General features: G+C 37.3%; 1 pseudogene; it reads right to left on the reverse strand.

Moving 5' to 3' along the window:
• Positions 1-23,718: 23,718 nt before the first annotated feature.
• On the reverse strand, positions 23,719-33,712 carry LOC150060886 (large ribosomal subunit protein eL8 pseudogene; annotated as a pseudogene).
• Positions 33,713-72,089: the final 38,377 nt, after the last annotated feature.

Below are 72,089 nucleotides of genomic sequence, written 5' to 3' on the forward strand. Positions count from 1 at the left end.
GAATGAGTTTGGCAAAGAGCCTTTGTTTTCAATTTCATTGAAGAGCTTGAGGAGTATTGGTGAGAGCTCTGCTTTGAAGACCTTATAGAATTCAGCTGTGAATCCATCTGGGCCTGAGCTTTTCTTAGGTCTCTTATTGCCATTTGTATTTCAGTGCTTGAAATAGGCCTGCTTCGTTGGATTAGGTCTTCTTATTCATACAGGATCAATAGAGACCAAAGAAAGGATCCTAAAAGCAGCCAGGGTGAAGAGAACAATCACCTCCCAAGGAAAACCAATCAGAATAACCACAGATTTCTCAGCCCAAACCGTGCAAGAAAGAAGAGATTGGAAGGATATATGTCATGCCCTTAAGTCAAATAACTACCAACCAAGAATACTGTTCCCAGCTAAGCTCTTATTCAAAACTGAGGGACCAAGAAAAACATTCCATTCCAGGGAAAAGCTGCGACATTACATAGCAACCAAACCAACATTACAGAAAATTCTCAAAGATGTTCTACACATTGAAGACCAACACAAATGTAATACAGAGAAAGAAATGGCACCAAAAAATCATACCATCTAAGTACCACAAGAACTGTCAAGACACAGGCCCTAATGAAAGCTTTTAAAAATGGCAGGAACTAATAAATATTTCTCAATCCTAACTCTCAATATTAATGAACTTAACTCTCCAATTAAACGGTGTAGACTATCTAGTTGGATCAAAAACAAGATCCATCATCCTGCTGTCTTCAAGAGACACATCCTGCCCCCCCCCAAACCAACCATTTTTTGAAAGTGAGAGGTTGGAATAAAGTTTATCAAGCTCAAGGCCCCCTTAAACAGGCTGGAGTTGCCATCCTCATATCAGATAAAATAGATTTCAAACTAAAATTAGTGAGAAAAGACAAAGAAGGTTACTACATACTACTAAAGGGATCTTTCCTCCAGGAGGACATAACCATCCTAATTATCTACACACCTAATTCCGGAGCTCCGAAATTCATCAAGCAAACTTTACTTTCACTGAAACCATGCATAGATCAAAACACAGTGATTGTTGGTGACTTTAACACACCACTCTCACTTATGGACAGATCAACCAGGCAAAAACTCAACAGAGAAACCTTAGAATTGAACACTTGTATAGACCAACTAGATGTAACAGACATCTGCAGATTATTCCACCCAGCAACATCACAATATACATTTTTTTCAGCAGAACATGGAACATTTTCCAAAATAAACCACATTTTAGGGCATAAAACAATCCTGGGCAGATTCAGAAACACTGAAATTATTCCTTGTACTCTCTCAGACTACAAGGGCATCAAATTGGAACTCAACACTCATCTCCACCAATGAAAATCCTGTAACTCATGAAGATTGAACAAAACATTGTTGAATCACCAATGAGTCATCGAGGAGATCAGAACAAAAATTCAACAGTTTATGAAATTTAACAAAAAGGGGCACAGAAAATACCAGCTCCTTTGGGACATGGCAAAGGAAGTACTAAGAGGAAAATTTATAGCTCTGAGTGCCTACAACAACAAATTGGAGAAATCACAATCCAACAATTTAATGTGTCACTCTAAACTCCTGGAAAAAGAGCAACAACCCTAATCCCAGTAAAATGAAGCAAATTATTAAAATTAAATCAGAATTAAATGAATTGGACTCCAAAAACTTATAGAAAGAATCAACAAATAAGGAATTGGTTCTTTGAAAAAATTAACAAAATTGAAAGACCCTTAGCAAATCTTACCAAAAAAAGAAGAGAGCACACCAAAAATAAACAAAATCATAGACGAGAATGGTAATATCACAACAGAAATTACCAAGATCAGAACATCAAGAGGGAGTACTTTTCAAACTTTATGCCAACAAATTTGAGAATCTAGAAGAAATGGATGAATTTCTAGCCAATATTAACATTCCCACACTGAATCATAACTACATTTCTGTGGCCAAATGCCTCACTTTCCTCGAAGGACATGTGATATAGCAGAACGTTGCCAATCTTGACTCTATCATATATTGACTGTGCGCTGGATTGAGCCATTCATGAATGCACAGTGTCTACCTTGGAGTCTGCGTTTGGTTGGCACAGCCACCCTGCTTTGTGGAAAAATAATGCATACTTTACCCAAAACTGGAGGAATCCATTGGTTCTCACTATTGTGAATCATGAGGAGAGAGAAGAGGCTTTAATGTGATTCTGGGGGCCAAAACTTCCATGGTCACTTCAGAAGCTGGATGTGATACTGGCTGCCTTGAAGACTAGAGGCTTTGAATCCTTCTCAATTAGAAGGCTTCACAGACAGCAGAGATACTAGGCTTTAGCGTGCAACCTTACTTTACATAACAGTGATTTGTTTTTTTTTAATCAGAAAACAAACAAAAAACAAAAAACAACCACAAAGGAAAACCAACTCCCTCTTGACAGTAGTAAATAAAGAGACTTTCATTTCTAGATGCACTGGGCAATTGATAATAACTACCTTCTCTGAGCTCAAATAGATAATAGATACAACATATATTTTTTTTGCCAGTTGTGGGGGTTGAGCTCAGGGCTTGAGCACTGTCCTTGAACTCTTCTCAAGGCTAGAGCTCTACCATTTGAGCTACAACACCATTTCTAGTGTTTTTGTATGTATGTGGTGCCGACAAATCGAACCCAGGTCTTTGTGCATGCTAGGCAAGCACACACTACCACTAGACCAAACTCCTGGATTGATAAAACATACTTTTAAAAAAATCTTCTGAAAAGCAGTGGAAAACACACACACAATTTAATGAAGAATAATAAAACTGGAGTTGTGCAGAGGACAGAGGCAAGGAAAAGAAAGCTTAGCTCCTGTGGATGCTGATTCTGTATAGTAATTATAGGTTAATCTGGGTTAAAAAGGCAACTAGCCCCATTGAAAAGAACAGTTTTAGATTTCAGATAAAATATGGCATTCTTACATGTGATTTTCAGATAAACACTGGCAGTACTAGTGAACGTATGCAAGAGTAAGAAAACATTTGCTAGTATAAATGAATGTTGGGCAGGGAGCAGTGGCTTACACCTGTAATCCTAGCTACTCAGGAGGCTGAGATCTGAGGATCATGATACAAAGCCAGCCCAGGCACTAAAGTCCATCAGACTCTTATCTCCAATTAATCACCAGAAAATCGTTGTGGCTCAAGGGGTAGGGTGCTATCCTTGAGCTGAAGAGCTCAAGGACAACACTTAGGCCCAAAGTTCAAGTCCCACAACTGACAAAAAAATTGTTGCTGCGCATAGTTTGAATTTGTGGTAATGTACTATTTCTTATGACATCTACTACTGTCTTCTTTGTGAAAGAAAAGTCACAGGTTTGAAGCTTGAAAAGAAGGTGGCTCAAGTTTGGTAGAAAAAGAAGGAAGGATTGGGACAAAATAGAGCATTTAAGTCTACTTATTTCTCCTTCTTTTTGAACCCTCTGCTCCCACATATATAAGTGAAGTGGGGAGGGAAGAAAACCAGATTTCCTTTGTTTTAAGAAGATCTTAGAGTAAGGAAATAGGCAGCATTCTTTGAATGAGAGACTAGTTTACTCAGTGATGTAAAATATGAAAACCCAGAAGAAATGGCTGTATGACATATGGAGAGAGAAGAGGGAAACAGAACATTTGCTACACCTTCTAAAAGAAGTAGAGAGTCAGAGTTCCTTAGGTGCAGAGTAAAATGTTGGACGATCCCAGGTCAGGAAGCCTGCTAAGGATTTCTGGAGTCATAGAGCAAGGAGAAAATCCTGTAATATCAGTAAGGACCAGGCAGAGATGTCATGAATAGTCATCCAGTATGGTGGTAATCTCTAAGAAGCTCTATGAAGGGACAACTTGCTGGGCTGGAAGCAGAGGAGCTCTAGGATTTGTGGGACAAATGAGATCGTCATATCAACAAAGTAATATTTCTTAACAATGGCCTCACTGTGGAAAAAAAAGTAGTCCCTTAAAAAAAAACTTTACTGGACAAAACTTTGGAATGGGTGACTGAAACTTACTCCTGCATCCATCTAGAAATCAGTGTAATTTCATTGGAACAAACTTAGCATTTAATGGAGTCAAAAGTACACATTAGCCAACCTAAGGTTTCAGAGTCTAACATGAGTTGATTATAAACATGAAGATAATTCACTTTTAAAAACAATTTAAGATTTTGACTATGATATTTGAGACTCACTGCATTAGGACAGGAATAGAAAGAGAACCTGAAGAAAAATTATAACAAATTGCTAAGGGTGATTTGAGGTTGAGGTCAAGTAGATTGGAATAAGGATTTGGCATTACAGCAATTTTCCATGATTACATTAGAAAACATTGAATAATTTGTATGTATCAAGCATTTGAACTTTGTATCAATGATTTGTTTTAGTGGGAAATAAATCTTCCCAAACAAAATTCTTAAAAATGTTTAAATGACCTAAGTATATTCTTTTATACACTCTTCTGTTGAACTGGTTATTATTCTAGTGAAAAAATCTGGATAAATAGGATACATGTTATAGACCTCAGTTTCACTGATGAGAAGATGCTGGGATGACTTGGTATGTGTGTGGGGGTGTGAGTGGGGGGACTTATTTATTTAAATGTGCCTTGTCCCTTTGGCAAAGCCCACGGTGAGAGCCCCTGATTTTGGCCTACTATGATGGAGCACATCAATTGTCAAGGTGGAGACACCTATCTTCTTGCTATGCTATGTACATCTCCAGTGGAAATAACCTTTCTTGCCAATTAGTTGTCTAGAGGAATGAGCATGAAGTATTGGCTCTCTCTCTCTGTCTCTCTGTCTGTCTCTGTCTCTGTCTCTGTCTCTCTCTCTCTCTCTCTCCTCTTCTCTCTCTCCTTCCTTCTTTTTTTATTAACCATAGAGAAGATGGTTGGGTACACAGGAGAAATCTTCTGTTGAGGCTGGGAGCATGCTGAAGAGATTCCACTTTCTAACAGTTTAGGAAGGAAACAAAGGTGAAACCCAAAAGTAGGCGTCTGCATTGGAGAGGGCTGAATCATTAGAAGTGAAAAGTACAATCAATACCGTTAAAAACCAAAATTTGTGATCAGAAGGTTAAATGGAATAACCACCTTTCAACACAAAGGAAAAAACCCTAAGAAATGTAAATTATAGCAGGAGATACACGAGACATGGAAGATAGTCTCAAGAGAAATTATATGTCAGTAATAAGTATTACAGAAGAAAAGGGAGCAGATGGAGGTGAAGTCAATAATCAAAGCAATAATCTTCAGCCCCCTGATTTAAAAAAAAGATCAATAGGGCTCACAAAATGCAAGGCGGTAAAGGATGAAAAAAAGAGAGCTATGTAGATATACCTTTTTGTGAAATTCTTGGTCTTGGTGTAAAAAGGAAAAATGTACATGTAATGAAAAAAAGCATGTTAAAATTTCACATGCCACATTAGTAGGAGAATAATGTTTATTAACTTGTGAGAGAGAAAGCATTGTGGCATAAAGATCCTACCCTGATGAATTCATGCAATAGCGATACTCACAAGATATTATGTTGGAAGTAAACTTCACAACTTGGAGGGGAGGGGAAGGGAGTTAAGGGGAGAAAAATTAGAAAAAAAATCAGTGCAGGATAACATGATTAAACAAGAAATGTACTCATTACTTTTCTTATATAACTAACCCCTCTAACATGACCTTAACAACAAAATTAAATTTAAAAAAGAATAAAAAATCCTACCCTGAACGTGCAATTAATATGATGATAAAATAACAAAATATCAATGGAGACATGCAAGAATTCCAATTATTCTGCCTATGTTTTATTCAAAGTTACTTAAAGGTGCATTCCAGCACAAACAGTAGAATCTTGAAATAGGAACCTGAAACAACTGGAAGATAGTAAATGGAATTAATAGCACCGAATAATATACCTAGCAAAACATATGAAATATGTAGGTTATACTGAAGATGATGTAATGCTATTGTTTAAAAAAATAACCATTAAGAAGAGAAGATGAGCCGGGCACGGTGGGTCACACCTGTAATCCTACTCAGGAGACTGAGATCTGAGGATAGCAAGTCAAAGCCAGCCCAGGCACTAAAGTCTGTGAGACCCCTATCTCCAATTAACTACCAGAAAACCAGAAGTGGGGCTTGGCTCAAGGGCAGGGCAGTAGCCTTGAGCTGTAGAGCTCAGGGACATCCCCCAGGCCCCGTTCCAGCACCGTGACCCACAAAGAGACTTAGAGAAAGAGAGCGAGATGGAGAGAGAGAGGGAGGGAGAGAGAGAGGGAGGGAGGGAGAGAGAGAGAGAGAGAGAGAGAGAGAGAGAGAGAGAGAGAGAGAGAGAGAGAGAGAGAGACAGACAGACAGACAGACAGACAAGACAGACAGACAGACAGAGACAGAGAGAGACAGACAGAGAGAGGACACGTACTATAAGAAAAACTGTAAATAACAGGAAATTTTATTTGTAAATTGGAAACAATCAAGAGGAATGAGATGCCAGGCGCTAGTGGCTCACACCTGTAAACATACCTACGCAGGAGGCTGAGATATAAGGTCTTTGGTTTAAAGCCAGCCTGGGCAGAAAAGTCAGTAAGACTTTTTTTGTGTATTTTTATTGTAATTAATAGAAGGGTTCCATGATATTCACCAGATAGAAGGTGCATTACTTCACATACATTGATACCCTTTCTCATGTCTTGGTCTCCATTTCCCTCCCCCCATCCCCGCCCCTCATCTTGTTTTCCCCCCTTCCCTTTCCTATTTCAAATAACCAAATACACATATATACAATATATCAGATAACAAGGAGAAATACTGTAACAATATGAGATAACCAAGGGACAGCAAAAGAGATGAGAGATAACATAGTACATTAAGGACAACACTCACTCATTATAGGGGTTTTGTTTCTGTATCCTGGAGGTCCTTTCTTTTAGCGTCATCTTAGTCAGTGAGACTTCTATCTCCAATGAACCACCAGAAAACTGGAAATGGAACTGTGGCTTAAATGATAGAGCATTAGCCTGGAGCTGAAGAGTTCAAGCACCCATGCAGGCCCAGAGTTGAAGCCCCATGACCAACAGAATAAAAAGAGAAAGAAATGGAATGAGAGATGGAAGAAAAACTACCTTAATTATTTTTTCTCTTGTCTTAGTAGTTATTCAAATAAATACTACATATCTTGATCAATGTCACTCCTTCCAACAGTCTCACCATCCCTCCTCTACCCACTCCTTCCCTTTTCTTAAATTTGTAGGATATACCTTTGGCTGCATTTTCCCCATCTTCTCTTCATTTGCCCACGCTTTTCCCCTGACCCCACCCTACCCCACCCCTTTTGAGTACCCACTCCCTGGTGTTTTATTTTGCTGAACTTTGATTTTTGGCTTCTAAGGAATTACACTCTTTGAGATCTCTATTGAATTTATTTTAATTAATACATTTGTATTTACTTCCTAACCATCCAATGAATTCACTTATGAGTTTGTACACTAAATCCAGCTCCCACATTCAAGGGAAAACATGGATCCTTTGTCTCTCTGGATCTCATTGGCTTCAGTTAACATAATTTTTCCAAGCTTTTCCATTTTTTATACAAATGGTACATACATTGTTATGCTTTCTAGTGGATGAGTAAAATTCCTTTGTGTATATATACTGCATTTTTTGACTCATTCTTCCATTGAGAGACATCTGGCTGATTCTATATCTTCGCTATGGTGAATAGCAATAAATGTGGTTGTGCTGGTGAATTTTCTGTATCCTAGTCATTGCCAACTGTATTTTCCTTCCCCATACTTATATTTTTCTTAATTCAGTTCAGGCTATATAGCTTGGGGTAGAATGTACAAGGAGCCATATCTAAAAACAGCTTGCCTACCTGCATGCTTGCCAGCCTCTCTCCCCCCTACCACTTTCCCTCCCTCCCTCCCTCCCTCCCTCCCTCCCTCCCTCCCTCCCTCCCTCCCTCCCTTCCTTCTTTCCTTCCTTCCTTCCTTCCTTCCTTCCTTCCTTCCTTCCTTCCTTCCTTCCTTCCTTCCTTCCTCCCTTCTTTTCCTCTGTGCCTGTAAATTCATTTTTCCCTCATAAGAATTTGAAATATTTTGATTCTAATAGAGCCTCTTGATATGAACACTAATGCTTCTAAACCTTAATGCAGGAAGGGCAAGAGTGTCAGCAAGTATAAGCTAGAGCTCTCCAACACAGAGCGTTTGCTTCAAGGTGGGATGGAGTCGGTGATACTGAAAACCATATGGCAGTAGGGCCACTGCTGCTTCTGCCTCCAGTCTGCACCTGTACCTTCATCCTTGAGATTGTTCAGGAGTTAAGGGGAACTGGCCAAATAACCTCTGCAAATCTGATGTGGGATCTTGAAATTATAATATTTCACCATAAAATCCAGCTTCAGCTGATCCAAGGCATCTAAGTTAGAATATAAGTTAGTATACTTTAAATTAGTATATAAATTAGGTTAATATGTAAATTGGGGCTGTGGTCTGGTAGGCATGAGCTCATGCCTGTATCTTCCAGCTCCTCAGGAGATTGAGAACTGAGGATCTTATTTTGGACAAAGAAGTTTATGAGTCTCTTATCTCCAATTAAAAGTCAGAAGTAGAGTTGTGACTTATATGGTAGAGTAGTAGCCTTTGGTGGGGGTCGTGAAGAGACAATCTCAGGAACAGTACCCAGGCCCTGAGTTCAAGCCAGAACCATATATATATATATATATATATATATATATACACCATATATATATACCATATATATTCCAGGATATATTCTATGATATGTATATGTGTGTTTTGTTCATATGTATATATATATATATATATATAAAATCATCTATGTTATCTATGTGGTTCCAAGCAGACCTTAGTGCAGAGCATTTGTGTGGAGCCTAGGTATCTGCAGTATTCAGCAAGCATACTTCCTATCCTTACTGGTTCTAATGTTCTCTGAACTGCATTTAAACAAATATGCTCTAAGTACTAGATATGTAGTCAACCTGTTTTTTTCTCCTCTTTTCTTTTAACTCCCACATTATTCAGATATGTTCCACACTACTTTCAAATAACAACTACGAACTCCTCTTTCAAAATTAAACTGTACTGGGCAGTGTTCTGAAGTCCAAACTTTGCCTCAGAAAACCAGGATCTGATCAGAAGGAAGACAGCGCCGCTGGGGAAAGCAGTGCTACAGATACACACTGGCAGTGTATGCAGCCTTCAGCCCGCGCTGCTCATTCAAGAAAGCACTCAGCCTGCATGTGAGAGAGAACATTGGATGCAGGAGATGGCAGCAAATAGGGTTAGAAAAACCACTTTCAAGCATATCAATGTATGTATGAAGGTTAGCTATAATTTGTTCAGAGAAAGCAAAACTTGAGCAATATGATGGAGATAAAGATTTACGTTTTCCCTGTGTATGGTTGGTGGCTCCACTTGTAGTATTCAGGTTGGATGAAGGCTACCTATGGAAGCACTGACTGATTAGCATCAAAAGAATGTTTTTAAGAGAGTGAGGAAGGATGCACAGAAGATTCAGAAGACTGCTCTAAAGCATCATGATTATACCGTGCATGCCACCTCTGCTCACCTGTTAATAAGTGCTTATGAAAATTCCATACTTGGCTATCTGTGGTTGGCCCTATAATGATTTGTGCACATGTGTGCAGAAATCCCTATTTTATGCTGCCTTCTGTTCTCTCTCTCTCTCTCTCTCTCTCTCTCTCTCTCTCTCTCTCTCTCTCTCTCTCTCTCTCTCTCTCTCTCTCTCTCTCTCTCTCTCTCTCTCTCTCTCTCTCTCCCTCTCGCTCTCCCTCTCCCTCTCCCTCTCCCTCCCCTCTCCCTCTCCCTCTCTCTCTCTCTCTCTCTTTCTCTCTCTCTCTCACGCTGTGTGTGTGTGTGTGTGTATGTGTATATGTTCATGTGCTCTAAATCTATATAGAAGGAAAATATGATAGTTTTTTTTTAAATTAAGAGCCTCCATACTGGTATCTATAGTGGCCAGACTAATTTATACTTCCATCAACTCTGTTTAAAGGGGTCCTTTCCCACAACCACAGCATCCTCTCTAAAAATTGCTGTTTCTCTCTCTCTGTCTGTCGGTCTGTCTTTGTCTCTGTCTCCCCCCCGCCCCCATCTCATACTGTGCTACTGAAGTTTGACTGGAACTCAGAGCTTTGCACTTTCTAGGCAGCTACTGCACCAACCTGAGCCACTCCATCGGTTGCTTGTTCCCTTTCTTGATGGTGCCCTTCTGACTGGGCCGAGGTGTAATCTCAAGGTTAGAGTTAAGGGTATTGAACTACGTTTTTACTGTTATTATGAAGGGGTGATACAAAAGGGTTAGAATTAACTACAATGCTCCTGGGACATCGTCTCTCCTGCCTTCATTTCCCCCATCCCATTCTTACACACAAGTCGCGTTATTTTTTGAATAGTGTTTATTAAATATAATGATTGTATTTGCTCACCTTTCCTATCTCTACTCCTCTGCCATGGTTCCATTTTCTATTAGCCTTTTTACTTTTTTTTTTTTGTAGGTCATAGGGCTTGAACTCTGGAACTGGGTTCTGTCCCTGAGATTTTCAGCTCCACCCAATCCCTGGATCCACAAAGCCACTTTCCCTTTTCTAGTGATTAATTGGAGATAAAAGTCTCATGGTCTTTAGTGTCCGGGCTGGCTTTGAACTGAGATCCTCAGATCTCAGCTTCCAGAGTAGCTAGGATTACAGGTGTGAGCGACCGTGCCTGGCTTCCCTTTTCACTTCATTTTATTTTATTGTAGCAGTGATATACAAAGGGGTTACAGTTACCTGAGTCAGTTAATGAGTATATTTCTTTTTGAACAAGGTCATCTTTCCCTCATTTTTCTCCTAGTCTTTTCCCTCCTGACCTCTTTCCCCACAAGTTGCACAGTTCATTTCTGACATAGTATCTAATGAGTTTCACTGCTGAACTAATTGACTCTTTGCCCCACTGTTTCTGTGCTTCTTCTTCTTCACCTCCTCCATTCAGATAAACTTACAAAGAAAAGGCAAAAACAGTATTCTTTTTAATAAACAGTACATGAATTATTCAGAGGAGTTATACCATTGGATTTTCGCTTCACCTCCAGTATTTTGCTTTAGTCAGTTTGTGTATAAATGCATTGGACATTTTTTTAAAGGGGCAATCATGTTTAAAATTGTTCTTAATATACTATGTGAAGTTTTTCTTTTCTCTTTTTCCCCCTCCTTATGGTTTATCTTATGTTGTTTCTGTATCTGACTTTGGTACCTGGTATATTGCATATACGTTTGTTTGTTTATTTGAAATAGGGAAGGGAAAGGGAAAACCAAGATGTTTGGGAGGGGGTAGTGGGAGGGAAAGTAGAAGAAAAACATGAGAAGGAGTATCAATGTTCAAGAAGTTGTGTATCTACTACCTCACGAATGTAACAGTAACCCCTCTGTACATTACCCCGACCAAAATACAGTAAAAAAAAATTAAAATAGAATGTGAAAAAAAACAACCTGAATTATGTACACACATGTTGTACAACTGTGGTTTCTAAAGGGCCTTAAGCATACAATAACCAACTTCTCCAAATCTACAATGAGAAGTTCTTGAAAGAAATCATTGTTACCCCTTGCAGTCCCGTGACTAGTATCTTTAAATGTGAAACCAATGCCATTACAGTTGCATGCTTTGTGTGTGGCATTCTGCTGATGGGGAAAGATGACTCACGACTGATGCCACTGAAGTCTCTAGGACAAATTTCAAAATCACCACCTGGGTAGGTGTGTGTGTGTGTGTGTGTGTGTGTGCGTGTGTGTGTGTGTGTGTGTGTGCCTGGGTAGGTTATGTATTCATTTCTGTTTGTTTTTTTCTTCTTTGAAAAGGGTACACGTTATTTGCTTATTTATTGACTGGCTTATTTGTTCTTTTGATAATCACATGCAAGTATCCTTTACAGAGTCTAGATGTGAATGTTGCATCAGATGGCTATCTGGCAATGGTAGTCTCCTATTCTGCAGCCTGTGTCTTTTGATTCTGCTAATGGTTTCCTTTGCCATGCAGGAACTTTTAAATCTGGTACAATGCCTTTTTTCACTTCTTGCTTTTATTTCCTGAAAGTCATTAATTATGCCCACATTTTGAAGCATTTTCCTGTTTCCCTTTACTACTATCAAGTTTTTCAGGCCTTACATTTAAAGTGTTTGATTCCTTACTTGTGGATGTCCGGTTTCCTCTGCATCATTTGTTGAAGTGGCTGTGTTTTTTCCATCTTACTTTTTGATGCCTTTGTGGATAATCATATGTTTATAACTTCATAAGTTTAATTTTGGTCCTGCATTCTATTCCATTGGTCTATGTACCCATTTTTGCACCATTTCTTCATTTTTGTTCCTGTGGCTGTGTAGTAGAACTTGTGCTATTTGAAGCATTTTGTTTTGTGTTCAGGATTGCTTTGACCATAAGGATCATTGTGTTTCTATGAGTTTTAGGATTGCTTTGTCTATGTCAATAAAGAATATTATTAAGATTTTTGATGGGGATTTCATGTAACTCAAAGATAGCTTTCAACAATGTTGGCATTTTCACAATATTATTCCTGTCAATCCAGGTGAATGGGAGCTATTTTATTGTCTTCTCCAATATTCTTTCTTCAGGGTTTTATAGTTTTTATAATAAAAATTCCTTACCTTCTAGATTAGTTTATTCTTAGTTGTTCTTGGTTGTGTGTGTGTGTGTGTGTGTGTGTGTGTGTGTGTGTGTGTGTGTTGAGATTAATGGGAATAAGAGTTTTCTTTTTTGTGTTTCCAGTGTTCTTGGGATACAGAATGCTACTGATCATTTTTGCATGTTGGTCCTGTACTCTGCTGATATGCTGAAATTGTTTATCAGATTTAAGAGTAATTAATGAAGTTTTTAAGTATAGGATCATATCATCTGAAAATACAGATGTTTGTCTTTTTTATCCCTTTTATTTTTCTCTTGCCTTATTGCTGAGACTAAGTAGTCAAGAGGTATACTCAAAACAGTTTAGACTATTGATATATGGGTTTGGTTCCTGATGCCTTCATGTTTTTTCCATTTAGTATAATGTTGGGTACATGTTTTGTGTAGATAATTTTTATTATGTTAACACATATTTCCTCGTGTCTTTGGAGCTTCTTGTTTTAAAAAGAAAAAAAGAGAAGCATGTTGAGTTTTGTTAAAGTTCTCAGCATCTACAGATGTGATCCTATGACTTAGTATCTGTGGTATATAATATTCTTTTCTATGTGTATGTTGTTATTAAGTATCATGATCAGAAATTGTAACTTGCCTTAAATTGGGAAGATCTTTATATTCTAGGACTATGGTAAACCTCATGAGTAGAGATTATTATTTTTAGTTGAGCACATGTGCCATTTTCAGATTACATATGCATTTGAATAGTATACATTTTCCTATCAGGCACTATGTGAATTTAGGCAAACTCCCTGCTCTACTTCTCTGTCATTCACGTATTTTGAATCCACCACTACATCTCCTGATTTATACCTCAGAAACTGTGACTTATCTTCGAAGATATATTCATTTGTTCTGTTTTACCCTCATAAAATTCTCTTGTCATTAATCCTTTATTAACATAGATGTTCTTTTAACAAGACAGCAAGAACATCTTTTATGACCACTAAAATCTACTAAAGATAGGCTATTATTTGATATGCCCCAAATCACTCATTAGGAAAACTAATTTAGAGTGTTTTATCTCATAAATCTGCTATGATGCAAATTAAAGAAAATTTAAAGCTTACATTTCTCATCTACCATTTGCTGAAGTTTGAGTCAATTAAACACTGAAGACGTTCTTTTCCTGTGTGGACTTTGTGATTTAATTCCTTGCAGACAACTTGATGCTTATTTTGATAGAATGCATTTTATTTATTTTCTTATATAAAAATGGATGCAATTCAGTAAGTACTCATCATTGTTAAATTAAACAATATGTCATATGTTTTGGAAGACAACTTAACTGAAGGTGACAGGAACTAGATTATAATTTGTGTAATCATCACTCAAAAATGTTTATTTACCTTCTATTATATGAAAATACTACTCAAGCTAATATAATTGAACAAACAGATGTAGTCTTTGTTTTCAGTAACTTTAGGAATGGAGAAATGATAGGGTGAAATTTAATGGTAAAATATTAAAAAAAATAAAAATATTAACTTTCTAATTCTTCCATGGCTTTGGGAAAATCATTTTTGGTTTCTGAGGCTACATTTCTCCTGTGTAAAATCAGCACAGTGAATTCTAATATTCTCTTACAAATACATGTTATACTTTAAATTTGTTTTTAACCATCCAAGAGGAAAGAAGCAGGATATTGCATAAATGTAACATAAAAATTAAAGAAATAACTTCTGTGGTTTGTCTGAGAAAGTATCCTGAGGAACAGCCTCATATTGATTTTTAAATTATCTGAGACTGTTTGATGGACATATCTTTATATTTCCTCAGGGGTGTTACATTTTTTTAAGTACCAGAAGGAACTGTGGCTGTGTGACAGCAGTGTGCTGCCCTTTCAATCATCCATGACATATGTTTTGAGTATGTATTATGTTTTAAGCCTTGAGAATAATAAGAGGCAAAGTTTATATTTTCAAAAATTTTCATTTTTAGATAACATAAAACTAAATAATGCTTCATTTAATGGAACGTCTTATAAAGAAAACATAAAGCAAAATAGGAAATTGTACAATTTCTGAGGAAGGAAGGCATCGTTTTATCTAAGATTGCTGGGGAAGACTTCATGAGAAGAGGTGACTGTGAAATCAGATAAGATGCATAGTGAACAATTGGTTTATAATGGTTTATTGAAACTACCGGGACATATTTTAAGCTACAAGGAAAAATAAGGGCTCATGTCTTGAGTGTTTAAGGAGAACCAGTAAAGCCAATGTGGCTGGTTTGGATTGAGGTGAATTGAGGTAAGTTCTGCACTGGAGATAGAAGAAAAGTCCATGAAGTTAGATTTTCATGTGATGGAAGTCAATTGGGCAAAGAGTGATACGATCTAATTTAAAATTTAAAAGTCTACCTTGGTTTACATATAGACCCACAACACATGGGTAGGAAGATGTGTTGGGAAGCTAATGAAGAGATTATGTCAGAGAACAAAGATTGAAATAAGTAGCGGAGGTTGTGCAGTAGTCTGAATTAACTCTTATTTCAAAAGGATAATGGTAGGGATTACTGGTGAGCTTTGTGAGGAAGAAGAATCAGAGTTGATTTTTTTTACCTTTGACCTGAGCAATGAGATAACTGTCTGTTAGTAAGATTTATGGCAATTAAGATGTAGCAAACTAAATTTGTTAAAGGAGATGATACTGAGAATATGCACACACATGCACACACCCAAACACTTTGCATAGCCCTACTTAGTTGATGAAATCACCTTGTATAACTCTTCTAAGTTGATAAAATCAAGGTACTGTGTTACTTCATTCCTATTATAATTCTTATATACTTATTAAGGCAGGGAATATTATTAACTCATATATATGCATATATAGCAGTCAAATATATATGTACTTGAGTCAATATACTACTAAAACTTATTATTCAGGCACTGTTATTATAATTTGTGCATTATTATTATAATCATTCTCGAGTTAATACAAGGAAACTAGTACTTTAAAGGTATTGGAGAAAGCCAGGAGAGGTAGTATACAAAGGAAGAAAAATGGGGGTGGGGAGAATGTAGTTGTATTCAATGCATAGCCAAAGAAACTAAGAAAGCTGAGCAGAGAGATGGGGAAATAATGAAAAGGATGACATTGATTAATGTGGCTTGTACTTATAAACTGATTTGTTGAAGCTATAATTTACATATAATTTAAGATATTGTGTATCAAAGACCTCAGCAGTTTGACTTGTAAGGTATTGAGACTTGGCATTCATATATTTGAAGATAATAAAATAGCTCGAACTTCAACAACAGTAAAACAGGTAAATATATATATATATTTATATGTGTGTATATATAGTCTGTTTATATGTCAGTAAATCATGTACAGTGAACATACAATTACGAACACTAGAATGTACACATTACAAAAGCAATATTCAATAGAAATACTCTCAGATTGCATATATAAATATGTGTTCTCAAAATCAAAAGAAAATTGCAGAAGAAACTTCCAAAGGTAAATCTTCCCAATCTTGCTAATGGAAAATAGAAATTTCAGCACATATGTCTGTGCAAAGGAACATTCTTTCAGGCACCATTTTCATGATTGTTTTTATTATAAAATACCGAAACTAAGGCTGGGCACTGCAGGCTCAGAGCTGAGGATTATAGCTCAGGCAAAGAAGTCTAAGAGACTCTTACTCCAATTAACTACCAACAAGCTAAAAGTGGAGCTATATCTCAAATGGTAGAGCAAAAAAAGCTCAAGGACAGCACCTGGACCATGAGTTCAGGATCCAGGACCAGACATTATCAATCAATCAATCAATCAATCAAAAGAAAATGATGTGTTAATATATAACACAAAAAGTAGTAAAAATATCACAAAAAATTTATGATTGCAGATAAATCCACCTAAGAGAAGGGAAGTTAATGGAGTCAGGGAGGACACGAAGGAGTCATCAAAGTTAATAATATTATAAAGAACTTTGTTTCACAATAACAGAAGCAATTTTAAAAGTGATTTTATCCTCAAAAAACAATTTCCTGAGGTTATCTGAGGTCAGGTCAGAGAAATGATTAAACAGTGAACATATCATTAGTGACTTCTGAGATATTAATCACTGGTTACAAATACGTAGAAATGTAACAGAAGTAGGAAAAAATCAAGGAAAAAAAGGAAAATAGGGAAGACAGTTTCAAAAATGATTATAGACATAAATTTTAAAAAGCCAGATGAGGGGCCAGGAGTTTGGCCTAGTGGTAGAGTGCTTGCCTTGCAAGCATGAAGTCCCGGTTCACTTCCTTGGTACCACATATATAGAAAAGTCAGAAATGGAGTTGTGTCTCAAGTGGTAGAGCATTAGCATTGAGGAAAGCCCAAGGACAGTGCTCAGGCCTTGAATTCAAGCCCCAGGATGGGCAAGAAAAAAAGCCACACAAATCTCAATTATAGCAAACATACAGAAAACTTTATCAAAAACAATATTGTATTTAAGTTACTAAAAACCAGTGATAAAGAGTAAGTCTTTAAATCAATCTGTGAGAAAACTGATATTCTCTATAAAATGATAGAAAACTTCTCATCAGAAACAGTAAAGAACAGAATCAGTAGAGTAATGTATTTTTAAAAGAAAACCTGTCAACTGGAATTTTGTATTCATAAAAATGTTCTTGAAGAACAGAAGCAAATAAAAATGTTTTGAAATAAATAAAACAAAGAGATTTTATTTCCAGTAGACCTGCACTATAAGTTTTTACACTGAAGAAAAATGACATCAAATGGAAAAACCTAATCTACAGAAAGTAATAAAAAGTGTCATTGAAACAATACTGTATGAGTATATATAAAATTCTGTTTTATTTTGTTAATTTTTAAACAGATACACGACAGTTCTAAGCAAAAGTTATAATGCTGTGCTTTGTGACTTATAGAACCTATTATAGAATCCATTGATAATGTAATATTTACAATAGTACAATGTTATATAAATGGAATTGCATTATTGCAAATATATCACACTTATCATGAGGTAAGACAGATGTTGATTGAAAAATAGATTGTAACGAGTGAGACATATTTGAACTCCTCGCACAAACTGAGCTAAACAGAAAGAACTATAATGGTAAAGCTGAAAAGCCAATGGAAGAAGAATTGAAACAGAGTATTAAAAGTATTTAGAGTTTAACCCCAAAGGAGACAGGAAATAGCAGCAGTAGAATAAAAAGAATAACAAATGTGAAAAATGCCTTTGTTAGTTTGGGCTGCATTAATGAAGTACCAAAAACGTGACTTAGTTTGGGATATCTTAAAATGCGGAGGCTAGAAATCTAATCATTAGGGTGCCAGCATGGAATGCCTCTGGTGACAGTCAGCAGAGGAGGAGCAGACAGGCGACTTTGTGTCTGGAGTGCTTTCTGGGGTCTCTTTTAGAAGAGTACTAATTCTGTTCATGAGCTTCTCTCAGCTATATTCCCAAATCTTACCTCTTAATATCATCAAAATTAAGAAATTGGATATCTGTAGATGAATTTGTGGATAAAGAACATAAACATTCAATCCATAATAGAGGTGATACAAATCCAGTCATATCAATAACAATAAATGAAAATGGACTAAAGGTTTCCATTGAAAGATTTAGACTGGGTTAAAAAACATTATATTTGCTCTCCTCAAGAGGGATATTTAATATTTAGAATGCTTTATTATTTTCTGGTTCAGTCTCTGCTTTTAGGATGTTGCTTCAGAATGTAAATCATCATGATTTACCTTTATTTACATAAATAACACTTTCAAAGGTCATGTTTTTACTCCATCATTGTTCTGAGCTTTCTACTATGTTGCTTTTACATATAAATTTCAATGCTAACCTGTAGATGAAGTGTACCTGATGTTGACTATTCTATTCCCAACAAAATTTTGCTTCTTGATTTTCCTTTATCAATATAATGATCATTTTTGGGTGGGAATTTGTTGCTATTGCTGGGTTTTTTTGGGAGGGTGTATGTGTGTGTATGTGTGTGTGTGTTTAGATTTAAAATCTGGAATCTGCTTCACATTGCATATTTTTTCTCTTCATACTACTACATCAATTTAGGTCATTATTATAGCAACACATATATAACTTATAAGTATCCATGGAGTGTTGAAGCCAAGAACATAGATGTTATCTCTGTATATATGCATGCCACATTTCAGCACAAATTTTTATTTCTAGTCATGTTTTGCTTGACAACATCTTCTGGGTTGGTGGACAGAAGTCATTAAAACAGCTCCTAATAAATACTCTTAGGACTTCAATTGATTTCTGCTGAATTTCAAGCTCAAGGATTTTTGTAGGCAGCGCTAGAACTTTCTTAAAAATATTAATTACTGCAAGAAAATATTATACTAGTATTTCAAAGAATACAAATATTAACCAGCATCCCTTCTTTACCCCAAACTTACACTATTTAAATAAAAAAATTTAGAGATATATTTTTTCTATCCTGCCCTTAAAATTTGCTCACTTTATTTCTGCTGAAAATCAGTGCCTTTTGTTTGTCATATTAATATTATTTTCCACTCATTGTATCATGATTTACCCAAATAAAATTTCCCATATATATATATATGCAGTCCATATTTTGTACATGCTTTCATTATCATGGTTAATATTAAATTTGCAAGAGTTTTGAGGCTGAAAGTCATTACAATTTTTAGTGTTTCTTGATATATTTTATTCAAATTACTTCTAGAAGTGTATAGTTGCTTCTGCAATGGCCTATTCCTGTTTTCAAAGCAACATATCATATTTTGTTGATCTGATTGATAATTTTTGCTAACAGATTGCTTTGAAATTATTTCAAACACACAGGGGAGTTGTATGCTTAGAACATGGAAGTCATATATCCAGCCCCAAACTCAAGCACATTTCTCAGCTATTCCCATTTTATTGCATTTGATTCATTACCTTCTTACTCTCTCCTTTATCATTCATTATTTTTTTAAAAAAACTTTAATTGTTATTCTAAAGGTACTTTACAGAGGAGTTTACAGTTACATAAATCACATAAAGAGTGGATTTCTTTAGGGACAATGTCACCCCATCTCTCCCTCTCTCCCAGTTTTCCTTTCTCATCATTTGTTATTTTTTATGGACTACTTTTGAGAGCAAGTTGCCCTGTTGTAAGCGTTCTACAAAAACCTCCAGGACCACTTCATTTCTAAGTCTAGATATCAACAACGATATAACAGTATCATCTAACCCACGAATACCATTCATATCTCATCAAATGATCTAAAATGTTTTTCCCCTTGGTATTCTAGAATCTCATCCAGAAATACACATTGTTAAAAGTTATGATTTGTCAGCCTTTCTCTGAACATAAGTCAATTGTGTTATATTCTGTAGGAAAGCATTCACTTTAGGGCTATCCAATGTTTCTTATCTGTTCTGGACTTGTAGCTAAAGGATGGGAAGAGCAGATTTGTAGGAGGTGTGAGCTTTGACAAATGTTTTGAGTTGTGAATGCATTGTGTAGGCAGATGACTATGTATAGACAGAGGTGGAAAATATGGACGAGAGATGTGAGATTCCACTGTACAGATGAACATGAAGACCACTGAGTTGGATGGTATTTTGTAGGAAGGTGACATAGAGAAAGGGAACAAAAACTGAATTAGAATTTCTTCAGAGAGAAGTATTTTTATGATTTTAGAAATGTGTCTGTAACTATGTGGTCTTTACTTTTTTCTTATGGACTATTTCCTATATTTATTAATGTCTGGGTTGTCATGGTTATTGTAGGGGGAAATGAAAGGGTCTTTGTGTGTAGCCACTGTGTTTCCAAGCCAGAAGCTTGCTGCTGAGGTTTGTGAAGACAGTGAGATCCTGAATGAGAAGGAGCTTGAAATATACAGTCAGGGCCCGATGCTTTTCTGTTTTCAACTTAATAACAGAAATAAGTCCATGAAAAGAAAAGTTGTTGAAGGAATATCACCTAAATAAGTAAATCTGTACCCGTCTCCCTCTTTTTTTTTAATATCCCAGGATTTTCCACAAATAGGCCATAAGCCTTTCTTTTGAGTCCTATACAGCCAGGCTTTGATCATGAAGGGGCAATCTTATGTCACCAATCCCCTGTTGATTGAGCTATGTCATTACCCTTTATGTAGTGTGGAACTGAGTGCCACTCTTGAACAGAAGAATGATTAATTCTGAATGTGATTTTTGGTCTTTTCTTTTAACTCTGGGCTAGGATGAACTCAGCACCACATTTCAGGTATTGGTTTGGAATCTGAAAGTTTATTTTATGACAATCGTTGGAACCTAGACTATTTGAACACATGCGCATTCTCACTGCAGATTCTCACCACGTGGCTGTTCTCCGATATCTCTCTCCTTTCCTTGCCTATCTTGGGGTGTTTAACAGCTCCCACAGGGCATTGCCAATTATTTATGACATGCTTCTCCTTGTAATATCTAGTTGGAAAACCAGTTCCTATGGAAACGGCTGTTTTCAAACAGGATGGTTTTAACTTCAAAACAATATCATCAAATGTGCAGTAACACATGCATCTTTTAGTGACAAGTAGATTCTAATGATTTGTATAGCCGAAAGCTGGAACATTTGAAAAGAATGAAAAGGACAAAATATATAGAGAGCTCATCTGATTGAGCAGGAGATGAGGAGATTAGGAAGAAAAACTTCTGGGAATTTCTTTAACTAGGTACATTGAGGGAAGGTGTGAGAAGGTGGCATGGGTTTTCATAATTACATTCAGAACTGAGAGCTCTGACTGTTGTGGACTAGATTTAACAAAGGTTGATAAAACCAGGGTTTGAATGCTTCTCTATTTTAAATACATTTTAATATTAAACCCCTGCTGAAAGCAATTCATCAAAACCCATGTTGCTAACAGCACAGCATCAAGGGCGTTGATTTTATAAACAGGGTGTTTATTAACTTATCATGCAGCCAGTTTGTTTTCTTTCTTTGTTCTATTGTTTATTCATTTCTAAGCCAAGAGAACAAGGGCCACATGGCCACTGAGTAATGTTTCTTACAGAGAGCTTTGTTCATTGGGTTACTAAGGCAAAAAATCATTCTATATCCTTGACTGATATACTTCTTCCTTTGTTTGTTGGGAGATAGCCATTTTCTCTCCTTGTCTTCAAAACCAAATTTGCTAGTTACCATGGCAATATTTTTGAAGTCAGTAGCACTCTAATGTTCCATCATGACCTGTTATGATATCGCTTGAATTTGTTGTAGAATTCATTTATCCATCAATCACACTGGAAAATTTTGAGAAACAGAGAGAGTATTAGAGAATTTTGAGAGATGGAGAGGAAGGGAATTGGTAGAGGAGGAAAAGAATGAATCACAGAAAACCATATTGCTGAAACAGAAAAATGAATCTAATTTCAGAGTCACACATTGTGTTTCTGAAGCAGAAGAATCATTATTTCAATCCTTATTCAACTGAAATACGATGCAAATTCAGGTATAGATTATTAATTAAATTTGCTGTCAGAACCTCACTTGTTCCTTAACTATAAGCCAAAAGCTACTGGGGAGGTTTCCAAATACTTAAGAAAATAAATCTGAATGTCTGGGTTGAAAACATGATGGTAGAGTCCCTGCTGAGAAAACCACATTTAAAGGCTGGTGTGTTTACTTACTCTGGGACTTGATTTCTGAATGGCCAAATTTCTTTTTTAATTTGTTCACAAGCCAGAATTGCCCGAATAAAACGGATTTTTGTTTGTTTGTTTGTTTTACCTGTACTCTGATCCTTGATCATAAAGTGAGGTTCTTGTGTAGAATGGGTGGATCCTGATAGTAGATGAGGAGACTCATTTCACTTGCCTTGATTTTTAATTTTCACTGTTGGGTTCTATTGATAAACTTCAAATATAGCTTCCTAACCCATCAGACAGTAAAGTGTAATTTATTATAATTTGTAAAATTTAGGGAACCAAGTCATGTATTTCATACCTGAGAAGAGAATTAATCATGTACAATCATATGTATAATCATATGATGTTGCTTGTTGGGGGACAGAAAAATCAGTTATTATGTTCAAATGCAGACACATATACATTAAATGTGACCATATACAATGTATGTGTTACAGGAGTTCATGAGAAATGACTCTAAACTGAAAATGCTCTTTAGGGAAATAATGAAATAATAACAAGACAAAACTTTTTTGAGATATACTGAGAGGACTAATCTCTCATTGTGTAGGTTAACTGACATAATTTACAGTGTCTCAGCTCACATTTTCTCAGATCTCTTTCATTGTTTTTCATCTTTCTACATTTATTGGGAAAACATTTATTGTCTGAGTAATATGCTACCAAGTTAAAGTTTGGGAGACAGACACAAAAATGCAATATTCTTAATCTCAAGAGGACACTGGTTGGTCGATTACAGAATAACATGATGCAGGGCAATGAAAGCAGAATAATAACACAGTGACCTCCTCACCCTTTTGAGCTGCACTTGACATTGGTTTGTGTATGGGGAACTTACTCCTGGTAAAAAAAAAAAAACTGTGCTTTGTTAAGGAATTAGACAATCCACATTTTTCCTTCATAGATAACTTTCCACTAGATGTGGACATCCTCACGTTTAGTAAACAAGAGGGCCATTTGCCTTTTTAATCAGTTATTTTTTTTCCATCTGTATTCTAAAGCTTACTGCTTGCAGATAATTTTTTTGACTCAAGACGATCCATCCGTGGATGGATCACGTGAACACTGGTGCAAAACTCAAACAAAACTGTCATTTTATGACTTACTGGTTCACAGGGTAGTTCCGTTTAGATTCTGAGGAATCTCCAAAGTCTTTCCACAGTGCTGCACTGTTTTACATTCCCACCAACAATGTAGTAACTGTCCTTTTTTTCCTAATGTTTTCTTTTCTTTTTTTGCCTGGACTCCCCTGAATATTTGTTGTTGTTGGTATTGTTGGAGATGACTCTTCTTACATGGATGAGATGGAATCTTAATTTTGTTTTGATTTATGTTTCCTTTACGGCTACTTTTTGGCTTTTTACCTTTTATATTAGTGAATTTGTCCAAGTGTTTTTGTGAATCTACTCAAAAAATTAGCTGGATGGCACACTTCATAAATAAGGGCTTCTTTTGGAGGAAGGATGGTTTCATTATTATCTTCATGTACAGAGAAATCAACATGGCACTCTTCACCCAGCTTAGTAGCCAGTTCCTTAGCCATTGTCTTTCCCAGCTTGGCAGTTCGAGCCATAGATTTTTGAACTCAAGACTTTGCCTACCCAGTGACGACGGATCTCCTTGTATCTACCAGCAATCCTTTGTCTTCCGAGTTAACTTGGCGCCCCAGCCTTGCCTTCCTTTTCATGATGCAGGGAATACCCATCTTGCAGCACAGGGCAGTCAGGAATACAAGCAGCTGGATGGGGTCCACGTCCTGTGCGATCACCACAAGCTGAGGCTTCTTGTTCTCCATCAAGGTAGTAACAGTGTTAAACCCTGCTCCAAGGATTTAGTGGGGACATCTCCTTTGCAGCTTTCTTCTCTGCTCACGCCAAAAGTCTCTGCATCTACTGCTTTGTCTCTGGCCTGTACTTGTGGGACAGCTTAAGTAGCTGCCTAGTTGTCTGGCGGTGCAAGGCCTGGGTAAACTGGTTAATTGCAGAAGACACTTTCAGCCTCTTCTACAGGATCGCCCTTTGTCGTTGCAGCTGCGTGTAGCTGGGCCATTTGACAAAACGGGTGAGGTCCCTTTGGGGCTGGATGCCCTGCCTAATGCCAAAGTCCTTGGGCCTTTTTGCAAACAGGATTTACCACCTTCTTGGCCTCCTGCTTTTTGATAACATCGGGGACTGGGGGCCTTCTTTCCTTTCAGCTTCTTGGGTGGCTGGAGAGAGTATCATATTAATATTTATGAAGACCAGACATTTTTCTAATTTGGGGTTCATTTAACGAATAAAATAATAAACATTGCCCAAAATAAAAAAGTACCCTGTCATTTTAATATTTGGATTCTGAGAAAAAAACCAGTGGAGGAGAGTGGCCTAGTCTTGTTGATGGCAGTCAATTCAATGTGCGCTGGAAAAACAAGAGGAAGTCGGATTCTTGCACTTTAGTTCATTAAATGGATTGCTAAACGTTCACAAAAATGTCTTGTAGAATTAAATGAAGACCACCTAAACAAGAACAGGCCCAGGCTTATTTCATCAGGGCTTGTGACAACAAAGGCATGGGAAACCATTATAGGAGAGAAAAAAACAGAAGATGATAGTGACATGTCAATTGGAAGTTGTTAGTGTTCGGAAGTGGAGGTGGACTAATTAGAATTGTGTCATTATATATGATTGGTTCGCGAGGCATATTTGACTTTTCTTGGGTTGTTCCAAGTTGAGGATGAGCAATAGTTAGGGAAGATGTTGGTCACTGGTAATGTACTGAGCGTGTTGGGGCCCTAAAATGATTGCAGAGATTGTGGTTGGCTTCTAGACCTGATTGCTGCAAAAGTTGTGAAAAGCACTCTCTTGTCTTCATGGTTTGTTCACTGAATAGTCAGTCACACAGTTCAGTGAACCCCCCCCCACACATTCGTTGATTGATTATAAGTCACTTTTTAAGAAATATGATGAATGAACTTCCTTGGGTCACATCTAAAAAGTGAGTTGGCCAGGCTAAATTGAAGTGAAGCTTTGCCTTGGTGTTTCAGTAGAGCTAAGAATAACCATGTGAAATAACAGATTTCCTGAGCTATCTGGAACTCATACCACTTCCTCACATCTATTTCCTCTAAGGTAATTAAAACTAAAGTTCAAAATGAAAAGATCTCATGTACTATTTCCCCCAACATCCAGCAAAGGATCAGCAGGGACTGTCATGTCATTATTACAGCAATCCTGGGAGGTCAGAAACTCTGTTTCTATTTGAAAGTTTGAAAAGTTCTTGGAGTCACAGCTCAGAAGTTTCATTTTATTTTTTTAAAGGACAATTTGTACTTGTTGAAAATCTGTTTTATGTCAGGCACTCTACCTGGACTTCACAAATAGCTTATTTTTTATTAGCCAATTCCATGGAAATTATTAGTCCTGCGTTAAGGTTGGGGTGGGGGAGACACAAGGAAAGTAAATGGTTTGTCAGAGATTGCAAACATAGGAATGGATATGATTGCTGTCTACATCAACATCACTTTATTATTTCACAGCCTCTTGCCTAAGAATATAAAAGTTGCAAATTGTTTATTCCAGGAGTTTTCTGAAAGTACATTTATTCTTTAGTAAAAATCATGAGCACACTACTGATTTTTTTAAAACTCTTGGAACTCTACCTTCAAAATTCTGACCTCATTAAAAGAGATAAGCGAAGCTCAGAAAGATAAATACCACAAGTTTTCACTCAAACAGAATCTAGACCTGACAAAAAGATACTGTGGTATGATTGGACAAGGAGCAAAGGATTGGGTAAAGGGAATAGGAGGTGATGACAGGGATGAGAATAACATATATAATAATGTGTAATAGTATATTGTTAATAATTAATTTTGATTATATTATATGCTTGGTTTAAATAACATAATGAAGCCCTTTTGGATAATTAACCTATGCTAATATAACATTAAGAATTCTCATTTAGTCATTTTTACTAGTCCTAATCTATTATGCTATAATCTCTTCTACATTTATTCAATGACACTTAAATATCCACTTTGGATCTCTACCATGAATTAGACTTCAAAATCTCAGAAAGTCAGGCCTTCCTCTTGGTTCATTCAACTCTTTGAGGATAAATCTTTGAGGATAAATTTTATGTATTTTTTCATCACTAAACTTTGTTACATATTTCTCTGCTTTTATTGTCATTTGGAAGTAGTAGAATTTGCTTATTCTGACAGACAGGCAGGTGTGTGTACACACACACACACACACACACACACGCACACGCACATCTAATCAAAACCCTCTCCAAAAATTCACCATTGGAAGGTTGCAGCCATTGAGCTTTCCTCATCCTGTTTTAAGTAGCTGAGGTATTAAGAATGGATCATAGAACTTGTTTTAGAACAATCTAAGTTTATTAATGTATGTATATTATTTATTACATGTCTGTGCTAGAACAGAACAACATAACCATATCCATATTGTAAAGTTGTATTGCTGCTTAGTTTTTGCGATTATTCATTTATAAAGTGAATGAATATTATCAAGGAACAGGCCAGGTTGATGTGGGGGAAGAATGTAACAGAGTAACAAGTCTTTTTTTTTTTTCTTTGCCAATCAGGAGGCTTGAACTCAGGGGGGCCTGGGTACTTTTTTGAGCTTCTTTTTCTCAAGACTAGCATCCTACCACTTTAGCAACAGCACCACTTCTGATTTTTTCTGTTCATGTGGTGCTGAGGAATTAGGCAGACACTCTATCCCTAAGGCACATTCCCAACCCCAGTAACAAGTCTAAACTACACATATTGAATATTGAAAGGACCTATTGACGTGGATCATGAATGACTCCCTGGAGATAGATCAGGAAGGGCTGTAGGGAACAGAAAATAACCAAGGAAGAAAAATATGGTGTATTTTCCATTTTAACCCTTTATGGAAATAAGAGGTTTATCTTTGTGGCTGTTGTCTTTAATGTACTATGTGAAATTATTTCTTTACACTTTTCCCCCTTATGGCTTATCCCCTGGTGCTGCTGTATCTGATTTTGGTACGTGGTATATTGTACATACATTTATTTGTTTATTTGAATAGGGAAGGAGAGGGAAAAAAACAAGATGATGAGAAAAAGGATAAAGGATGTAACACTGATATTCACAAGACAATATGTTGAAAATGAGGGGTGACAATGTTCAAGAAATAAGGAACTCACTACCTTACAAATGTAAATGTAATGCCTCTATGTATCACCCTGACAATAAGATAAAATTAAAACAAAAAAAACTCTGTTGCTTTATTTTGTATTTTTTTAAATTTGTAAAAAGCTTTACAGTCAGTATCTGCTCTCCCTTGGTTGATCATCAAGGCTTTTTGGTTAGACAAGAAAATTTTGTCACATAGGTTGGGCATTACTCAAAAACAACAGACAATCTGCAAATTTAACAAATATTCTGCTAGGTATGTCACTGTTAAACAGCGTATTTGGGTTTTTGCTTTTTAAATAACTTTGAAAGTCAAAATTTAGTATAGATATATTCAGATGTGTTCTAGACAACGTATTTTGCTAAGTGAAACAGCTCTTGATGTGTCCTTCTACTCTCAGTAATAAAGATGGGGATACAGAATTAAGGATGTGAGGAAAGTCAAAAACAATTGTTAAATATGGATAGAAAGCATGAAAAATACTGGGTGGAAATGGAATGTGTCAACTGTGGTAAAAGTTTTTGTACCTCAATCTAATCTGTATTATCACTAATTGTATATCTTTCCAAAATCAGACACATTAGACATGGCTTTCAGCTGCCAGTAGGTTATTATTTGCAAGAAGAAACAGAATGTTTATCTCTCTAGAGGCTGGCATGGTAGACCAGGACAAGTAGCTGGCAGTTACAACCCCTTCCACAGTAAATGAATACACATGCATATTGAAAGTGATTTTTTGTGCTGAGAAATTAAGATCACAAAATTATATTTCAGATGGAAGCAAATCAGCAGTAAATATCAGGTAATGAGTTGCTAATATCACAGCATTTCAAGGTTGCTCTGAAATCCATTGTGAGCAATGCACAATGCAGATGTGAAGACAAGACATGAGAAGTAAGAAGAGAGGATATGTCCCATTGTGGGGTGCAATTGAAGGGAGAGGGTTGGCCTCACCAATTTGCATTTAGGAGGTACTTGTTACCTTATCAGGCTGAAGCTGGGATGTGAATAGTAAATGACAATCTGAATGTCAACCACAATTGCACAGCTTTGAATCCCCCAGTAGTTTAGTCCTTAGAAATTACTCACAGTTAAGTCATGGCAACACATTCTCATCTATTTAGTTTCTCCTTTTGGCAGGAAATGATGCAGTCGGTGTGGAAAATACTGGGAATTTTAGCTTTGCATTTTTTCAGCTTGATGTTCAAATGCAACATTGAAAATGTTAGAAAAGTAATTTTTGTAATTAATGTGCAATTTTTGGTATTCTGCAGTCTCCATTCTTAACATATTCCCTCCTCACATTCTTTTTAAAATCAACATCCTGTGAGAGGAATAAATCACTAGACTAAAATAAAAACTGCTAACCACCAAACAGGAATGATATTTGACAAACTCACATTCTGGAAAAAATGGGCATTTTAATAAGTTAAATAAGGATAAGAGCTTCATTTATATTCAAAATATTCCAATTAGATGTGTGTGATGTCTTCATAAATGAAATATGAATATTAAATTATAACATGTTTTTATTGCTTTATTCTCATTTTAAGTAGTACCATAAGCAACCCCAGACATCTTCCAAATTAAAAATTTTAGATTAATTTGGGTTATTGCACAAAAATATGGATCTAACAGGATTATGAAAAATAAAGATTTTTCTTGTAAGCTTGACCCGTAGTTGTAAAGTTTCTCTGAGAATAAAGCAAGGAAACATTATCGATGGTAATTACAGTAGTGCTGGTCTTATTTTTCTCTAAACCATAAATGTTTGTCTCCCAGGAGTTTCTGCAGTATTTTTAGGGTTTATGGTCATATGGGGCACATAAACCAAATGGAGATTATAAATCTAATGTCACATCCCATAATTTCCTTCACAATATGATGGAGGAAGGAAGTCAGAGGAATGTTGCTTTATATCTGAGGGAATTTCTAGAACATTTGATATCTACATTCTCAGAAGAGAGGAAAAGCAGAGTTAAGAGGAGGGAATACAGTAGTTCAGCAGTAACCTACCACTCAGTAACCTAATGCAGAGTACTATACAAAGTATGAAAACAAATACAATTAGCTTAGAGCCCTAACAGCTTTCTTCAACTTCCCCTTTCCTTGGAGTAGACAGATTTCCCTTTTGGGATCTTTCCCTAGTTTTCATTATACCGCAGCTAAATACTTCGAGACCAACTTACGACCAACATCAAGGATGAGCCTAAACTGATTTAAACCAAGGATTGCCAGGGGGCCGTGTGCAAATAGTTCAGGCTTTTGTAGAGCCACACAGTCTTTGTCGTAACTATTCACATATTACCCGATAGTTGTCACAGTGAACACATAAGCAACTGTGGGTTTCTGTGTTTCTCGAAAACTACAAAAATAGGCCCATGGGGCAGATTTTTAACCTCTCTGTGCTTCAGTTTATGGGCAGAAGCAACCTGATCCTTGCTTTAAAATTCAGGTTCTCAAAAACTACTTCAATGCATGACTTTTTCTTAGTTGAAGGAGATCTGGAGTAGTGTGGTCAGTTGTTAGCTGGCAAAATATTTTTTTTTGCCAGTCCTGGGCTTGAGCTCAGGGCCTGAGCACTGTCCTTGGACTTTCTCAAGGCTAGAGCTCTACCACTTGATCCTCAGCACCACTTCCAGCTTTTTGCTATGTATGTGGGGTACCGAGGAATTGAACCTAGGTCTTCATGCATGCTAGGCAAGCACTTTAACCACTAGGCCAAACTCCCGGCCCCGCAAAATATTTTTTTAAAGATGTTGGGAGGCTATATTGTATATATGCCACATATAAACACATAAACACATAGGATTGCTGTTAGCAACCAACTTAATACAGTAAAAGGAGCCAGCTGTGAGGATGAAACCCAGACGTGGAAAGAACAGAGAGAGTGGGGCTAAAGAATCACAGATGTTTCAAACTCAAGCTCTGCTTTAACCAGGGGCAAAACTCTGTTCTATTTCTCAGTTGATTATGTTGTTGCTTTATCCCCCCCCACCAAATCCCCTGCCCAATATGAATACATTTTATACTTGTAACAGAAAGATCCTATCTCATAGCCACCGAGAGTAAAATAGCAGGAGAACTATAAAAGAATGGTAAATATTACCAAAGCTCAGAGAAGAGGGAATCATAATTGGAAAAGTTGTATTTCGTGATGGCATTTGAGACAAACCTTTTAGTTTCTCCATTTTTATTTTGTAGCACAGAGACTGAAGATGAAAATCAGCATGACAAAATGTTCACAGGTGGCTAAGTTGCTGAATTTGTGGATAGTGACCTATTACAGTGAGACAGAGCCCTGGGGTTTCCAGGAAGAGCAGTGGGGAATGGTACTGAGTCTGTGTGAAGGATGGACAAATACCTGAGACTGCAAGACCAGAATTGAAACAAGGCCTGCCAATGACATCAATAGCTCCTCAGCAAAATAGGCCGGTTCAGAGATGTGCCAGGTGTAGGGTAACAGCCAATTCACTGCCTAACTTTATCCTCAGGAAGCCAAAGAAGTGGAAGTAGGCCTAAAATTTTACCTCACGGGATCCTTTGGAGGGAAAATACTGACAAAATCAGTAGGAACACTGATGCTGATGAGAGGGGGAGAGGTAGTATTTCAGTAACAAGTTGAACTATCAACAGATTACTGCATCACAAAATCATTTGAAGTGGGATAGGGAAGGGAGAGAAAGGAGATGAGGGGCAGGGGTTGGGGGAGGGAAATGGGGACCAAAACATGAGAAAGGGTATCAATGTATATGAAGTAATGCACCTTCTATCTGGTGAATATAATGTAACCCTTCTATTAGTTACAATAAGAATATATGAAAAAAATCACTTTGAATGTGTTGGATTAGTTAACCAACGGAGATTTTGTTGAATTCAAGTCTGAAGACAGAAGTAGTTTGTTCACACACTCAGTGTGAGTCGTATTACCAACAGCTCTTCTAGTCCTACCCACTGGAGCCTTTTGCCTTTTAAACAGTAGCTAGCCAACAGGGATTCCATGTGCCTTCAGGCTTCATTTAAAAATTTCCCCCCAAATTATTATCTTTAAGTAGTTGCTATCTAACAAAGCAGTTTATCTTGATCACTTTCAACTTTGTGACTCATCCCTTCCCTTCTCTCCTTAAGTAGTTCAGGCCCAGAGAGACAAAGGATTCATGTTTTCCCTTCTATGTAGAAGCTAGATTCAGCTTGCAAAGTCATTAGTAAATATGTTGGGTGATATGCAAATGTATATGCATGAATTAATTAAAATACAGTAAATGAAGGGAGATCTCAAAGAGTATAAAGCTTTAGAAAGTCAAAATCAAAGTTCAGCAAAATCAAACACTAGGGAGCAAGTTGGGTGAGATGCCATCAAGGGGAAAGGGGCAGACAAATGATGAAGAGGAGAGGGGGAGAACGTAGACAAGAACTAACATATCTCCTCGGGCTTCTCATTCCCCCTGGTTTGGGGGAAACTGCTGACAGGTTGCTGGTTCACAGATGGAAAAATCCCTCTGCAATGCAGACCGAGAGAAGTGCATGCAGTTGTTTGGCCACCCTGAGCAAAGCCCTGCAAACCTGCCTTGTGTAGATGGGCATGTGAGGAGGAATCAAAGCTGTGAGGAACCCAGTTCTGTGATCAGAAGCCATGGCTCCTCCCGCCTATCTCCATCTCCTGCATACCTTTTCTCTTTCACTCCTCTGAGCCTCCAGCCATTTGTCACTTTAAAAAAAATGGTCACTTTCTAAATTAGCATTTGACTGTGATCTCAAAAAACAAAAATACAAACCCCAAACGCCAACACAAAAAATATCAACAATACACAGCCTGCAGTTAGTTCTCCATTTCAGTTGCCTTGATTAGCTACTAATTAAATGTTTTGTTAGAAAACTACCCTTAATAAGCGACTAGAGTATAATAATTATCTGTTCCTTGGATCTTCTTGAAAAATATTTCTTGCTCTAGCTATAGGATATAATTACCTAAAGGGCTTTAATAACACACAAGCCACCCCCCTGCCCTGCCCCCATCCTCAGAGAATCTGATTTAATTAGTTGAGAGTGAATCTGAGTACGAGTATGTTTTAAAGTTTCTAAGAAATAGTCCTGTTTCAGAGGAACTATTCTGGATTTTTTTTCTTTTTATCGGTTGAAGGAAGGCCTTGAACGCATGTTCTTAACACTGTCCCTCAGTTCTTTTCTCAAGGCAAGTGCTCTACTACTTTGAGCCACAGCTCCGTTTCTGGTATTAGGATGACTAACTGGAGAGGAGAGTCATATGGGGATTTTCCTACCTAGGCTAGCTTTGAACTTTAACCCTCAGATCTCCGCCTCCTCAGTGGTGTGAGTCACTGAGGTTACAGATATGAGCCGTCAATGCCTAGCACTATTCTGGGCTTTAAGCTGTCCTTCTTGGAGCAGCTTTCTGCTTCTCCTTCTTCTCTTTCTTTTCCTTCTCCTTGTCTTTGTTGTCCTTCTCTTCCTTCTTCTTTCTTCTTCTAGCTTTGATCTGTGAATGCCATTGTTATACCAGCCAGTCAATGGTTTGTGATTTCACCACTCTGTTCATTGTCCCTCTGCACCACCTGGTTTCTTGAATGAAGAGGCCATTGTCTGACCTTGGGTAATGTCTGAAGGGGAAGTAGAAACAGTGAAGGACTCCTCGTATTGCTCTCCCCACAGGAAGTAATTACTTGGTCTTTCTCAAGTCCAAGGCTAGGGAAGGAGAGTGAGCTGGTACCTATATATAGACAGAAATGAATGTTGCTGAGAATGAGCTATTCAGAGTGCGGCAGAAGGTGCAAAGTTGCACTAACAAATTAGTTTAAATTTTTATGACAACCTCCTTTAGATTCTGAAAGATACATCTATCTGACTGCCCGTCTATCTGTCCATGACTATGTCTAGACGGGGAAGGAGGGAAAGAGAGGGTATGATTATTTCCGAAGTTTCTCCTTTTAAAAATAGTCACCGAAGAATTAAAACTGTCGATGGATTTTCTGAAGGCAAGAGTTTACTCTGCTAAGACCAAAAACAACAATAACGATAAAGCTCCTTCTGGTATGAAGACTCTGTCTCTGGTGTTACTTAGCTTTGCAATTCTTGACTCATTCCTTGCTCCTTTCTATTCACCTTTCACTATTAAACCATAGGCTTAACTGGAGAAGCTTCTCCTTTATGAGTTTTCTTTCTTCTCTTCTCTTACCTGAGGTTCATCTTCCTTCGTATGGCCACTTGTGCTTTACAAAGTGTTATTATGTTGATATTCTCAATGGTGGATTATAAAAACAAAATCAAAGATCATTTTATAATCAGCTGTAACAACTTATGCCTTTGATGAAGTCTAATGGCCTGACATTTGTTTTAGCTGGCATTGTTTTTTCTTGTATTGTCCAGTCTCCTGTTTGAATGCACTCATTTACTGCTTTTTGCATTTTGATTGACACGAACACAACACATTTTTTTTTAAACCTAGGATGTACTATTTTGTTAGTTTATATCAAGGAACTAATACATTTTTTAATTGTTAATATTCTTTTTTATTTTTTATTGTTGGGGTAATGTATAGAGGGGTTACATTTGCATTCACCAGGTAGTAAGTGCATTAATTCTCACACATTGATACCCCTTCTTATGATTTTATCCCAATTTTCCTCCCCCATCCCCCCAATCATCTTGTTTTCTCCCCTTCCATTTTATATTTCAAATAAACAAATAAATGTATATGCAATATACCAGGCAACAAAGTCGGATACAGTACCAATAGGAGATTAACCAAAGGGCAACAAAAGAGAAGAGAAATAACATAGTGCCTTAAGAACAACAATCACACAAGATAAAGCTCTTGTTTCCATATCCTAGAGTTCTCAAGGAACTGATAATTTTCCTTATGTAATCAGATTCCTTATTACATCTTCCATCCCCTCAAATCAATGCTTGAAAGGATTTTTAAACTTGTCTATTTGTTTCCCAACATCCTCAATCTCACAACTCCTTCAAAAATCACATAAACACATTCTAATATGTTTGTGTATCTTTTTTGTTATGTGTTATTTCTTTTTTTTTTTGCCAGTCCTGGGCTTGAGCTCGGGGCCTGAGCACTGTCCTTGGACTTTCTCAAGGCTAGTGCTCTACCACTTGAGCCTCAGCACCACTTCCAGCTTTTTTCTATGTATGTGGTACCAAGGAATCGAACCTGGGTCTTCATGCATGCTAAGCAAGCACTTTAACCACTAGGCCAAACTCCTGGCCCATGTGTTATTTCTTCATCTTACCTGTTCTCATAAAACCTATCTTTTAGTGTGTGGACCATATGGATGGTTTTGATTTGAGTTTTAATTTTCTCTACAGATTTTTATGCCTTGTATTTCCCCCCAACACACATAACAACCCTTGGTAATTTTATGTAAAAGGAAATGAAGACTCAGTTCTTCCTCACCTTTCCTAGGAGTTCACTGTGTTCAAGCATTCTCTAAGACTGATAGTACTGGCTAACAAAATCTTTGTCAAGAGACCACTAACTCTTAGGCTTATGTTTTAGGGATAGAGCATAGTATCACCTTTTCTAACCACATGAGCACAGTAGGATAAAGATAGTTGTGCAGTGGTTCCTCTCATTTGTAATCATTAGAATGTGCTTCTAAATCCACAAGTAATCCCAATGGATAGTAAATGACAAGCAATTAAAATTGGACATGATAGATTAAACAGGACTCTAAACAGGAGTCACACAGGGAGATAGACCAAAGAAGGGTATTGGTAGGAGTGGATCACCAGGGCTCAAAAGCTATGTGCATATGATCATAGAAAAGGTTGCTTATTGAAATGAACTCAAGATATGGAAACAAGAGGCTTAAATTTTAAGTTTTGTGGAATTTTCCCCCCCGTTTATCCTCCTTTTTAATGCTGTTTTTGGTTTCTTTGTCTTTTGTCTTGTAGATAATTTTATCTGATTTGGGGAGGGGAAACAAAGGGTGAAGTAATTCAGCAGAGATGCTCACTAGACACTGTGTTGAAAATGAAACAACTTGGGGTTTCCAGGGTGCTGGAAGGGAAAAAAACTGGGAGAGAATGAGGGAGGGGTTAACAGTGTTCACAAAGAATTGCACTTAATACCTGATTTATGTAATTGTAAGCCCTCTGCATATCACCTTTACAATAAAAGTTACAAAGAAAAGATAGTCATGCAGGCAGCAGAAATGCCCAGAGTGTGGTAATCTCAGTACCAGCAATGCAGTGTGTTTCTATTAGTTACTTAAATGGAAGTGCCTGGAGAACGCTCTTTTTCATGTCTGCAATATCAACTGAAGTCACAGAATCATCATAGCCTTAAAGAGATGAATGTGGGGGGCATGATTTCTGGTGAATGACATAAGAATTAGGAAGAAACCCCAGTTCTCTGTTTTTGTGTTATCATTTGACTGTTATACTTTCTCTTGGACCCACCAAGACTACATTTTGTGCACCACTTGCATTGTTTAATTGAATTCCTTGCAGATAAATATGTACTCCTGGCTTTAGAAATCAGTCAGAATTAAAAAGCACTGGAACTGGGGTCTGGAAACCTCAGTGTCAGCCCATTTCCCACTGATTTTCACAGCCACTATGAACAAAACATGTTTCAGCTAAATCCACAAATCATTTTTATACTGTTACTTCTATAATGACTACTACCATTACAACTACTACTGCCTACTACGATTCTTGTAGTAGGATCAAATTCTGAGCTCTGTATACCCCTAAGAAGGCATTCTTCCATTGAGCTATATCTCAGCCCTTCATTTTATCTTTTGTTGACCAGTTGCCAATATCTCTTCCATTACTTCCATTGCTTTAGTTCTCCTTAAATTTTTTTTTTGCCAGTCCCGGGCTTGAGCTCAGGGCCTGAACACTGTCCTTGGGTTTTCTCAAGCCACAGCACCACTTCCAGCTTTTTTCTATGTATGTGGTACCGAGGAATCAAACCTGGGTCTTCATGCATGCTAGGCAAGCACTTTATCCACTAGGCCAAATTCCCGGCCCACCTTAAAGTTTTTCTATGACAAATTTAGGTCTGTATAAGTGAGATGTTTTAAAGCAGGTGTATGTATATCAATAGAACATCAGAGACTGAGGAATTTAAATTTAAAAATGTTACTGCTCGTCATTCCTTTCCCTGTAGCTAAAAGTCTTGTGAGTTCTGCTGGCCCTCTGTCTGTCTGGTTTTGGTCATGTAAACTAGTTTTCATTCTAATTATTCACACTTCCTCAAATTCACACACACACACACACACACACACACACACACACACACACACACACACACACACACACACCAGGAACAAACTTCATTTCAAGTGGATTATTTCTGGTAATCATAAACAATAGCTCTGATTATAACAAGTTTCTATGTTATGTGAAATGATCACTTATTAATAGCCCATCTTATGACTTGAATTATAATTAAATGGTTTTGGAGAATACCTTGCCATGATGTAATTCACTGGGAGCAGGAAATGGGTTGAAGAATTTAGTTTGCCAACTGGAGAGGGAACTAGAGCCAAAAGGAAAGACACTTGAAATGTGTCAGAGTTTATTCCTTTAGTTAATGGAAGTCTTCAAAATTTAACTTTGTAAGGAGCATAGGAAGTTGAAGATACTACACGGTTAAATGCTCAAATGGCATTTTAAATTGATAGCAGAAGGAGCATAAACAGCTTATAGAGAAACTACAAAAAAGAACTATTCTGGGAAAATATTTTCAGCCAGTATGTCAGATCAACCCCCAAAGTATATGACTAATAGCAGGTGCAATGTCCCAGATTTTAACAGAAGTTGATGGTTTTTTGTGTGCTATGTATTATTTTTTGTTCCTCTTAGTTAACCTATAACGTGGGCAGAAAAATCATTACTGTGCTCACTTAGTCATGGCAGTTGAAGTCTAGTGACTTGCTTAATATTGTTTGACAGGACGAGAACGGAAGCTGAAATCCAGATTTGTTCTACTTCATATATGATGTGAACCCTGTGCTACAACTTAGTGATGCTATGAAGATTGGAAACTGGTGAGTATGCTGTAAAAATAACTGGCATCTGGGTCATCAAACTCACACATACACCTAAATACACACATATATGCACATGTGCGTGCGCGCGCGCGCGCACACACACACACACACACACACACACACACACACACACACACACACACATACCGGTGTCTTCCTGTCCCTGTGGAAACTAGCTAACTCTTATTTGAAATGAAGCTTGGAGGAAGAAGAGATTAGTCATGATAACCAATAAGAAAATTAGCACTTCAAGATTTACAATGGAACAAAATCTAGAGACATTAGGCCAAATAGTATGACACTAAATGTAAGGACCTCCAGGATAAGGACACAAAAGCCATATAATAAGTGACTGTTGTCCTTAATGTACTATGTTATCTCTCATCTCTTTTGCCATCCCTTGGTTTTCTCATATTGTTACAATATTTCACCTTGTTATCTGATATATTTTATATGTGCTTAATTGGTTAATTGAAATTGGATAGGGAAGGGGGGAAATCAAGATGAGGGGGAGGAGGGGGGAGGGAAATAAGCACATGTCATAAGAAAGGGTATCAATGTTTGTGAAGTTATGCAAGTTATGCACCTTCTATCTGGTGAAGATAATGTACCCCCTCTATTAATCACAATAAAAAATTAAAAAAGAAAAAAAAAGAAAGTTAGCACTTAGTGGTATCAGGAAATCCTGAAATCTTTTGTTGTTTTTTTTTTCCCTCTTCAGTAATGAGAATTGGGCCCACTGAGCTCCAACCGAACCTTGAAATCTTGTATTCAGGAATAAATATATACCCTAATACTCCAAAAAATGGCAGAAAATGAATTCTCATATACTTATAATAACTCCAAAACAAACAGATGTTCCCTCTAAGAAAAAAATCTCCCTTTAGGCTTCCTACCAAGACTGCTTCCCCTTCCCTGCTGAGGAGCAAGACCCAATTTTCTCTTGGATTATTATATTCTGAGATGTATTTAACAACACACCAATGGGGACCTAAGGGAAACATTTAAATTAGGGGTTAGTAAAGGCTGTGAAAGAGAAAATAGGAACTTAGGGAGAAATGGCCGTCAAAAGTCATGGCTATTGGAGGCTCCTCTCTTTTAGCTGTGACAGGAATGGGTGCGAGACTACCAAACGGTTCCCCTCTGGCATGCTGCAGCAGGTGTGGCATGTGAAAAGGCTGCACATTTCTAATTTTAGCTACCATACTCGACTGTGCCATGCCATTTACTTATGTATTTCTAATGGGCATTTTCAAATTATGAGGACAGAGATGAACCCCCTACCAAGAAACATCTATGACATTTACTTTCTGAACATTTACAGAAAAATGCCTACTAATCCCTACTCTGTGGCTTCTTTTATTCTCAATTGTAGATTTGTGTAACCAATTATTTATTTTTATTTTTATTTTTTAGATTTTTTGTGTTTGGGCAGTCCTGGGGCTTGAACTCAGAGCCTGAGCACTGTCCTCGGCATTGTCAAAGCTAGCACTCTACCACTTGAGCTGTATCTGGCTTTTTTCTGTGTATCTGGTATAGAAGAAATGAACCCAGGGCTTTGTCATGCTAGGCATGTACTCTGTCCCTAGGCCATGCTCCTGGCCCCTGTGTAACCAATTATTACTCATTATGAAATAGTTTGAGATTCACACCATTGGATTTCACAAGGAAAAGAAGATACAAATTAATAGACACAGTCCTCAGCCATATTTCTAATATTGTATAGAGAAAAGAATGGTTATTGCTCTGGATGCAAGGGTGAGATAGTGATAAAGAGAAGGAAAGAAGAGAGTTAAAAGACAAGGCTATCTTATACTGAAAGTGTCCAGCTTTTGAGTTGTTGAAAGAAACTATAATTCTTAAATAGGCAGCATCTGGGGGAGGGATTAAAAATTTCATCTTATTTTCTTACAGAAATACCTCTATCAACTGAATTCTTCCCCTCCCTATCCCAAATATGTGCTTCCAGTCATGTTAGACATGCAGTCTTGGGAGTTAGTCTATCCTTACAAGGGTATCAACCACACAATGAGAATACCATGGGGTTGATGTCTTCATGAAAGAGCTGCCCGATAAAGCTACCAATATGGAAAGCAGCCTACCAGAATTTGACCAAGGTGGCATCTTGATCGTATATTTCTAGATTCCAACATTGTTTAAGGTTTTGAGTTGATTAATGATGGTAGCCTGAGCTGACCAATACAGACCCTATGTCAGGAGATGTTAGGATAGATGGGCTGAACTTTCTGTAAAGCATCAGCTTTCTTGTGCTGCATAGCAAATTATCACACATATAACAACTTAATTGACACTAATTTACTCACCATTTTATGGGTCAGAAGTTTGTCAGGTTCTGCTTGGACTTAAGAAGGCTAAAATCAAGACATCACACAGCCTGAGTTCTTGTCTGGGGACTCTAGGAAAAGATTGCTTCCAAACTCATTCAGGTTGAATTTAGGATTCCGGATAGTAATACTGAAGGCCCAGCTTTCTTACTGGTGATCAGAAAGGACCAGTCTGTCTTCTCACACAATCTCTTGAGATTAAATAACAGTAGCACAAGTCCTTCCAAAGTTTTGAATGCCTCAAAATTCTCTTCTGCCTCTAACTGTGCATATGATTAGAGGGGATGAATTTTGCATCCAGCCTGACAATCCTAATAAACTATTTTTAGGCGGGTTGGTTAGTAACCTCCACTAAATTTGCATAGGCTGGTTGGTCATCTGCCATGGAATGCTCATAAGCATGATCTAGCATAATCAAACGCTTTTGAAATTGAGTGGTGTTATGTAGTGAAGGCAAAGTAGGGTATGGTAGGATGAATCCATAGTGAATGTGTATAAGTAGCCACAAAAGGAAGTGGTCTATTTAAATTTACCTGTGAGAGATTCATGAATCGTTTTCTTGTTAAAATTATGAATTGTCAATGAAATTCAAATTTTCCCATTGCTGAATTAATCAAGAGATTCTGACATTCCCAACCTTTTGTCTAGGAATGTCATCCCAAGAAAAATGTGTTACAATAGATTGACAATGTTAATGGCTTTTTTGTTACTAGGAAAGATAGCATTGAAACAAATAAAAAAAGAGATCAATTAGTTTCCCACGTAATTCTGGTGTGCTGGAAATATTTCGTGTGTATGCCTGTCCTGATATTGGGGCTTGAATTCATAGGTCTTGTGCTTCTCTGGTTGGCTTTTCCTCTCATATCAGTAGCTCTGATGCTCTCATAAAACATCCCATTTTCTTCATATCTGTGATGGAAGATAATTTTAGTGAACAGATGGGGTTCAGAGTTTTATAATCTGATTTGATATATATATTTGTTTTGTATCATAGTATATCTGATTTTATTTACTTTATTTTTCTCCTTATTGTGCTTAGTTTGCTGGCACTATGGTTTCCCAAAAGGTTTGTGTTTATTCTGTGATCAGAACTTCTTACATCAATACTGTTTAACTTAAAGTAGTTTTCAGCTTGAAATTATTTTACTTTTTACCCTATATTATAAACATCTGGGTTTTCTGCCTGATTTTAGGGGATTTGCTATTTTTAAAATAGTCTTTAGATGATATTTAAGGGTTAAAAATTCCATTGGGCAAAACCATGCAGACATTGTGTGTATTCCTTCTGTGTCATGCAAATTATTCTAGTCATGATTTTGAAATGTGTTCATTTTAATCTCTGCTCAATACTAGAGACATTTTGTCTACCCATCAAGACCTAAAAAGAACTAGTATGTCTGCAGACTTGAGTTTACAAGCAGAGTCACAGCAGCCAGAAGTGTGGCCTCGTGGTAGTGTGCTTGTCTACCATGTACAAAGTCCTGGGTTAAATTCCTGGGTACCACATACCTGGAAAAAGCCAGAAGTGGTGCTGTAGCTCAAGTGGTAGAGCACTAGCCTTGAGAAAGCTCAAGAACGTGCCTAGGCCCAGAGTTCAAGCCCCAGGTCTGGCAAAGAAAATAGAACCACAAGTACCATTTGTATGACATTTTCTATGAACTTCATCTTTCAAGTCTTCCATCTAGTGTTCTGGTCTTTGTGTTCTTGATTGTTGTCGATAGTGTTAGAATTTGAATTGAGGGTTTTCCACTTACTAGACAATTTTTGTACACTTATTTCTAATTTCTTGATTTTTAAAAGGTCAGTGCATCCTAGAGATATTGGCTGAGAATATTTCCTCTGGTTTATTTATTGCTTTTGCTTATGTGATTATTTCATGAAAAATATTAATGCATACTTCATCAATCTTTTCTATAGACTCTGACTTTGAATTTACACAAAGTTCCCAAACTAGCATGATTGCAACTATTCATTTCCTTCTGTAATATATTTGGAGATTTTTCCTCTAATGTAAGATGAAGTTATTAGTCCCCACGTGCACACATAACTGTACTTTCAATAAGTGAAGTGGAAATTAAAACTGTCCTGAGATGCCATCTCTCATCTATCAGATTGGCACATTTATAAGAGCTTTCCAGCACATTCTATTGGAAAAAATGTGAGGAAATAAGCTCTGTCACACATTATTGGTGAGAGTAAAATGTTTTCAATCAGATGCAGGCATATCAATGTCTAAGAAAATCATATGGACCCAAACACCTGTGCATATGTGTGTATACACATTATATATGCACATTATATATGTACATTATATATGTATATATGTTTATTATATATATTTATACACAGTACTATACTGAATGTTTAGACACACACACATACACACACACACACACACGCACGCACACACATACCTACCCTGAAGAGGTCTCAAAATATAGACTCCCCTTACCAAAGAATCATGGTCTTGGTTTCAAAGTGTCATGCTTTAAAGTCAATTTAGAAATGGTTGACTTCAGGAATGAGGCAGGAAAAACACATTGCAAGTCTGTAGTAATGTAGCTGTAACCGTCTATATAACACTCTGATAATCAAATATGATAAAATAAAGGTACATCCTTAAAAACAAAAACAAAAAACAAGTTACATCATGATGCTGTGGAAGAAAACTTGAAGGGCTCTCATTGACTAAAAGCTAGACAGTAATGTAATAGAGTACTGTGGTAAACATTATGACATAAATACCTATGAATTGGCAGTGTGGTGTAGTGGTGGGATGAATTAAAATACCCTTTCAGCATAATGAACTACACTGTAAGCTGTCAATCAGGAGAGGGATGGGTGGCATGGAAAGAAAGAGATTCTTTTCAGGGGAGGGAGGCACTGCTGGGAGTGGGTTGATCTCAAAGGGATGAGGAAGGGTGTTCAATATCACCACAATAGCTTATTTGCAACTCTAAATGAAGTTCAAAGAAACTGGTTGAAATGATTTGGGGAAGGAAGTAGGGACAGAAGAGTGACAGTGAGGATCAGATTGATGGGAAGAGGTAATAAACATGTGGGATCAAAATAATGACTCTCCTAACCCCTGTAGAACTAATGTAATGTAAGTGAATTAAAATATCTTTAATAAATATGCCAAGTATTAAGTGTATAATGGGTAGTGGAATTAGAAAATCACCATGGGTAACCTTAAAGACAGCAATTAGAAGAGGCCATAGTTGTCAGTGAGTACTAATACTTTTATATATATTGTGACTAAAATACAAAACATTCAGCCACACTCAATTCATCATTATTTCATTACTGATCAAAATTATTTACACAGTTAATTTTTAGGAGAAAATGAACTTTTGATGGAGAGTTATAGTAGTCAGTCTTTCATCCAGACAATTCTATTTTAACCAAGGAAACTTTATTTTAATTAGTAGTGTAATTACTATTAGAGTAACAACCTGGCACACTACAACTGATAATAACACCCTGTAATTATTTTCATATATTTTGATGTGAATTCATTCATAAAATAGTAATCAGAAAATCTAGGATATCAATATTTTTAATGTTTAACATATCTTGGTGGTGTTTTTATTATTATGAAAATAGAAATTATGAACTTAAAATTAATTTACTCCACATTGTTTAAAATGAGAGGAAAAGCCTCCAGGTTACAATTCTCAGTGATTTTTAATGAGAAATCTTAAAGGACTAGATTATTGTCATAAATATTTTTCCCATATGTTTTTTATTGTAATTAATAGAAGGGTTACATTATATTCACCAGATAGAAGGTGCATTACTTCACAAACATTGATACTCCTTCTCATGACATGGTCCCCATTTCTTTCCCCTCCTCCCCCTGCTCATCTTGATTTCCCCCCTTCCCTATCCAATTTCAATTAACCAATTAAGCATATATAAGATGTATCAGATAACAAAGTAAGAAACTGTAACAATATGAGATAATCAAGGGATAGCAAAAGAGATGAGAGATAACATAGTACATTAAGGAAAACAATCACTCATTATATGGCTTTTGTTTCTATGTCCTGGAGGTCCTTACATTTAGTGTCATACTATATAGCCTTAGGTATCTAGATTTTGTTCTATTGTAAATCTCTGTACTAACCATATAAAGGACCAAAGGCCTCATATCTAAAATATATCAACAGCTCAAAAAATTGAATCACAAACCTACAGCCAGTATTATACTAAATGGTGAAAGACTGGAACCATTCAGCTTAAAATCAGGAACTAGACAGGGATGCCCACTCTCTCCACTTCTCTTCAATATAGTGCTGGAACCCTTAGCCAAAGCAATAAGGCAAGAAAAGGGACATCAAAGGGATCCACATAGGGAAAGAAGAAATTAAACTATCCCTATTCGCAGATGACATGATCTTCTAATTGAGTGACCCAACAAACTCCACTCCCAAACTTCTAGAATTAATACACTGCTTTAGCAAAGTGGCAGGATACAAAATTAACCTTCAGAAGTCAGTAGCCGCCGGGAGTTTGGCCTAGTGGTTAAAGTGCTTGCCTAGCATGCATGAAGACCCGGGTTCGATTCCTCGGTACCACATACATAGAAAAAAGCCGGAAGTGGTGCTGAGGCTCAAGTGGTAGAGCTCTAGCCTTGAGAAAGTCCAAGGACAGTGCTCAGGCCCTGAGCCCAAGCCCAGGACTGGCAAAAAAAAAAAAAAAGAAATCAGTAGCCTTCTTGTACACCAACAATACACAAACAGAAGGCCAAATCAAGAAAATGATCTCATTCGCAATAGCCCCCAAAAGAATAAAATACTTAGGAATATACTTAACCAAAGATGTAAAGGAATTATTCAATGAAAACTACAAAAGCCTAATGAAAGAAATTAAAGAGGACACTAGGAAATGGAAAGACATCCCATGCTTATGGCTAGGGAGAACCAACATAGTGAACATGGCTATACTGCCAAAATTGATATACAAATTCAATGCAATCCCCATCAAAATCCCAAAGACATTCTTTACAGAAATAGAGGATATAATCCAAAGATTCATATGGAACAAGAAAAGACCTAGAATAGCCAAAACAATTCTAGGCAAAAAGAGCAATGCTGGTGGCATTACCATACCAGACTTCAAACTCTACTATAGAGCCATAATAACAAAAACTGCTTGGTATTGGCACAAAAACAGACCAGAAGATCAGTGGAACAGAATAGAAGACCCAGAAATAGAACCACATGCCTATAGGCAACTTGTATTTGACAAAGTAACCAAAGATATACAGTGGAACAAACACAGTCTATTCAATTATTGGTGCTGGCAAAACTGGGCAGCCACATGCAGAAAACTAGAAATTAACCCTAGCCTTTCGCCATGCATAAGCATTAACTCAAAGTGGATCAAAGACCTCAACGTCAGACTGGAAACCGTGAAACTGCTACATGATAATGTAGGAGAGACACTGGAGCTCATAGGCACAGGCAAAAGATTCCTGAACAGAATCCCCAGGGTCACAACAGATTGGAGAGAGACTCGATAAATGGGACTACCTAAAAATAAAAAGTTTCTGTACAGATAAAAACATAGTCGCAAAAGTAGAGAGACAGCCAACCAACTGGGAAAAGATATTCACCAAAAATACATCTGAAATGCTTAATATCCAGTATCTACAGGGAACTCAAGAAACTAATCCCCCCAAAACCCAATAAACCATTCACTAAATGGGCAAGGGAACTAAAGAGAGACTTATCAGAAGAAGAAGTTAAAGTGGCAGAAAAGCATATGAGAAAATGTTCATCATCTATGGTCATAAAGGAAATACAAATAAAAACAACCCTAAGATACCACCTTACCCCAACAAGAATGACCGAGGTTTTGAACTCAGACAATGACAGTTGCTGGCAGGGTTGTGGAGAAAAAGGAACCCTACTACACTGCTGGTGGAATTGTAAGTAAGTTCAGCCACTCTGGAAAGCAGTGTGGAGGTTTCTTAAAGAACTGAAAATAGGCCTTCCGTACGATCCCGCCATACCACTTCTGGGCATCTATCCTGAATATCATGACCCAAGATATTACAAGGACACCTGCTCAGCTATGTTCATCTCTGCACTATTCACAATAGCCAGGCGATGGAAACAATACAGATGCCCTACTGCAGATGAATGGATACAGAAAATGTTGTATATATACACAATGAATTCTACATAGCCAACAGACAAGATAAAATAATGGCATTTGCAGGGAAGTGGATGAATCTAGAGCGAATCATGTTGAATGAGACAAGTCAAGACCTAAGGATCAAAAGGCGCATGGTATCCTTAATATGTGGCTATTAAATCCAAAGAGTACAAGAGCGAGAACTCAATAACTACATACCCAAAGCTATGGACATGGTAATGGAAATATAAACATAACTATATAGACATAAAAACCTATGACTCAATAGACATAATGTTTTATTTCATAAATTAATATGTTTCCATGACATATAAATCCTTAGCCTAATTGTGATTAAGTTCTAAATACTAAGTCCCAGTGATTGTAAATAGAGATTCCCTCCTTGAACACTTGTATGTTAAACTTGTCATTTAAAATATGATGTAAAAACGTTAATAAATTCTTTAAAAAAAATTGAATCACTCCAAAACTAATCTCCAAAGAAACAACCATCCCATTAAAAGATGGGCCAAAGACTTAAAGAGAGTCTTCTCTGAAGAAGAAACAAAAATGGCCTACAGACACATGAAGAGATGCTCGACATCTCTGGTCATAAAAGAAATGCAAATCAAAACAACTCTAAGATTCTACCTCACTCCAGTTAGAATGGCCAAGATCAAGAAATCTAATAACATAAGATGCTGGGAAGGGATGTGGCCAGGAGGGATCACTACTACACTGTTGGTGGGAGTGCAAACTCATTCAACCACTATGGAAAGCAGTATGGCAGTTCCTCAAAAGACTAAACATAGAGCTCCCCTATGACCCAGCAATTCCGCTACTTGGCACTTACCCAATCGTGCAGAAACAAGGACATACTAAATCCGCTTGCACAATGATGTTCATTGCAGCACTATTTACCATAGCAAAGATATGGAACCAACCCAGATGCCTTCAGTTGATGAGTGGATCAACAAGATGTGGTATTTATACACAAAGGAATTCTATGCTGCTGACAGAAAGAATGACATTGCCCCATTTGTAAGGAAATGGAAAGACTTAGAAAAAATCATATTAAGTGAAATAAGCCAGACTCAAAAGAACATAGGCTCAATGGTATCCCTCATTTCTCATAGTCAGTAGAAATTTTTTGCCTTCAAAATTACTCTCTTGGATTCCTCAAATATTGTCAGTCTCTTGCAAAAGAGAACAAACATAGCAGTACATGATTCTGAATTCACAAATAAATATAAAAAATTAAATATGCATAATTAAATGAAATTCTTCACTCATTGAACCCTATAACTTAAAATGTTACAAAATTCATCTCTAGAATGACTAAGGAGATTGTGATCATAATTGGCATTGCTCATTTTCTCGCATCAATGGATAATTTTTTTTTTGCCAGTCCTGGGCTTGAGCTCAGGGCCTGAGCACTGTCCTTGGACTCTCTCAAGGCTAGAGCTCTACCACTTGAGCCTCAGCACCACTTCCGGCTTTTTTCTATGTATGTGGTACCGAGGAATCGAACCCGGGTCTTCATGCATGCTAGGCAAGCACTTTAACCACTAGGCCAAACTCCCGGCCCCATGTTTTTTTTTTTTTTTGGTGCTGGTATTGAGTTTTTTCCTTGGGCCTTACATTCTCACATGGCATTTTCATTCAAGGCTGGACCACTATTACTTGAGCCATGCCTGCAGCTACAGACTTTTTTCCCTAGTTAATGGAAATAAGGATCTTGTGAGTTTATTTTCCCAGGCTTAGTTCCCAGACATAGATGTAGATGTAACTATAATCCTCATATCTCTGAGGAGCAAAGATTATATGTGTGAGCCTCTGATGCCAGTTAGAATGATGTTCCTTATGACACATATGATGAAATACTTAGGAGTGAAATGTTACAGGTTACTGTCACTGATTTTCACATTTTCAAACCGCTAATTGGACACAATACTCATGCATAGAAGTAAATGTGATAAAACGTTCACATTTGTTGGATGTAGGCAAAGGATATTCAAATATTCTTTGTACTAATCATTCAACTTTACTTTTAGCTGGAAATATTTGAAGATACACTACAAGTAATACAAAGGTAACAAAATGGAGATATAATGAGTATCTGGATATAGTGTTTTGGTCCAGGCTATGGGCTGAGATGCTCCAGAACTACTCACAACTCCCAGCACTGCTCCCAGCCGTGCTATCTTGAGGAGCAAACCCTCATGACTTTGATTTTTTGTCATTTTTCCATAGACAATACTACCGCATCTATTTACATAGAATTCATATTGCATTTGCTATTATAAAATGTAGAGCAGATTCAAACACATAAATGGATTTTTGTAGTTCTTATACCACCATTTGAGAACTGACCATCTCTGTATGCTGCTATTGAGAAGTCCTAGTACCAATTTCCAGTATCTAAAGGATACGGAGATAGTAAGTGACATGGATTTAGAAATTATCTGTAAAGATGGGGTCTTAAAAAGAGAGGAAAATTAGTGGGAAAAAAAACCCTAAAGGACTCACTTTGGGCTTTACAATTATGTGACATGGTGTAGTCTAAAGTATGTGAAATCTGCACCAACCTTGAAATGTGCTTCTGTGTCTCATCATTTTTCATTTGAGCAAAAACACAGGAGAATGCGTTTATAGAGTAGAGTGGAGAAATGGACACTGTTTGGTGGGCTGTTCAATGTGCTATGTGCACATCACTCTCTTTGAGCATGCTGCCATAGGAATTTCATTATGTAATTTATTTAATGGGTTGTGGGATTTCATTTGACCAACAATATATTCAAAATCCATTTAATGTTAGGTTGCATTTATTTAGGAATCTAGCAAGCCCCCGTCTACGACTATGCAGATAAAACTTCATCTAATGAGTCAATTCTTCCTTAGATACTTTAGAAAGAGGAAAATCTTCCTTTCATGCACCATGAAACAGCAAGATGATGGCATAAATACCACATTCTCCTTATAGACAGCTAGATATTGATTGTTTTTCACTGAAGATATTACCTATTATTTTAATCCATATTAGGTCACATAAGTAATTTTAAAAATAGCTATAGGAGAAACCACCAGGGAAGCAGCTCACTGATGTTTGCCAGAATTAACAAAACTGTGATGGCTTTCTGGATTGTTTACTTGATGAAATTGAGAAATGCCTAGAAGATTAGTAAAGCATACCTCTGGGAATGTCTGTGGTGGCATTTCCTAATTGTGAGGGTTCTGAAGTAATGAATAGATTCACCCCTTGGTATATTCATAGTATGATGACATTTTTGGGAGATGGGAAAAGGTGGGATGTGGGGTCTACATGAAAGAAGTAGGATACAGAAGTGGTATAGCTTGGGGGACTATATCTGGCCTTGTATTGACTTTTTTTCAACTTGGCAGCTTCTGTGAGGTGAACTGGCTCTGATCTCCTAAGAGTTCCTTGCCATGGCTTACTGAGACTACTGAAACCTTGTGCCAACACAAGTCCTTTCTTCTTTTAAGTCATTTCTATCAGGTATTTTTTTGCTCCTGAGGATGAAAAGTAATACAAAGGAAAAATGGAGAGAACAACTTTTAATCTTACAAAAGATGCAGAATTGAATGTCTTCAACCAGAGAAATCTACATAAATCTAATTTCTGTGGATTCAGAATTTAGTAGTGACTTTAACACTTAGAAAACATTCAATACATACTGAATTCATTGTGTATGCATTAATAAATCAAAATGTATGATTATATGGAGCTAAACAAAATGCAATATGTTGAGAATAAGAAGGAATGATTGTACATAATAAGAAAGGCTTTATGGAAAAGCTATCACTTGAATTCAGTCTTGAAAAATGAATAGTTGTTTTTTTCAGCCTTGAAAAGAAGTAATTCGAAAACTTGTAGGGATAGACGCAGTCCATGAGAATTTAACTATGCATTCCATTCCTAGTATCCCATACTGTCATTCCAAATGCATTTAGCCATGTATGGAGGGTAATTGAATGAGTCTTCAAGAATGAGGCTGCATTCAATGTTAAATAAACATGCACATGTATACAATGCTCTTTCATTATGTCAAGTTTCAGCTTAGTTACACATGAAGAACAATAACCCCAAAAGCATTTTCTATAGAAAATATTCCATAATTTTTTTTTCTGAGACACTGAGTTTAAGATGATTTTATATATCTCTTCAAATACTGTCCTGACTTCTTTGTTTTGCTTTTAGGCAGGATGTTAGCAGATTCTGATTCCATCTGATGGCTTCCTAAAAGTGCCCAAGGGCTTGAAAAAAGTGCCTCCTGGTCTGAAAATACCCAGAATCTACTTGAAGCTTTCAGGGAAATGAAAGTTGAGATATTTACTGAAAACAGATTGATCTTTGTCTTAGAAATAAACACTTGTGAAGGAATCAGATGAAGGAGTCTGTAACACGGAGGGGCTTTCTACATGAGATCCTGGAATGTGGTAGGAAAATGTACTCTTTAAACAACCAAGCAGAACTGGGCTTCACATCCTCATTCTGATTCATACCAACATTGCTATTTTGAGACAGTGGCTTCAACAGTGGAGTCTCATTTTTTACCCTCCTTCATCAAAAGCTGCAAATGCCTTTCAAGACTCATCTGACCCCTGGTGCGGGCTCAGGACTCACCAGTAAGCCAGCTCTGAACCAAGTCTGTCACAACGTTTCCCTTACAAAATGGAATACAAACACACTGAATTCTTTCCATGTGGCCTGTCTGTCAATTTATCCTTGTATACAGTATTTCCCTGAGATGTTTATAATGTATCAGTCTCTCTAGGGTCTTGAATAAAAGACTCTATACCCAAGAGAAACCTAATAAGTACTTCTTAAAAATAATTTCCATCCACACTTCACTCTGAGCTCACTTTGATTCCAAGCAACACTGAGCCATATCAATAACACTGACAAGTTCCATCTGTATATTGAATTGCCAATTTGAATTGATAATGTGTCAACTCTGGAAATATTATCTCTAACAGTTTTATTAAATAAGCAAACCCCAATGGAGGGTTCACTGTTTAAAAAAGAGAGAGAGAGAGAGATCCACCCGCCTGGAAACATCTTCCTTAAATAGGCTTATATTATTGCCTGGATTCTGCCAATAGTAGTTTCACTCTGATACCTGATTTAATCATATATTGCCAAAATTAGCCTGTGCTTACAGCTATTAACAGTACATTGAGCTTCACTTAAATTTGCTACTGACCTGCTTGCTTCTGCATCTACATATTCCCTTTTCCTACTGTTCTATTACTACAATCATGATTTTTTAAAAATTCCTTTATTTGTTGTGGGGAGACTAGTATTGCCAGTATGTTAGATCTATCTATCTATCTATCTATCTATCTATCTATCTATCTATCTATCTATCTATCTATATCTATCTATCTATCTGTCTATCTGTCAGTCGTGGGACTTGAACTCTGGGCCTGGGCACTGTTCCTGAACTCCTCATCTCAAGGCTACCGCTCTACCACTTGAGCCATAACACCACTTCTGGTTTTCTGGTGGTTAATTGGAACTAAGAGTCTCATGGACTTTCTTGCCCGGGCTGGCTGGCTTTGAACTGTGATTCTCAAATCTCAGCCTCCTGAGTAGCTAGGATTATGGACGTGAGCCATTGATGCCTGTCTATCTTTATTTTTTGTGCTGAACAAAATGAAGCCTCTGTTTTTAAGTATGGGAACAAAATTAAGGGATTGTGCTCTTTCTAGTATATGCTGAGTAGGTTGTACCAAAAGTAGTGCCCCTCAGTAGGGTAAGTTAATCAAGGACATTTTGCTTTATCTATAGGACAAGATCCTCATTTCTAATATTTAAGTAGAATGCTGCATACAAAGGTGGAAAAACATTTGTAGCTGGCTAATTTTACAATGTTGAGTGAAGTTCATTACAGTGCCTATAGCATATTATTATTATTATTATTATTATTATTATTATTATTATTATTATAGCATTATTTTGGAGAAGTTTTCAAGAATAGAAGCCTTTGTTTCTCAAGGTCTTGTTTAGATTGTTTAACAGTTAGTTAAAAACTGTATCACCAACAGCAGACTTAAATATTTGTATCCTTTAATACTAACTCAGTTTGTGCTCAACTATGAGCATGACTTGTACTTGTCGATATTTAGTCAGAGATAAATTATGAGATGAATGGGAATTTAAGCGTTCTCCTATAAGTTGGTATAGCTAGTTGGGAAGTTGGGGAGAGAAAGAAAGGAATTTTAGCCAGAAACATCTCAGCATTGAAGGCAATAAGAGGAGATGAAAAATGGAGAAAACATACATGAAGACAAGTTTAGAGGAAGTTTAGTGAGATGATATACATAACTTTTGCCAAAACCAGAATGATAGCATTATGCTTTCTGCATTATGCATTCTATTTGGCCCAATTTCCTCATTTATTTGCTGCCAACCATTGTAATATCATATTCTTATATATTCAATAATGCTCTCAAATCCCAAGAATAAAACAGAGATACAAATGGTTTAGCAAAGAAAAGTAATTAACAAAAGAATATTATACTACTATTCATTCTGTGAGGGTATTTTGAAATACATCATCTCTAAATGTACCTCAAAATACAAAATATGAAGTCCTGAATTTCATTCCCCCAAAATAAAGAACAGGTAATTTTTACCTTACATTTTGATTAAAAAAATGACTTGGGTAAAATGTAAAGCCATATCCTTTCTCTACATGTAAAAGTCTTCTGGCAAATAACTGGAGAGCCGAGCAAAGTGTTGAGTGTTGCCAGGAATGAAAATGTGTCAAAATTCTTGAAGTGCAGTCATTAGATCAGTTCTAGAGTCATAATTCTTGATCTCTTCTTGATCACTATTTCTTAGATCAGGAGCATTTGTTATCATCTGTAAATGTGTGAGAAATGCAAACTCTCTGGCCCTGCCCCCATCCTTCTGATGGCTCTGAGAAGTCTTCAAGTTCAGAGCCATCATCTAGACTTTCCATTCTTCCTAGGAGTAATGCCTGGTGGATTTTTATAGTCACCCTACATTTTTTAACAAATCATTAAATTATACAAGCTTATTAAACCAAACATGAAAAACCTAAAAATAGATGAAGAAAAGGGGGAAGAGGTAAATGTTGACAAACGTCTTGTGGCTCTAATATCTATATTTCAGAATTTTTTGGCCATCTTCATGATGTATAATTTTTTTGTTTCTATGCTTTGAATTACTTTTTTCTCATATACTAAACCTTAAAAATATGTCTAAGTCATATTTATAGCCTCAATCATAATAAGAGCATCATTTTTTATACATGTCCCTGTCTGGATGTGTAACTGTTTGCCAGATCTTCAAAAAGTTTTATTCATTTAGCTGCATTTTGTTGGGTATTAAGATCTCATACATGTAGATATTCTTTCAGTAAATGTATGTTAGGCTTTTTGTACATTTGTCTTCAGTGTGTTTTATGATCCTGGGTCCAAATGAATGATATATATCTTAAGATTAGATTCTGAACATTATCTTTCATCTCTAAGGCTCAATTTATTGTTAGGGTTTAACTCATGAGTCAATCATAAACTGTACTGCTTTCTTTTTTATTCTCTTTTCTTTTTCAGATCATTGACATCTCCACTAAAATCTGTGTAAATTTTCTTAAAAATTTCCCCAAGCCCAATCAAACTCTAGATTTGTAGTAATATCTTCATCAAATCCCATGCAAGATGTTCCAAGGTTACTTTGAACAGAAGTTACATCCAAGGTAGATTTTTGTGTCATGACTATGGGACCTAAAATTTCTTGCATTTCGTTAAAAAGCTTTCTTTGAACAGCATTTACCTTTATCTCCTTTTATTCCCAACTATTCACTATCCTATTTATATTTTAAAATTCTGTGAGTATATTTTTTACATGTAATGACTTTTTAATAGCCTTTCTCCAGGTGCCTCCTGAGCTTTCTATTACTAGCTGCACTTTTTTTCCCCCAAGATCTAAGGTAACCCTTTTCCTTTCTCTCCTTTATATCTGTGTGTTAAGGAGACCTGTTTGTGGTCAAGTGAAGTGTATGCATTGATTGCCTAGCCTGGATTCTTTTTTTTTTGGGGGGGGGGGCCAGTCCTGGGTTTGGGCTCAGGGCTTGAGCACTGTCCTTGGACTTTCTCAAGGTTAGCACTCTTCCACTGAGCCTCAGCACCACTTCTGGCTTTTTGCTATGTATGTGGGGTACCGAGGAATCGAACCCGGGTCTTCGTGCATGCTAGGCAAGCAGTCTACCACTAGGCCAAACTCCCGGCCCCTAGCCTGGATTCTTAAAATTAGACTTACGTTGTGCTAGACACCTTACTCGTGGGTGGGTTTACTTGGTAATCACCAATTTTCTTCCTGTGTGGTCATTTCTACTAAAGCCCATTGTAGATTGTCCTGCATGTTGCCCGAGTATGTTAGTTGTCTGAATTGAGGTTCCATCCACACTGAGCAACATGGCAGGCTCTCACAGGGCACTTTGAAGGGAAGATGGGACCAAATTGTTCAGAACCAATTAGCTATTATGTACAACTACAATGGGCTGGAACGTTCTCACATCCTTTTATTTGAGGTTCCCTTCAAATAGGAAGGGGACCTTAAAAATGGGTTGCATTATGCGTCCTCAATAATTCTCCATGTCCTCCAATTGCATTTTACTTGCCGATTGGATTACTTCATTGTTGATGCTCTTCATGACACTCAGGTTACAAAGCTGAGCAAGCATTATTCTACTCCCGGTCACTGAATTATCCTTGTGCTACATTACCCAGGCTTGCTGTTTCTAGATCTATATGACTGTACTTTAGATGTCTGGAGTGAAAGTATGTGATTAAATAGACAATTTAGTCTTTAAGTAGATTACAATAATTGCCAGATCAATAAACTTTTGAAAAAGTCATCTTTCTTTTACTGAAAGAGCCCCCCAAAATACTGTGTTTAGTCTTTCAGAAGTCTGATATAATGGATTTACTTCCACTTAAGAGAGTGTATCTGACTTAAAATGTATTTAATAGGTTACCAAGAAATAGTTTACATATTTGGAGAATCTCTATCTAGATGCAACAAAAATTTAAGATTTTGGCTTAGTCCTTGGGTAACATTAATAAAGAATCTTGGGCTGGAGGCGTGGCCTAGTGGTAGAGTGCTTGCCTAGCATGCATGAAACTCCAGATTCAAATCCTTGATACACATACATAGAAAAAAGCCGAAAATGGTGCTATAGCTCAAGTGGTAGAGTGCTAATGAGAAAGCTCAAGGTCAGTGCCTAGGTCCTGAGTTCAGGCCCCAGGAAGGGCAAAAAGAAAAAAATGGAAAGAAAAGAATTTAGCCAATATTTCTGTAACATATTCCCATGTATTTGTCAGCACAATGCTTTCTTTGTATTATGTATTTATATGCTGCCCCTAGAAAGAGCTAAATTGCAACTGTAGCCACACAAATCATTCGTTTTCTTTTCTTCTTTAAACATAGGCTGTAAAGCCAGTGAGGGATTGAGCAGGAAAGAGTGCTTCTCTCATAAGCTAAGTGACAACTCCTCCAATTGTAATACAAAGTAGGCACCAATTAGTTGATTGGTGAGTGGATGTCATGTTTCAGTATGAAGCAAAGAGAACACATGTGGCCTTCCTTCAGAGTCATCTTGAAGAATAAACAGGCAGAACACATTAACACAACTAAATACTTCGTTAGAAAAATCAATTGGTACATTGTTTCAAACAGCAGCTTTGTAAAAATTTATTTTAGAAAGTGTTGTTGATAGCCAAAGGTCTTTCAATTTCCAGAAACATTGTGACTGGCATCTGAAAATTCTCTGATTTTTATTTTATTTATTTGTTTGTTTATTTATTTATTTTGCCAATCCTGGGCCTGAGCTGAGGGCCTGAGCACTATTCTTGGACTTTTCAAGGCTAGAGCTCTACTACTTGAGCCACAGCACCATTTCTGGCTTTTCTCTATGTATGTGGTACTGAAGAAATGAACTCTGGTCTTCGTGCAAGCTAGGGAAGCACTCTACCACTAGGCCAAACTCCCGGCCCAGTTCTCTGATTTTTAAAACAGATGTGCAGTATCAAATACAACAAATAATGTCAAATCTTCTTAAAATATATAGCTCAGCTTATAATAGTATAGGGGAAACTGACAGGGGATGACAGTATAAAGAAAGATTGAAATAAATTTAACATTAGACCGTTGGCCTAATGGGAGGCCAAATTTCACGAGGAACAGTGAAGAGGAATATGAAAATTTGGGGCTCTTTATCACACATCCTTCCTGCTTTTGCCCCCTGCTTGTCTGGGATATGCCCAGCAGGGCATGTTAGGGTGGCTGTGTGTGTCTTAAGGGACCCTGTCTTAGCATTCAAACCACTCACCTCCTCTGCTGGCACCGGATTGTGGTTCGGCCTGCAGCCCTCCTCTTGTTATAAGGCAGCATCAACTTCCCTTAAAGCAGTATTTCTGTCTGAAGGCTCTCAGGATCTAAACTTTCATAGGACTGATGAGATGTATCACCCCAGATTTGCCCAGGAAGAAGCTGAGCCTACGGGGGCCTTAACGCATATACTAGATGTGAACAATGGGCCAGAGGGCTTTTGCCTACCCATGCACAGCCATGGTTTACAATGGAGATTTAAGAACTCACAGTACTTCAGAGCTCTGTGAGAATGGGCTCAACCTCAGAACCTCAGTGCAAGTTTCCAAATGACAGCTTTCTAAAAAGACTCAGCGTTTTGCCGTTTTGTTCTTTAAGGAATTCCTCAGCAAAGGAGCTAAAGCTTTTAGTTTCATGAACCCTTCCATTTTACCTTTCAGCTGGCATAAGGCCTAGCAATGAAGCAGATGGAACTACCACTGAATATCAACTTCTTTTCAATGTCTAAGCAAAATGAATTGGAGAAGACAAGTGTTCACTTGTGATGCCATTGTTGTTATCTTAGGACCGTCTATCTTTTGTGACAAAACTATCATGACCATCTATGCCTTCTTCCATGAGATATATCTGTATAGAAGGCGTTAGTGTAACGGAGTATAAAAAGAATGAACTATTTCTTACAGAGGATGTAAGTCCTGAAAATTGAAAATTGTTGAAAATTGAAAATTGTTGCTAAGTGCCAGTTTCTTCTGTGTCTGAACAAGCCAAATACAATTGTGATAGCTTTGTCTGTCCAGAGTACTTTGGAACAATTGATTACAGAGGAGGAATAAAGGGCAAGGTGTAATCACTACACAAACTTTATATGAGTGCCTCACAGTAAACCAAATGATATGTTTTCTTTCTTTCTTTCTCTCTTTCTCTCTCACACACATACACACTTCATTATACATATATTATACATAAGTGTATATGTACATGCATACAAAGTAACACTGAAATATGTGTATGTATAGGGTATATATTTGTATATTTACACTGATCCTATGTATACAGATAAGTATATACTGACACTGTACACATACATGTGTACATATGGCAATGTGCTTTTCATATTGTTTGCATTCTTTTTGGGGACTAGTCATGTTTCCTCTGCTTTCCCTGTCTAAGTGAAAGCTGGGAGAGGTGCTGAATATCCAAATACTCGTCCCTTCTATGAGCACAGGGGAAAGCAAAGGAAGATGTTGCTGCACTAATGCAAGTGTGCACAACCAGTTCAGAATGCGCATTACCTTCAGGCTGAAGGAGAGAGGCAAAGAGGGCCAATGGTGAGGCTGCTTATATTCTATCTTATAATCAAAGAAGGTGTGTGTGTGTGTGTGTGTGTGTGTGTGTGTGTGTGTGTGTGTGTGTGTGTGTGAAGTCATGGTAGGGGCTCGAGTAATAGACATTAGATTTTGGAGTCACCATGCATTCCTCATTAGAAATGACAAGAGAGAAACAAAGGTGGACAAATGAAGAGAGATTCGGAATGAATAAGTAGGTTGAGATGTTGAAAGCCTTTATATTATTAAGCTATTGATTTATTTGTCCAATAGCACATTCGTTGTCAATGCAATTAGGGAATTTGGGCAAACTAATCAATTATACATCTCTGCCCACATACGGCCAGACCCTATCAAATTATTAATTCACTCACACGAATCCCCATGAAGGTGCTGCTCCTCTCACTACGCCATTGGTTTTGTTGTTTGGCTGCTCCTCATGTCCATAAATGAAAACCAATACATTATCTAGGCAGATAATTTGCTCTATTACTTTTCCTTCCAGTGGATTCTTTAGCTAGCTGGGCAAGTTTTTTTTTTCTCCAAAGACAATGTGTTTAACATAGCTTGCTTGACATTTGGGTTTAGCGCATGAATTAGCCATTTTGAGAACAGCTTTGCTTTGATCTGTGTGGGTGCTGACACTGCACGGAGAGGCTGGGTGGAATGTGATTCGCCAAAGCCAATCTTGGCAAAGAGCCACTTGACCCCGAAAATTCCTATTTGATCTTTCAGGCATTGTGTATCTTCTAGTCTTTCAGTGTTCAATGCTCTAGTATATATGAAGATACTCAAATATTACCTAAGATGGACTAAATACTAACATAAGGATTTCTAGAGAGTAAATATTAATGTTACTGTTTAGCAGCTAATAAACACAAGCTTTTAAAATGGAAAAAATAATTACTTTCTTTTTTTCACAAAAGACTGCAGGATTCAAAAGTCATTAGTGACTGGAAAAGCTGTCCTGGATCTGCTGTGTAAAATGTCAGGCCTTGTTGTGTGTTCAGAAGCAGTACAACCACAGCGTTTGCAGCCAGATGCACTGGTCTTCCCATGCTAGCTTATTTTGTCTTTGTCATGAGCGAGATGGGAAAACAAGTGAGGCTTCCTGTGTTTGAGCACAGAGGATTAAATGAGAATATATGTGGTCTCTGTGATAGTCTCTCAGTCTGTCTAACGTGTGGCACTGCCAGTGTTGGCTCGGTTATTAATCTATATGCTTACACTGTATGGTGTTTTCCCATCCTGACTGGAATCATCAGTAGCAGGCTGTATTCTGTCTTTGAACTCAACTTCTCAATTCCTGGAGTGGGAAAGAATGTCCTCTTTCAAAGAAAAACACAGCAGAGAGCTTTGCATGAACTCTGTGCGTCTAGGAGAAAAGGCTTTTAGCAAAGGCTATCTCAGGGTGTGAGGGTGGCAGCAGCTCACTGTGTGCTTCTGTTCTTCATGCCTACCCAGAGACAGAATGTCAGCATGTGTGTTCTTCTCAATGGACTCTTGATGCATGCTGTGAACAGTATCGGTGATCTTTCCTCTTTCATTCTACTAATTCAAATCAATAAATGCTATTATTTTTCTTAGGCATAAAACACCTGCTTCCCACTAGGGGGCTACAAAGGCAATAGAAATAAAGCCTCAAGCTCCACTTTCTGCACACGTTTCCATCAGCACATGCGTGGTTCTCCTTCCAAAGGTGATTAATTTCCAAAGGATTACATTTACCTCAAGAATCAGAAAAATATCTTATTATGCCATTGAATAAGCCAGGCTGACAATGGATGTGCCCTGTTTGAGGCTGCATAAAGTCCTTCCATCTACAAATAAACATGAGACAGAGGGAAATGGGGAAAGAGACGTTACCATTCATTTAGTAAATGGCACACTTCCCTTATCATGGTGGGGCTATTTACCTGTGATGACATACCATTTCAATAATCAGGCCAAAAAGCCCAATATTAAAAAGGGTAACTCTTAGATGCTGAAGTTCTTAGAAAAAAAATCTCTGAAAAACATTCAAGATAAATATTAAAGACAGCACTGATCATTTCAACCGCAATTCTCTTGCATGGTACATGTGGATATACTATAATAGATCATTTGGGTATAGATTGGAATAATTGTGGTTCAGAGTCTTTAACCTTGAAGAATTATTTTTATGTGGATTAGAAATATGCATCCATCATCTACTCATCCTCTTACCAAGCTAATTTATTGCTATTTCCAAGCACTTGTATAGTTCTACATTCCCTTTCTACAGAGGATGAAGCTTTATTGATCTCATATTAAGAGACTAGAGGGAAGCTACTCTTGTCACTCATGTTTCTCCCTGTCTACATAGAAATCAGGCCTCAAGATAATGAGGGTCGCAATGCTATGGCAAGAAATTTGAGCTATTACTTTTCCGCACAGAAGAGGCAAATGATTCACCATAATATGCCAATTTCCCAACTACCTCAGAGCCTTTTCTCCATGTTGAAACACACAATAGAAAATGGAAAAATATGAATGACTGTAAAGAAAGCACAGTACGGTTATCTGCTTAAAGACTATGGTCTCCATTCTGCAGAAACTGAAAGAGCTCAATAAGCATATTTTGAAAGAAGAAGTGAATGATGGAAGAAGTCAGATAGCTTTCTGATTGTTAACTAGTCAAGGCAATGTAATTAGAGAGACAATGAACATCAAAAGCCAAGAAAATACGATGAGAAAATTAATTTATTAACTCAACAAGTAATTTTTTTCATATAATTTTATTGTAATTAATAGAAGGGTTACATGATATTTGCCAGATAGAAGGTGCATTAATTCACATACATTGATACCCTTCCACCTGTCTTGGTCCCCATTTCCCTCTTGGGCTTAAACTCTGTGCCAGGAACTCCTCTTTACCAGGCCCTAGCGATGTCATAGGGAACAGAAGTGCCACACATCCTTTAGAGATAACAGAGCATGGACAAAGGAACAAGGAATATACATAGGTCCAAGTCAAATATATTGGACATTTGTATGAGGTATGGGAAAAAATAAGACATTGGAGAATAGACGTGGCTAGACACACAATTTAATTTTTTAAAAGTAATTCTGAACAAAAATGTAAGAAAAAGTAAGGAATGAACCCCATAAGGAGAAGGGAGAAGCACTTGCCTGGCAAAGGGAACAGTAGGTGAAAAGGTCTTGAGACTGATACAAGGCTTTATGAACAAATGCTGATAAGGTGGCCAGTTTGGCTGGAAGGGAGTGAGGAAAAGGAAGGACTTAGAGGAAGCAGAACATGGAGGCTATGAATTAAGTCTTCCCTTTGATGAAAGCCATGTGAGATGAAAAGCCAGGGAAGTAGAGATGACAGCAAAGGTAGGGCATGGCCTGGGCTCTAATGGGCTGCGATATTGAAAAAAATCATTTTCTGGTGGGACAGAGTGTTTTAGTTTGGTAGAGGCTCACTTGCCTAGTTTAGCTTTTGTTTTCCATGCTTCCCAAGTACCATCAAAGATGACCTGTCCACTGGAATTTCCTGAAGCAATTCCCTTTGTGTTTCTACCTAAGGGCTCATTGTTTCAGGTCTTATATTTAATTCTTTTATCAATGCTGAGGGCTTCCTTTTTTTGTGGAAGGGATTGTGTCTAATTTTTCACTAACTGTGTTTGTGTAATTGTCACAGAACCACTTGTTGGGAAAAATATACTGTGCCTTGTCCAATGGATGTCCTTGACATTTTGGTCAAAAAATAGTTGGCTGAGGGCCAGGAGTGTCACCTAGTGGTAGAGTGCTTGCCTAGCATGCATGAAACCCTGGGTTCGATTCCTTGGTACCACATACACAGAAAAATCCAGACTTGGTTCTTGGTTTAAGTTGTAGAGAGCTAGCCTTTAGCAAAATATTCTCAAGACCTGTGCCTAGTCTAGGCCCTGAGTTCAAGCCCCAAGGACTGGCAAAAATAAATCAGTTGGCTGTTAATGAATGACTAGAGAAAGAAATAAAAGGCTTGAAAATGTCAAGCGGGGAGGAAATTTATCATAGTATATGGGAAAAAAGTTCTGTCTGCATAAAAATTCAAGATGGGCGACAGAAGCACAAACAGCAACAGCAATGTTAACACATCTTACAACTTCAGAACATTATACCTGTATGTTACTATTAGAAAGAGCTTTTTGAATATAAAAATTAAACCCCTAGAAATTAAATGGATTCATTTATTAGAAAATTGGCACATTCTTTCATACATTAAGTTGGTGTCTGTTTGTTTGATGTTGTGTCTCATTGAAAGACCTGCTCAGGATCTTCTAAGAAATTTTATGTCAATTTGAGCAAGTTTAGCAATTCTACCTTGAACAATCTAATTATGTTTATATTAGGGAGTTTATTTGACTTCTCTTATACACATTTTTATTTACTTCATTTCTAGTAAAGTAGTTTTGGTCCCTGTACACTTTAGGAGGAGTAAAAGGAATGATATTGTTTTTGACATTTCTTATTTGCCTATTTTTAATGAAGAGCTAATTCTGCTAAACTGGTCAATGGCAATTTTCCCTTAGGTTTCAGCTAGAATTCATTGGACTACTGACAAAAAAAATCAAACTGAGCTGGTCTGAAGAAAAAGGGGAATATATTAGATCACACAATTGAAAGTAACAGTCTGGGGTGAAGACAAGGTTCAGACATGGCTTAACACAAATGGTTAAACTCAGTTATTAGCATCAGGGCTGAGGATTAGGCTGTCTCTGATTTCCATAGGGCTTGCTAGCATTTTCAGGTTGTTCCTATTTCCTGCAGATGGATAAACAGGTAGATAGACATAGAGAGCTGGGTGCTAGTGGTTTATGTGTGTCATCCTAACTACTCAGAAGGCTGAGTCATGAGGATCGAGGTTCAAAGCTAGCCAGTGCAGAAATGCGTATGAGACTTTTTCTCCTCTTATTACCCAGCAAAAAAACCAGAATGTAGAGTTATGGCTCATGTGGTAGTGTATCAGACTTGAGTGGAGAAGCTAAGGAACAGTGTTCAGTGTCTGAGTTGAAGCCCCAGTGCTGGGTCACGCATACACATGTACACACACACACACACACACACACACACACACACACACACACAGAATGAAGTAAAGCTTTAGTGAGAGAAGAACTATGACAACGGTTCTTCTAGTCAGATGATCTACAGCCCTACACTGAGTCGGCCTGTGGGCATGATGAAAGGAGTAGCTAGAAACACAGCTGGAGCTCCAGTGATAAGCAAAAGACAAAGCATCATTACGTAAACGAGAGACAGGCCAATCAAAAAGATGTGGATTTATTTTATGGCAACCCTGAAGTAGAAACAGGGTCAATTCTACTTACCATCACACCAAATGATTCACGTGAGGAGTGTGTCCTGCCTATCTTGAAACTGTATGCCTCTTCAGTTACTTGGGAGGCAGAGATGAGGACAACCATAGATGTTACTGAGATCGCATCTCAACTGATAAACCAATCATGGCAATTCAGTCTTGTAATTCCAGATATTTAGGGACAAATGTAGGAGTCCTGTAATCTTATGGTATCCTGGAGAAAAATGCAATACCTTTTATGGAATTTAAACAGCTAAGTCTATAAAAGGTCAAGGGTGTTGCTTAAGTGAAACCACAAAGCCCAGAGTTCAAACTCTAATATCATGAAAGATAAATAAAAATAAATACAGCTATGACTGCTTCTTAGGTACTGAGCCTCTTGTGCTAATGAGCTGCCGTGCTAGAGTAGGGAGTGACTTTTATACTCATTGGGAGGTATGGATATTAGGACCCAGTGATGGAAGAGAATATGAAGTCTGGGTGATTGTTTGGGTAACTTTTGGGACTATGTTGACCAACTTTGGTGATGAAAGAACAAAGTCACTAACTACAACTCAAATTGATCAATGGCTTCGACCTCACTAGAGATGAGAGTATAGGCCATGTAGACACTTAAGTAGGAGATGAGTGGGGAAGTATTAAAAATAGAAAGGGATAGGGAGCCAATGGGATCAGTGGTAGCTTCAAGACCAGTTCCAATAACAAGAATTATAGGTCATCTTGTTAGATCACCTCTCCTACATCCCCTAGAAAGAGACTTCTCACAGCCTATGTGCAAAGCAAAGTACCCAGGTAGACTGAGCTGTACGCTGTTGAGGTTGTAGCCATTGAGTAACCAGCATGGAGTTCTGAGAGCTTGTCCACTGTGAACTCTAACTTGAGATCATTCTGCATTACTGTCAAGCACTAGAGCCTTCCCTGAGACTGGCTGAGATTTTGTTGAGATTATGTTATGGGTCCAACTCCTTTTTGATAACTCCAAATCCAGTTTTCTTCCCCAATCTCTTTCCATTTTGTTGAATTACTCTATATTTAGTAGGTAACAGTATCTTTGACTTCTCAGTTGTCTTAAATACCAGGGCACTTAACATCATTCAGTATCCTCTGAAAAAGAGTATGAAGCTGTGTTCTACTGTGGGAGGAGCTGAGACTGTCACACTGAGTAGGGAGGTAGGATAAAGATGTACATGATTTGGCTTGGCTTTGCCTAGTATAATACTTTGTTTTTAATAATCCTTTTGAAAATGTTGGCCTGATTTATATGTGTAGGATTATAGCTGAGAAATTAATAATAGTAAATTATATTAAAATAATGGCAGATTATACCTTCATCCTTGGAGAATGATCCATGCTAATTGAATAAGAAATGATTAATTTTTCTTAATTCAATTTAGTAAAGTTACTCAAAAATTTATCAAGCTTCTAGAAACTTCCCTTGTTGGTTTTTTATAATCATGGCAGATTTCCTCACTTTCTTGTGCCTTCCCTTCCTCATAGAGGCAATGAGAGTAACAAGAGAACCTTCTTGTTAATGTGGAATTGAATATGATAAAACCTGTAAAGGAATAATGGTAAGTATCCCTCAAGTAAGCAATTATGAGAGTGTGCAGTTGCTACAATTAGCATTAGAGGAGAAGTCCAAGGCATCGGAAGAGCAGCTGCTCTTCTGATGGCATCCCTCAGACTTCTGCCTCTGTCCATGGTCTTGAGTTCTGTCTCTGTCCTTGAGCTGGTGACCTTGTACCCTGTCAAGTATGCAGGTCCTCTCACACGCCTGACCTTGCCCTTTTCATAAGGATTGCTATTCCCTCAGAGTGGCCTATTAAACTCTTCTTCTCCATCAGCAGTGCCTTCTCCTCCTAGGACTCAGCCTGCTTTATTTTCATGTTGACACTATCATAACATGACTTCCCTTTTTATAATAACTTTTCATCAAAAGGGGGAAGGAGAGGAAGGGCAAGTGACATTTGGCTTAATGTCTTTACATTGTTGAAAGAGGATTAAATTGAGTTGAATTATTTGAAGTAACAGATCCAGATATATTGCCTAAAACAAGGTGGAGAAAAGAGGACTGAAATATAATAAGAATCAGAATCACCTGTGTTCCAAGCTATGAACCATGTGGCAAATCTTCTCATCTCTGTATCTTCACAATATGTGTGTGTGTGTGTGTTCATACCTTCTCTGTGGTTTATCTTGTTTTTCAGCATGGATAAAGGGTTTTGGTTTTTTTTGGTGGTTGGCCTTCAATAACTATTGTTCTTTAGACATATTCACATCAGTGCAATTCTACTGAATTTCTAGCCTTCAGATGAACTTGTAAAATGGAACTTGTTCTTCACTCTTTCATCTCATGTTCCTTATAAGGAAATATTAGGGAGATTTGCATAGCAGTGTCAGAACCACATGACTGGTGAGTGCTCTTGGCGTCCTTGTCTCATACAGTCTCCACTCAGAGATTTATGCACAAATGGTTCAGGCTCGCCCTCTCCCCAGGATCCCAGTAAGGTCCCTAGTCTGACCTTCCTTCCCACTGTCATTGCAAAATTATGGGATAAGAGATTCACTACTTGTAATGCTGTTTACTGCAATCCATTTAAGAAAGTGGATCTCAACCACAGTGGAGTATGTGCTTTCTCATCTGTTGGCATCTGATTTCATCTATGTGATCCCCTTTTTGCTAAAATGCATCCTGTTCCTGCAACTTGTAGTTTAAAAGGAGGGTGATTTGTATCCATCAGCTCTGCAATGACAACAAGGCTAAATCCATCATTTGGTATTAGTCTGTCTTCCTGTACTGGCTGCCAAATGCCTTTCAAAGCCACAGAAATGGATGAGGACAATTTTCTACATTCTTCACTTGTGGTTTACGCTGCATCTCTTTTCCACTTCAGTGTCTCCAGGGACTAAATCTAGTCTGTTGTGTATTCAGTTTTATAGTTACAATCAAGTTCATCTTTTGAAATTGCACCTTGAAACTGCTTTACCTTATGTTTGTGAATTAGCCAAGTCACTTACAGGAAGGAAACCTCCCTTTTGGGCTTCTATTGACTCTTATTGTTTTTAATAAAAATAGCCAAGTGTGTCATATTTTAATTTGTTGTCATCCAGTGCTTCTCATACACCAATATATCAGTTTTGATCATCTACATGTTAGATTTTACTTTCCAGTGACTTTATATTTTCAAAAAGTCATTACATGTATCTGCAATGCTTGGACAATTGTCATGGATGGGTTCTGGTGAAAGCTGTCTGATGGCAGGACCTCAAGCAGCACCTGCTTGGCTAAGAGAAGTATGTTAGCTACCAAGGGCAGAAGCACATGTGCCTGGATCACAAGCAGTAAGTACAATTCTAGACAGGCCACATTTTGGCAGACAGCTATTGTCCATGGCATTAATGAGAGGTAAGTTAATAAATTTTTAGCAAAAACAATATACTGTTTATTAAACAAAGTCAGACAAAGACAGGAGCTACTGAACAGAGCTAAGGCTATCAACCAGGAGTGTGTTGATTCCTCAGTTCACTTATCAAGATCTTACGGAGTAATCCTATCATTCTCCCTTTCTCTCTTTTTTTTCCTTCCTTCCTTCCTTCCTTCCTTCCTTCCTTCCTTCCTTCCTTCCTTCCTTCCTTCCTTCCTTCCTTCCTTCCTTCCTTCCTTCCTTCCTTCCCCTCTCTCCCTCCCTCCCTCCTGTTCTTCCTTCCTTCCTTCCTTCCTTCCTTCCTTCCTTCCTTCCTTCCTTCCTTCCTTCCTTCCTTCTTTCCTTCCTTCCTTCCTTCCTTCATCTCACTCCTTTGGTCTCTATTGTTTTTAAAACCAATACACTAAATTGAAGCTATTTAGCTAAATATGGACAACATTTTAAAATTAGCCATTCTTTCAGTGTATTTGGTTGCTTTCAAATTTGTTTTCTGAGGTTAAGAAATAACTGAAAATGTCAACTTTAAAATTTATTGGGCCTTCTATCTATTTTATGCTCCTTACTCCCAATGTACTTGATCCCTATTCAGGTTTAAGACCGATACAAAGGTAATACAATAGATTAAGTTATACCTGTAAAATACAAATGATATCAATTTGAAGATTTGTTGACTGTGCTATTGGACACAAACCTCTCTGACTAAAAATCTTCTAGATCCCAAATTATTAGATTTTTCCCTTTCAGATAATGTGAATGAACAAAAAACTAAGCTTAAGGTGGTTGCCAGTGGTTCATGCATGTATTTCTAGCTACTCAGGAGATGGAAATCTGAGGTTCATAGTTCAAATCCAGCCTTGTCAAGAAAGTGTGAAGCTTGGGTGGGGAGCATGAACTAGTGGTAGAGTGCTGACCTAGCATGGACGAAGCCCTAGGTTTAATTTCCCAGTGCCACATAAAATAGAAAAAGCCAGAAGTGACACTGTGGCTCAAGGGAAAGAGTGCTAGCCTTGAGAATGCCCAAGGACAGTGCCCAGGCCCTGAGTTCAAGCCCAGGATTGGCAAAAAAAGTGTGAAACTCATTCTAATTAACCATGAAAAAGCCAGAAGTGATCTGGCTCACATAATAGAAGGCCAGCCTTGAGCATAAAAGCTCAGGTAGAATTCACAGGCTCTGACTATATTCAAACCCCTGCACTAGGCCCTCATTGTGAGGGACATTCTTCCTGGGGCAAAGCTGGTAACTTTTGTAAACAGATCAATGTATGAAGACTTGTGTTTCATAGTCATGGTTTTAGTATGCGTTTGTTTTATGGATAAAATTAACATGGATACATATAGATAATGTTCTAAAATGGAAGTATTGTGTAGACAAGTTTATTTATGTAAGCATGTATACACCTTAAGGATGTTTCTCATTCATTGCAGTAAAAATAATCATCACGCAAACAAACAAAAACAAAAAAACCCTCACAGTTTGTACTAACTCCCTGATAGGATTTTGTTTCTTCTACTTCTACTCTCGTCTCTGAATCCATTCAATTTCATGATCATCCATGCAGAGTGAGCAAGCGAGGTTGAGTCCCAATGTACTTGTTACATAGGGGTACAGCTTTATTGTTCTATACCACAAAGAAAGTTTTTGAGAGAGAAAGACAAAGAGGTATTTTTCACACATCCGCACTCCAAATCCTAAATCCTTCCCTTCTGTCTTTCATTTTTCTTTTAGGTTGAGGGGCTTGAATTTGGGGTCTGAGCACTACCTCTGAGCTCTTTTACTCAAGGCTGGCATTCTACCACTTGAGCTACAACACCCTTCCCAATTTTCTGGGCTGGCTTTGAACCATGTCCTCATATCTCAGTCTCCTGAGTAGCTTAGGATTACAGGCATGAGCCACAACTTTTCCTTCTTCAGGGAGGTGACATACTATGGGTGGTTTATCTTATTACAACTCCTAGCAGAGTCACCTTCACTTTGAATTACTCCCTGAAGTTTCTATGGAGGGAGGAACAAGTTTACATTAAAAATATTTAGATTCCCAAACTGAAATCCTGTGTGGCTAATGGAAATAGCTGCACATGGAGTAGTAGGAATGATTTTCATAAGAACTCACTGAGGACGAAGGATAAGTTCTGTATCAATGAAATGGTCAGCTCTCCATGCCACGTTGCAGGGCACGGCGGGTTGAAGACTACAGACACTTTATAGAACTAAGGTCAGCTTAATAGAATTAAGTTCCATGACTCTGTTCTGATTAGTACCCCTGTTGCCACCATTGAAAATAAGTTCCCTACATAGCAGGCTGGTTTAGATTCCCACTCATGTTCTTACACTCCTCTTCCCCACAGGACTCAACCTTCCTACCCACATTTTCTAAACAAAGCTTGACATCCATCAGCTCAGCTCAATTTTGACCCTCTTAGAAAGCATTCTCAAGAGATGCTCACTCTGGCCTATGTTGTCTAAGTAAGCATCCTGTGCCTGCTTCTTACATGGAAATCACACACTGTATTGTATGAAACTTGTTGGCTTTCATGTTGTGGTTCTCTTCCATTTTTGTGTTTTTGAGAACACAAACTGAGGAGCTAACACATACTGAAAAAGTGGAATTTGTATGGCCCACTGTAGATTGATTAAAATAAAAAGGCCTTGGGTTAACACAGACAATGTTTTCAGTTTTATCATCTACAGTTTATGTTTCTTTTTTTCTTGCTAATCAATATAATATACTTCAGATTTCACCATTTTCTGGGAATGTAAAGTGGTACAGGTGGTATGGAAATCTGTGTAGGATTTCTCAGAAAAGTAAGAATAAGACCACAATATAGTCTCGATCTACCACTTCTGAGCATTATATGAAAGGAATTGAAGTCAGCATCTGACAGATTCCCGCAAAACTGTTTATTAAAGTACTTTTCACAGTAGCCAGGAAAGAAAATTTGCCTATATATTTAATAGATTAATCAGTGAAGAAAATGTTATATGTGAATATACAGATATATTATTCAGAAGAAGAAAGAAATGACTGGCTAGAAAATGAATAGAACTAGAAGTCATTATGGTGAACAAAATAAGCCAAATGGAGCAAGACATATACTGCATGCTTTCTCTTGTATGTCAAACTTGGATCAATAAAAAAAGAAATGAACAGGAGGGGGAGTTTGGCCTAGTGGTAGAATGCTTGGCTAGCATGCATGAAGACCCAGGTTTGATTCCTTGGTACCACATACATAGAAAAAGCTGGAAGCGATGGGGAGGCTCAAATGGTAGAGCTCTAGCCTTGAGAAAGTCCAAGGACAGTACCCAGGCTCTGAGCTCAAGCCTAGGCCTGGCACATTTTTTTTTAAAAGACATGAACTAAATCAAGGAGTGATTTTTTTCTGGGAGGGGTGGGAGCTCTTTGAAATGAGAAGTTAGAAAACAAGATGAGAGAGACTGTGATTGAAATATATTTTATGCATATAGGAAAAGGATAGGATGAAAAATTCATCAAGAATGCTCAGAAAATTTAAAAGGAGAGAAAACAAAAAATGATAGAAGTTTTGATGAATATATGGAATTTTAAAGTTGGAACCATTAAATGTTTGTGAAGATGTGGAACCAAAGATGCTCCTTAGTGAGGACATAGTATGACAGGTAATGGACCCTTTAGAAAGCTGCCTGACGCCATCTGTTAGATGCTGATGCCCCCCCCCCACCAGCTATATATTCTGACAATCATACTCCTATGTGTGTATAAGGCCACTAACGTACCTGGATCAAAACACACATGGCAAGTCTGGTTATTAGAGCCCCAAATTGGGCATACCCCAATACCCATTCATGCCAAAATGGACAAATATTTGATGAATAAGTATCAATGAAAAGGATGAACTCTGGGCTGGGATGTAGCTCAGTGGCAAAATGCTTGCCTAGCAAGTGCAGCGTCCTGGGTTCGATCCCCAGTGCCAAAAAAGAAAAGACAAAAAAATACAGTTAAAAAAAACCCAACAAAAAAACACCCTTAAAAAAAAGAAAAGGATGAACTCATTTAATGAATGACTATTCATTAAAAAAAATGCCATGGCTCATGCTTATAATTCTAGCTACCCAGAAGACTGAAACCCAGAGGCATTTGAATCAAAATCACCTCAGGCAGAGAAGTTTGGAGAACTCTATTTCCAAAAATATCAGTAACTGGAAAAACTGAAAATATGGCTTAAGTAGTAGATCACCAGCTAAAGAAGCAAGTGAAGTGAGTTCCGTATTGTTCAAGCCTTAGAATATCAAATTACAAAAAAGCTAGAAAGCTAGACCTCAAATAGGCAGATCCTGATAGGTAAATGAATAAACTTGGTCAGAGAAGAAATATCTGGATCATTTCATTTATAAAAAAAAATTCAAAGAGAGGAAAGGCACCACATTGGTTTGAGATCCACAGCTAGACAGTAAAACAATAAAGACACAGATCTCAGAGGAGTTAGCAGTCAGGTGTCATGTGGAACCAGAGTCTGTCTGCATTCACCACACAGTGGGTCTGAACAATGCAGGAAGGACCCTTGACCTTGTTTGTTTTATATTTTGTTGTGTTTGTCTTTTGGGGCTTTCTGTATTTTCTTTTTTATTTTTGATTTTAAGAATAAGGTAGTATTAAAAGAAATAAAATTCATAAGGAAACTATTCAGAATCTCCATATTAGAAGTTGACATATGATTATATATGTAATGTATTTTTTTAAAGAAATCTACTATTTTCCACCTTACTTGGTAAGGTCTGATGGGAAAAGGGAAGCAAAATCCAGGAAGCACAGAATTTTACTGAAACTATGACAGGAAGAGAGAGATTTGATTAGATTTGCATTTAGCTTAGAAGGTTTTTATTCAACTTGCCTTGAGATCTTAAGACTTATTTCCCCAAACAGAATATAAAACATTTCTAATTTTGCTCTGGTTACAGCCCTGCCATATTACATTTTTCTACAGTATGGCCTAAATAATGACTTCTGATTTAAGTTTATTAAGAGGTATGCCCACTACAAATGTATTTGTTGGTACAAAATCTTCTTTAACATGGCAATAAGCATAATGATATCAGACTTCAGAAAACTGCTGGGATTGTATTCTCAGATTTTCCCCTTTGCACATCAAGAATTAATTATGCTGATTGCTAATTGCATGGGTAGAGTGTATCCACACCCAATAAATAATGGTGACTGTAGGCTTGTACCTTGGATGGAATTCAGGCTAAGGTAACTTTAGCATTAAAAAATAACTAACCACCTACACAAATAAGCAAAATAAATAAGCAAAGGAAAACACATGGTAAGTAAAATTTTGCTTAATTATTTAGAAAATTGCTTTTATTCTTCATTTTAAATTGTGTATGCAGGTGCCATTTTGACTGATAGTAAAATGATTCTGAGTTGAATTTGTAAGAACTTTCACCCAGTAAATGACTCAAAACTGGTTATTTTCAAGGTAGAATTTTATTATTACTAGTGATTTTTTTCAAATAATAGCTGCATAAAAATGCACAATAATACAAAGAATCAGAGTCATAATGTGTAAATGCATTAAAATATCACTAGAAAGTTAATGAAATATTAAAGATGAGATCTGGAATAA

This window comes from Megascapheus bottae, chromosome 7 (assembly GCF_031878675.1).
Source record: "Megascapheus bottae isolate mThoBot1 chromosome 7, mThoBot2.hap1, whole genome shotgun sequence".
In the NCBI taxonomy this organism is placed as follows: Eukaryota; Metazoa; Chordata; class Mammalia; order Rodentia; family Geomyidae; genus Megascapheus; species Megascapheus bottae.